General features: G+C 54.6%; 1 long non-coding RNA gene and 1 other non-coding gene across 4 annotated transcripts; both read left to right on the forward strand.

The window, feature by feature from the left end:
* Positions 1-47103: 47103 nt before the first annotated feature.
* LOC144255759 (uncharacterized) lies at positions 47104-49645 on the forward strand. Of its 3 annotated transcripts, none has more exons than XR_013343923.1 (3): positions 47104-47359; positions 49185-49258; positions 49446-49645. It is a non-coding gene; the product is annotated as an uncharacterized LOC144255759 (long non-coding RNA). The 3 variants fall into 3 exon arrangements; XR_013343924.1 differs by lacking the exon at positions 47104-47359 and adding an exon at positions 47370-47515 and having other exon boundaries at positions 49182-49258; XR_013343925.1 differs by lacking the exon at positions 47104-47359 and adding an exon at positions 47370-47515.
* LOC113194006 (small Cajal body-specific RNA 16) lies at positions 47550-47730 on the forward strand. The gene has a single exon (XR_003302219.1).
* Positions 49646-70413: the final 20768 nt, after the last annotated feature.

Raw genomic sequence — 70413 nt, forward strand, 5'->3', positions numbered from 1 at the left:
TCCTTCCAGGTGGCTGGTCACTCCTCCCTGTGCCCTGTGGTCCTTTGCAGAGGCCTCTGTCATGGCGACAAGGACCGTGCACTGGACACAGATTGTGTGCCAAGCACAAGGCCCCACGGTCCACTTCCACTACCCACTTCATAGCACAGCACTGACAAGTGGGGGCAGGCGGAGGCTCAAGGCCAGAGGCCAGGAAGTGCCGGGGCAGGAGGGACGGGTCCTTGCCTCGCTGCAGCCAGGACGCAGCCCCACAGGCGGCCCACACTCGGGGCCCCGCGTCTTCCTCGCCTGGGCGTCAGGCTTGGGAGGACACAGCCGTCGCCCGGCCTGGCCACGGCACAGGGCGCGGGGGGGCGCGGGGTGGGCACCGTGGTGGGTGCGTGCAGCTGACAGATGCAGCCACGCGGCCCGGCTGCCTCCCAGACACACGCTCCCACGGGCGCCGCAGCAAAAATAGCCATCTCATTTGAATGGAGCTCCAGGAGGAAGGTACAAGAACTCAACTTCAGACAAATGAAAATTTTCAAAAGAGGAAGGCAGCGGCCAAGCCCGGTGGAACCCAGCCCAGCAATTTAGCACGATTAACTGAAGCCGCAGCCCCAGTCGATACAATAGAGGGTGCATTATCAGTTTTGCCACCAGCCATTATTCATTATCCCCGGGTTTCGCCCGCTCGCCCGCGGCCGGCCGCAGCGCCTGCGTCTCCCCCAGTCAGCTGTGTTTTAATCAGTTACATTACGGGAAAACGTCCCCGGAGAATGCGGTGGCATCTCTCTGTGTGTCGGCTGGTCGGCTGCTCACAGATCGGAATCGGAATGTTCCAGGGTGCGGTAATGTGGTGTGACACTGTGCAAGTTAATTTACAGAAAAATTAAACATCATTTGGAGCCAAGCAGGGGAGATGATGCGCTGCGACTGGCTGGGCTTCCCACCGGGTGGAGGTGGCCTGGGGTGCGGAATCTGGGGGAGTCTTTGCAGGGACTCACGGTGGTCTATAAATGTCCGTCCAGAATTCCCAGCTCGGTACAGGGATCGACAAAGGAGACAGAGGGCAGAAAGGGCCCCAGATGACAGGCTTCCATCTAGTGCCGTGGGTCCCAGGAGGCGGTGGGGAGCTGGGAGGAGCGGCCTGAGGAGGAGGAGCGGCCACAGCGTCCACACACATTTCCTGAGCTGCACTTGTGGCCAAGCAGGAGGCCAGAACCTCAAGGTTCCCGACCTTGAGGGAAAGAAGGCCAGGGGTTCAAAGTCCAGGCCTGAGAGGACCCAGGGTGGGAGAAGGCCTGACCACTCCCCCGTGGGGAGGGGCCATGAGTAAGAGAAGGTAAACACCTGGTACTGGACCAGCCAGGCCAGGCGGACAGGGGCCTCTCAGTAGCAGGTTATCCCGGGGAGAAGCACGTCCCCCACCCACAGGGCCCCTCGGGGCTGTCCTTGGGAGCTCAGTGCCTGCAGGGACTGTGGGGGCCCGAGGCAGGTCTGTGAGGTGCCCCTGCTCCCTCAGGGGGACGTGCTGGGCCAGTGAGAGGCTCTGCTGGCTGGCGGGGGGACACCAGGCGGAGGATGGGTATGTGCAGCTGCTCAGGCTGGCGCGGAGCTAGGGGGGGGCAGCGCATGTGTTCTGGGCAGGGGGCACATCTGGTGGGCCCCGGGGACTCAGTCAGGCCTCTGGGGTGGCATGAGGCTCAGGGGTGTCAGGCGGTGGGTGGCGCTGCACCGTGATGTCAGACCCCAGGCCGCAGGAGGTGCCCGTGAGGCGGAGGGCCAGCAGGGAGTGCGTCCTTCCCAGAGCCGCGGGCACAGGTGTCGCAGAGCAGGTGGCACTGGGCTGGGTCCTGGAGACCGGGTAGCATTTCAGGACACGAGAAACGAGAGAGTGAGCTCCAAACCTGGGAGAGCTCCTGAGGGAAAGCACAGAGGCGGGGGAGGCGCAGGCTGGAGGGAGCTGGGGAGGAGGGAGGAGCGGGGCCTTCGGCCGGGAGGATGATGGCAGGCCCGTGGGCCATGGGCGGAACCCGAGCTCTTCAGCTAGAGAGTAAGACTTATATACCCAATTAGAGAGAATGAATAAATAAATAAGATTTAGAAGCCACAACAAGCGCCCGTGGGACAGGGTGACCCATGTGTCCCTCCAGGACTATTTCAGAGAAGTTGGTCCCCAGCCACCACCTGGGCCTGAATGACCCCCAAACCGCCACTCCAGGCCACAGTTCCCCCTGAGCTGCAGACACACATGCCAGGGAGCTTGCCACCAGCACCATCTCCTGAACACTGCGGGCACCTGGGCGCAGCTCTGAGGGCCAAGCAGTGACAGACCAGAGAGGGCCTGTCCCCCCGCGCTCTTCTCCCAGGACACTGGGCAGGTTCATGTTCTGCTCTTCCTCTGCAGGTCAGCATCTCCTGCTGCTCTCAAGAGACGTCTGGGACCTTCAGGCCCCAACCTGGAGGGCCAGGGATCTGCCTTGGAGCCCAGTGACCTGATCCCCCGGGTGCCCTGTCCCCTTTCACTCCCAAGTGTTTCTTGTGACCCTCTCCTTCCTCATGACCACCAGCTGGTCAAACCTGCTCAGAGAGATGTGTGCACACCCACACCCAGGAGTTCTGGGGTCTCTCCCCTGGACGGTCACCTCAAGCCCCTTCTGCTTGGTCACTACTTTCCAGAACACAAATTGCCCCCGTCACCCTGCAGCTCCAGCCCTTCCCAGGCTGCCCATAAGAACGGCCCCAGCTGCTCCGCGCAGCACCCAGAGGCTCCCGTGTCGCCTGGTCTGTCCCCTCCTGTCTTGTCCCCCAGCTTTTCCATGCACACGCCACCTAACTGCTTTGCTGCTTGCACATGGTCTCAGTCACTGTGGTGGATGGAAGCCCCACTATGTCACCTTCCCTGTGTCGGGGCCTCTTGTGTGATTTTGCGGTTCTTCCCCCCAAAGGCCAGCCTCGCTTCTCTGCACCTTGACTTTGCTGGGCCGTGTGACATGTTCTCGCCAGCGGAATGCAAATAGGCATGACCCAAAGGGAGGTACAAAGAGTGCCATGCACTCCAGCCTGCCCCTTGCACACCTGCCGTCACCAGGAGAGGAGCTTCCTGTGAGTACCTGCTGGGCCCAGGTCCCCAGGTGAAGACACACAGAGCAGCCACCCCGGCATGCCCACAGAGCAGGAGTGGTGGCCGTTGTATTCGCCCACCAAGTTGCAGGACGTTTGTTACACAGCACGCTGTGCCAGTAACCGCAGAAGCAGACACTATTATTTTATTTTGTTCATTTCTTGCCTTTTCTTCAGCTTAGGATGTCTGTAGACACCCCTCTTGGCTTAACTATGTTCCAAGTGGTTCCTCCACCACTCCCTGGCAAGGTTGCCATCTCCTCTCTGATCCTACACTTGGAGAAATAGCACCCGGGCAGGTGGGAGGCAGAGCAGGGGCTGGAGGTCCTCCAGGTGCCGGGCTGAGCGCATGCTCATCCTCGCCTTCTTCCAGCAAGAGGGAGGGAGGGAGGGAGAGCACCGCCCGTTCTTTGAGCTTCAGCCATGGGAGCCAGCCAGCCACCTGCTATTGCACCAACCTGAAATTCTGTGGGGTACACTTGCATTCACTTTCCCAGCTACTCTGTGTCAGCATCAGTCCCCAACCAGAACCCCAAGCAGTTACTATGCGAGAAAGACAGAATTACATGCTATTCCATGCTCTGGAATTTAAACAGCTGCTCACACGTCCTGGAAAACATTGTATTTAGTAACTAGCCAGGCGGTGTTTTAATTCCAGTCTCTTTGCTCTTTCCAGCCTGCATCACGCACCAGAGATTTCTGTGCAAACATGACTACGTCTTCCACGCCTCTTTGACAGACTCCACAATCCCTTTGACTTCCTCGCCGGGTGGTGAGGGAGGCCTCACTTATCCCTGCTGCCTCAGGAGTCTACAAATAGAGGGAGACACAGATACACATGCATTCACACACATGCACGCACACCTACACACATGCACACACACAGGAGAACTCTCAATGTTGCAAAATAGCACAGCTTAAAAGAGTTTCAGGCACATGCTCCCAGCCTCTTCAAGTCCCCTTGGCCCCAGGGACAGCAGCCAGCAGCTGCTGGTTCCTGCTCCAGTTGTCTGCTTCCTGCCCACTTCAGGGACCCAGGGAGGGCAACAGACCTGGAGCTGGAGTCCAACTGTGCAAGGCAACCCCAGGGTGCTGCACTGGGCCTCTCCTCCCATTCACGTCCTTCCCAGGCCCGTCCAAGCTAGAACACAGACTGCTTTCCAGGAGGGGGCGGGGGGGGGCGTGATCAATTAAATGTCACTCACAAACATTTGCAGTGCACACTGTAGACAGACTGTGTTCCCTGCGTCACCAATTATGGGCTTGACCTTGGGGCTTGCTTTGATCCATGAACCCCTCAGGAACATGAAGTGAGCAGTGGTTGGACTGTGCTTGTGTGGAGGGCTTGCCCCTTGTCCACCTGCCTCTTGCTGGGAGCAGGACATGCCCTGAGTGACTCTAGGTCCATGGAGGACGGAAGTGCATGGAGCAGGCGTGGACCCCGGTTACGCCCTGCAGGTTACTCCAGACAAGCCCCGACGAGAGCAGCCAGACCCTCACCGACCTGACAAATGAGTGAGAAGCGAATGCTCATTGCTGTCTGCCGCGGAGCCTTGCGGTTGTTTGTTAAGCGTGATAGCTGGCTCATGCGAAGGGGCAGGCTTCCTACCCTTGCACATTCTCCCAGCTGTTCTTTTGAAGGGGAAATTAGCAGTAATAGGCATTGCTGATCTTCTTCAAAGAAAAGCATGAACTTGGAATAGCTTTGTCAGGAATGGAGTTCTCATTACATGGATCTATACCTATTATCTTGCCCAGCCAAACAATGACCTGTTATCTCTGATCAATAAGGTAGATGCTACCATATTGAGCAAAGCTACAGAGAAGAGCAAAGCTGGAGCAGAGCTGGCTGAAGCCAATGGGTCAATGCCAGGCTCAAGACTAGGGCCTTGGCCCCCTTGACACCAGGGGCTAGCCAGCTGCACTGACCAGCTGGCAACAGGAGCCATCCGGTACACTCAGGGATTGCCCAGGAGAGACTGCCCTCAGAAACCTGCCTCCCAGAGGTGCTGTCCAGCTGCCGCAGTGCTGAACCAAGGGTCGCTCTCCCAGGTGGAAAGAGAGCTCGAGGGCTGAGCAGCCAGGACAGCCCTGACCTTCCCGACGTCCAGGCCTCTGGCCCACCCCCGCTGTCTACCTCCTCGCTGACTCCTCTCCGGATCTCAGCTCTTCTTTTCAATGTCTCTTCCCTCATCCCACCAGCGTCAGGGTCCTGATCAATTGCACGAGGAAAAGAAACCTGTTCATTCAGTGAGTTGAATCTCAAATCATCCAGATAATCAATATTCGACTGCTGTGCTACAGAGCAGAGCATCGACTTGCTGCCCATCGTTGCTAGGCAACCAGAAACTTCCACACCGTCCTTACCCCACGAAGCCATGGGTTGAGAGCAGGGAGCCCTGTGGGGCTGGTCCTGGAGGACTGGTGGCATGTGGAGTCAGGGATCACAGGGTGAAGTGGCACTTGCAGATCTCAGGACTCTGGTGGTCTTTACCCCACACCCTGGCTCCAAGTAACCCCTTATTTAACAATCCTCTTTATTCTAGGAAATTTCAAAGAGTCCCACAGAGAGATGCTCTCATGAATATCCAGGTGCTCACGATCCAGCTCTAATGGTTATTAATCCTTGGTGAGTTCAGATTCAGTCTATCCTCTCTCCATCCCTAGATCAGATTGTATTTGAAGACATCTTCAGCCTCACCCATAGGAATTTCAGTATGCATCCCTGAAAGGGCTCTTAGGAAGAGGAGGAGGAGGAGGAGGAGGAGGAGGAGGAGGAGAACAAACCACTACACCATTATCATGCTTGGAAGAACACGACCTCAACTTCTTCATCACACCAAATATCCATCGATGGTCAAAGTTCCTAAACGTCTTATGGTTTTTGCCGCTTCACCCGAACCAGGATCCAAACAACTTTCAAACGACGTAATTGGTGGGTACGTTTCTTGAGTTTCTCTTTATCTATCAGGTTTTCCTTGCAGCTTATCTGTTGAAAAGGAAGATCATCTGTCCTGTGGGGACCCCCCCCATGTCCGGAGCCTCCCACCCTGGGCTGTGGTCCATCACATCCGCCAACAGTGTGTTTTCTGTGGGTTCACAGGTCGGACTCGGGTGTGCTGCCTGGTGGGACCCCACCCCCGGGCTGGCACCAGTCTTCACGCCGGGTCGTCTCCCTGTTTTGCAAGGTGAGCATCTGCTCATGGTTGTGTGTTGGGTGCTGGCAGCCCTGGAGGGAAAGGAGCCAGGTGTAAACATGGGCTTGACCGAGGGATCGTGTGGGATGCACTGAGAACCCTTGCAGGTCCTTAAGGAAGAGGCGAACCCCCCACGAGGGGTGACACCCCACTCTTCTTGAACATGAGTTTGTAACCGCTTTCTAACAGAACTGAACCTAACCAGGAAAATCAATGAACAGAGAAGCCTTCATCCGCCTTTAGCTGGAGGACAGAGGGACCCTAGTCACAAATCGCCCAGCTGCTCCGACCACAGAAATGAACATTTCACGTGTTCTCGGGAGGAGGAGATGAGGGCTACTTTGGAGAAACCAGTAGATCAATTTTCCAAGCCTGACTAACTAAAATTCTTCAGAGCGGCTGAAGGTTTCATCTGATGACAAAGAAAATCAATGTCAATAGTTAATCTCCCTGAGTCTCCTTGTTGCTGTCAGCGATAAGGGAAAGGCACACAGTCCCCGAATTTAGCAGATCCACAGAGACCAGGCTAGGACAAAATGCACAAACACTAGTAAATTACTTCAAAGCCTTTTTCTTTTTTAATTAACTGAAGTAATTTTGTAATAATCCCCACAGCTTGTGTCTTAAAATGGAAATCAGTTAAGGATCGAATCCATCTTTCAACTGAGTTTCTCTAGTCCTGGGGCTCAGACCAGGAGGGGCCAGCCCCACGGGGGTGGTCCTCAGAGGCTTCAATAAAACACACAGAACCGGCTGACTTCACTTCCACCCCAGCCGATGGTAACAAGTGTCAGGAGCATTTAATGAGCCCAGGCATTAGCTCCCGATTTAACGGGACCCATCCAGCCGCGTACCTGTGAAATGTGGATCTGCAGAGACGTAAACTTCTGAAGAATTACAAAAAGCTTTTGGAGAATGATGGGCTGGAGTGTTTCAAGTTCCCAGGCTGCCATAAAAGGCAGAGGCCAGGCCCGCCAGCCTCCCTTCGCTGTGTGCACACGGCGCGTGGAGCTTCCGAAGGCAATTCATTCCACGCTCAATGCCAGCGGGGCTCGGGGGCTGTGCATGCAGCCTCATAGCACCACCGAGCCAGCGGGAGGGTGCCCCGAGTGTCAACCCTTGTGCTCCTGTGCCTCGGAATTTCTTTTCAAAGCCAATCCACTCACACGATCACGTTGGAGCCTCAACAAAGTCCTGTTGAGCAGAAACGTTATTACCCCATTCGACAGCTTAGAAAAATTGCCATGCAAAGTCCAAGGTGAAGAGTGAACAGGGGATAAAATCAACCCAGGATCCCTCTGTCTCCATTCAGAGCCTCTGGTGCAGGCCTGGCCCTGGTGGGGGCCTAAGGGCAGGACTGTAGACCTCCCCCGAGAGTTGGGCTGCTCCCTCCGGTGCCTGGGAGCTCGGGAGACAGAGCGTCCTGGGACCTGTGATGTCCAAGAAGTGAAACCTAAACCCTGCGACTCTGCTGCGGCCTGGGTCCTCTGTGGATGTGGAGGTGATAAGAGTCACAGCGGCAGTGAGCTAGTTACCTCCGCACGATGAGCAAGACAAGCTGACATTCCTCGATCTCTCTCAGGGAAGGGCCTTCCTGCGCTCTGACCGCCCACCCCCAGAGGTACATTCACAGAGCGGAGACGTTCCGTGCTCCATCTTGGCGGGTCCCCGGATTCCAGGCGGACTCCCCACCATGGTGGAGCGTGAAGCTACCCTTGTATCTTTGCAGACACTGGTGGGCAATCCCCCAGCCTGACTCCCACGTAACCCCGGAAGAGCTGCCGCTGAGCTGGGAGACTGCTCCCCGTCACGCCCTCAGCCGGGTTTGTCACATTGTGTGGCGAGGTCAGCTGGGTCGGCAGCGATAAAGGACAGAGGAAGTGGTCTGGAAAGAAATGCAGCAGCAGCTGCAGAGCTAAGTGGCCAAGAGGGACCTCAGAGACGGCCCACCAGCTCCCTGCTGTTCCTCCTGGTCAGTGGGTTTACATCCTGAGGCTCCAGGGCCCGTGCCCATATCCCTCTCCTCAGCCCCTCACAGCTAATTACCAGGAGCAATTCTTATGTCACCTGGGCCACCTGGGCTGCTCTTTCCCTGGGGCAGGTAAATGTAGCTGTGCAGGTGAAGCCCTGCACCTGAGGTTTTAACATCCCCTCTGCACGCCCAGTCAGGGGCGAGACCCATCCCTGTAGGGGAGCCCCCGGTGCATGGGCTTTCTCCACCCAGCTGCACCCTGGACCCTCTGGGAGCTTTGAAGAGCACCCAGTGCAGGGCCCGGGGGCTGGAGCTCGGCTTGGACAGCAGGAGCCTAAGCAGCCTCAGTGAGTCTGATGAGCCGCGAGGCTGCTCTAGGCCTTGGCTCTTTGCTGTAAATGAACCCCTAGAAACTCCGGGTCCTGTGACTTGCAGAAAGTCGCTCAGTTCTGAGTAGCCTCTGCTCACAGGTAAAACAGACCCTGGAAATCTCAGCAGGTTGGCCAATTAACTGGCCCCCAGGTATGACTTGACTTCCTCGGTGATTAATAATGATCCCCAACCCTGTGCCGCATTTCAACACCAGGCTTTCATCTGAGCATCGCCAGCCCACGGGACAGCACTTCACTGATCTCTGAACCTCTATTTCCTCCTGTGTGAAGTGAGCCAAGTGACGTGCTGGTTGCTGGGTTTGGGGAAGCCAGGGCTGTGACCCAGGCCTCCGACCCTGAGCCCAGGCCCCCTCCCCCCCGGGCACCTCATGACACCCCCGGGCTGCAGAGCACGGGGCAAGAGTGGGTGTTCTTTTCTGTTCTAGTCTGTGGCCACCATGAGCACAAGGTGCGCCCATGACCGAACCTCAGGCCACCCTCTGGGGCGGGAGCCCTTCCAGATGTCCCTGCTGGGGTTACAAACCATGGGATTGGTGCTTCACACTAGAGCAGGCCAGCAGGAGGGCAGGGACGTGCCTGCAAGGCAAGACCAACCAGGGTGAACCCCGAGGTACAGGAGGCAGGGTGCCTCTGGGGGCCGATGACCTGCCACCTGTCCTCCTAGTGTGACACCTGGAACTCCATGACATCAGAAAGGAACTCCTGCCGGACGGTGGCAGTCACTGGGTTCTGGGTGTCTCTTTCTGTTTGGATGGTAGAGGAGCCACTATGATGACTGAGCAGAGTGCGACTCTAATAGAAGGATTTCAGGGTCCCAGAACCGCAGCTCCCACCCCTTCCATGGAAGCTACCTGAGGATGTGCTCCAGCAAAAAGAGGGGGGGACAGGATGTAAGTAACAGAGACCCCACCACAGGAAGAGAGAGGGAAGAAGCCCCAGAAGGAGGAGACAGGGAAGGAAGGATGATGGACACAGTAGCTTTAGATTAGAGCAGAGAGAGAGAGAGAGAGAGAGAGAGATCTACAGGAATGTAGCAGGTCTATTACCTAATGTCTATGAATATTGGCAAGATGTGACTGATGGACATCTGAAATATTTTCAAAATATCTGAGTAAATATTAGCAAAAGCTAAATTGAAAATTATGAAAATATGGGCGGGGGTCGTGGTTCAGAGGTAGAGTGCTCGCCTACCATGTGTGAGGCCCTGGGTTGGATCCTCAGCACCACATAAATGTAAAATAAAGATATTGTGTTTTAAAAAAAAAAAAAAAGAAGAAGAAAAGAAGAGAAAATTATGAAAATAAAAATCCAAGGCAATGATTAACTCCAGGGAAAACAACAAGTTGTTGAAAAAAAGTCAGTATTTAAAGGAATGATAACGTGTACACTATTCACGTAACCAGTGACAACCAATATAACCACATTCCCCATTGTGGGAAAGATGGAGGGGGTAGTTAAGAGTATGGTGAGATAATTCTCATCTATCAGAATAGAAAAATAAATAATAGCATGGAGGCAAAACTCAGAAAAAAACAGCTGTCAGGGTTGAAATGCTTCCCTGGAGAGTGGGACGGGGTTGGGCCAGGGTAGGGCCAGGGCTGCGATTTCCTGTTACCATTTGGTTCTTTTAACTATAAGCATGTTAACATTACACTGGATTTCACTTTAAGAGTGGGAAAGGGGCTGGGGTGGAGGCTCAGCGGTAGAGCATTCGCCCAGCACGTGCGAGGCCCTGGGTTCCATCCTCAGCACCACATGTAAATAAGTAAATAAAATAAGGGTACTGGGTCCCACTACAACTAAAAATAATTTTTAAAAAAGAGTGGGAACGATAACAGGTTTAAAAAGAGAGAGAGAAGAAAGCTGAACAAACTCTGGCCCTGGACCTCTTTAGCAGGACAAAGGAAGGGTCAGGGCATGGCCGAGCAGACGCCTCCTGCTGCTCCCTGCCTCCCCTGTGCTCTGGCGCCAGCCCCCACCATTGCTGATACCAAAGTGTTGATGGCCTTGGAAACCTCTCCAAAACTGCAAAAAAAAAAAAAAAAAATAGGAACTGAAATGCGAAGCTCCCTCAGTGACGCTCTGACTTCCACTCTCCTGGGGGCCACGCTTGTTCAACAGCAGTGGGGGAAGCCTAGCCTCGGCCACCTCCGCATGCCCCAGAGCTGACCAGGAGCTGCAGCCATCCAGACAGGCTGTGGGCTCTCTCCCCGCCCCACCAGCCCTCCTGGTTTAAAATGTCACTTTAATATTTACCATCCCTGAAGAGGAGCCAGCTGGCTTTGGGGCACAGGGACTCGGGCCTGATGCCCATCAAAGCTGCTCCAGGGAGAGCTGCTGTCCAGGAGGCCCCACCCAGGGCCTCTGATAAGGACCTTCTCCCTTCAGGCCCTCCCTCCCCAGTCTTGTGGAAATGAAGAACTCTCCCAGGGAGGGGCCAGCTGAGCTCCTGGGCCAGCCCCCGCCACAGCTGACGAAGGTTCTCTGGAGAACGCCAAGGGAGAGTCCTGTGGCTCTCCTTCCAGCCCCCCTCCCACAGGACCTGAGTCCCCAAGGTCCCTTCTCCAGGATGCTCTGCCCCTCGCTCAGGCCAGTTCCCAGGGACAGCCTCCTCCTCTACCGTCCAGCTCTCCCCATCTCAGAGTTGTCCCCCTGTCTGTCCATCACCAGGCCCGTCCAGGGATCCTCAGCAAAAACAAATGCAGGTACTTTGGCCATCCCTAAGGTCAGGGAGGGCAGAACATGACAGTGACGCCCGTCAGAGGACACTGCCAGTGGGTGGTTGGGCACACATGTTCCCACCCTGGGGGCGGGGGCACAGCCTGCCACATGGTGTGGCACTTGGAGAAAGCATAAGCAGGGGCCACAGGAGGCAGGCCTTGCAGCATCCAAAGGGCACGGAGACCCGCAGTTCCCACAGGAGCATGTGACTGGCTTGTTGGAATGATTCCTCAGACCACCAGGGAGCTGAGGGGTGAGCGGGAACTGCCTGCGGTGCTCAGAGGGTGGCGTGGCTGAGACCCTGCCCACAAGAGCAGAGAGGGGAGGGGGACTGGCAGCCAGTTGCTCGGAGGCCCTCCTGGCTTCGCTGGATAGACAGCAGGTGGCCTTTTCCACAGCCCATCTCCCGGGATGGATCGTGCCTCCCGCCCCAGGACGAGATGGGTGCACCCAGGGCTTTAGTTAGCATTTGTTTCAAGTATCAATTTTGCTCTTCCACCAGCAAAGGAGCTCGCTGTCTCCCAGGTGCTGAGGCGGCAGAGCGTGGGAAGAGAGGTGACCATCTGCTGGCTGCCCCTCCCCGGCTTTGACGGCTCTGGGTTCATAACAAATGTCCAGATTCCTCAGTGTGACATGTGAGTCCTCGCTCCTGGCAGCTCCTGCCCGTGGTGCCCTGGGGCGCACCGTCAATGCACCCCTTCTGAGCCAGAAGCTCTCGGGCTCAGGGACCTGGTGTCTTGTGCCTCTGCAGAGCCCACACCCACAGCTTCCCGTGGCCCCTCCTCCCGACACTCATTTCCCTGTTCTCCATCCAGGGTCCTGTTTAGGTCCCTTGTCTATAAAGCAGTGACCTGATGAGCGCACGCTCCCTGGCTGTGTAAGGACCAGAGGAGCTGCACAGAGCAAGCCCTAGAGCCCAGCCCCGCACAGGGGAAGTGCCCACGATCCCAGCCACCGCCCGTCACTGTGGCCACGGGGTCAGAGAGCAGGCTTGGGATCATCCTGACTCTGCTCCTACTGTTGTGTGGACTTGGCCCCCCACCCCCCCCGGACAGAGCTCAGGCACTGGGTCCCCCGGGGCAGCCCAGGGTGCTCAGGCTTCCTCCACAGCACCAAAGAGGAGACCCTGAGGAGGGCCCAGGGAGGCCTGCAGGATGGGTCCAGCCACCCACTGGGCCCCAAGGCCACCATTTCACTGCCCAGAGTGGACAGTCTGGGGTAGGGCTGCCCCCAGGATTGGCACTCCCCACCCTTCTTTGCTCCCCCTCACTCCAGTCTCTGTGATTGGCATGGTGCCCCTGCTGGTACCCTCTTCTGCCGTCCTAGGACAGGGAACCTAAGGGACCCCAGATCCCGAGGCTCCTCAGAGGCCACATGCTTCCACCGAGGCCGGGTCAAGCGCACATCTCTTGTTGGCATTTGACTCCCTCGTTCTCCCTGGAGCAGACACCGGAGGGACAGCGTGACTGCTGGCCACCAGCGCTCACCGTGGAGCACTGCACCACGCCCTTCAGCTCCCAGCAGTCGCCTGCCAACTGCCCCCACATCTCAGGACCCTCCTGGGCTCCTTCCCTTTCCCCCAGCCACTTGTTTTGCTTTGGCTGCCTCAGCTTCCGCACCCCCCTCCCCCGCTTCCCTCCCCTCCCCCCCCCCCCCCCCGCTTCCCTCCCCGCCCCCCCCGCTTCCCTCCCCTCCTCGGTCCTAGGACCCCAGCTCCATGTTGGAGTCCATCCCGGCTCCGAGGACTCCTGCAGGTTGTCCACAGGAAACTCATCTGCCATGACTCTCCCAATGTCCTGGGCACAGACCACACAGAGGAAGCCTCTCCTACTCCCTCCCAGGATGGGCCAGGAGAAGAGAAGGAAAGGCACCAGGTGGGGAGGACAAACTGACAGGTGACAGCCTTGTCTGGAGGTGAGTGGCACGGGAGGGAGGTGAGGTTCTGACAGCATAGGCAGAGGACTTTGGAGGGGGAGAGAGAGAGAAAGAGACCTAGTCCATTTGTGCTGCTATAATAGAATGCCTGAGACTGGGTAACTTATTTTTTAAAAAACAGATTTATTTGCTCCAGTTCTGGAGGCTGGAAGCCCAAGGTTGAGCACATGCAGCAGCCTTCCCACTGCCATCATCCCATCATCCTGCAATAGGAAGCAGAAGGGCGGAGACTGTGAGTAGGAGGGAGGGGCCCTTCGCAGGCAGAGCCCTCAAGGACTCACCTCCTCAGGCCCAATGACCCAACGCTGCTTCACTGGGATCAAGTCTGTGGACCTTGAGGGACACACTGAGGCCACCCTTGTGTGCAGACATGTGCAGAGACAAAGCCCAGAGAGGGCTGCACCCAGGCGGCAGAGCAGAGGGGACAAAGGCAGAGACTCCAGGGAGCTGGGCTGGTGAGCACTTCACCAGAAGCAGGGAGACCGGCCTCCAAACCCAGAGAAGCCGGTTGGCACAGCTGCCTCCTGGGGGCCCAGTGGCCCCAGGGCACACAGGTGGACACAAGACCTCCTCATGGCCTTTCACGGTTGCAGGGTCACAGAGCAGAACCAGGCTGAGGCCAGCAGGAGGGGGCTGTACTAGACATCTGGTGACAGTGACGTCTGTACTAGACCATCACCTTCCTGCCCTCTCTGCTGCCTCCCTGGGCGGCTGCGGGGATGTTCCCCAGCTGGGCCAGAACCCCCAGCACATCGCCCCTGGCCTCCCGCGGCTCCAGTTAGAAGCAGTTGACTCAGGGGGGTTCTGCCACTCCTGGCTCGGCAGACAGGACTGCAGGTAAGGGGGAGCCTGGGCGCGGCTGGGACCCCCAGGTAGGCGGTTTGTGAATCTGGGAGCGTCTGGTCTCATGGCCCCTAGTCAGTAGAGCCCTGTGTGCGCAAGTCCAGCTGCGTCTGGACGCGTTTGTTGTGCGTGCATCTGTGGGCGTGCATTCACGTACATCTGCACGGCCGTACACACATGCGTGTGCACCCCTGTTCACAAGCTCTGCATGAGCCAGGTGTCGTATAGCAGGAATGAGATCCAGCTTCACTTCATAAGCCCGGGGCTGACGCGTGCCCGGGTGTCTCGGAGGTGCTCAGCGCTCCCAGGCCCCGCGCGATGCGCTCACACTGCAGGCTTCTCATCCCGTGGGCAGGAGGCCTCAGCTCTAAACAGACATGGGGCCCGCCTTCCAGCCCCCACAAGTGGCTGCTCTGCCTGCCCCTCCTCGCTGGCTGCTCTCAGGGAGCCCCCAGACGGTGCCTGTGGGGCTGACTGGGGACACCCCAAGCTGTGCCTCCTGCTTCCCAGCACCCAGACCCCTCAGACTGTGGCTCCAAGGGGAGAGCAAACACCCTCTGCACCCTCAGGGCCTGTCTTGAGCCCAGGCTGAGAAACAATCCTAAACCTGCTCTTTGCACCCCTCTTCAGCCCATGGTGGGAGACACCGTGTCCCCGCACCCCACCTGGGGAAAACCATGTTTGCTTTCCAGGCTCCCATGGGAGCCCCTACTGGCGCCTGGAGCGCCCCCTTGTGGCAAAGTCGCACAGGCACCGCATCTGGGACACCTGGGGTCGCCCTTCTCAGAGTACCTGAAAGGGGGATGGGAAGCCGGGGCTAAATTCACCCCCTTGGTTCCTGCTGAGGCTCCTCCTCCTCCCAGGGTCCTGCGTATGGAGAGCACCTTGGATACCTGGAAGCAGAATACCTCCTACTGCCTGGACCTCTGGGTGCAGCTGTACCTTTCATAGCCACCGTCCTCTGGGGACCCTCTATGCAGATGTTCAGGTTGGCAGTGATCTCCCTGTCCAGGAAGGGCTACCCTAAAGGTCTAAGCGACAGCCCTTGTCCTCCCAAATCCTACTGGACGTCCCTGCCCTCTCTGAGGCAGCATGAGGAAGGTCAGAAGAAGTATTTTTCTACAAAAATTTTCAGGTCACAAGCAGACGCCTTTCTCAGGAGGCAACAAACCTGCGCAGCACCTACCAGGCGGCAAGCGCTGTTCTCCGTCTTCTGCTACATTAACTCACTTAAGCCTCCTAATGCTTCAATGTAGAAAATTTGCAAAATACAAAATTACAAGGAAGGAAAATTCTGTCTGTCATGCCACTATGTATTTCCTCCTATTCCTCGCCTATGTCTGCAGTTTTAACCAGATAGTGAGCGTACTGCATGCAGCGCGTCTGCTCTCTGCCTTTTCTGCTTGTAATCTCCAGATCCGGGTCATTAGTCTTTGAAAATACCCTTAATGACTGCATCGTATTACCTCCTCCGAACCTACTGTGATTTATCTGGCCATTCTCAGGGCGAAAAAATTCTGCTTTTACTAAGTGTGCAGGGCTGTGCCAATGGGAAGTCGGGGGCTCAACCTGCTCTACCTTTGCCTGCTGTGTACCCACGGGGAGGCTTCTCCCAAGCCCCATCTGATGTGTGTGTGTTTACATGTGTGTTCAAGCACAGGTGTGGACATGCATGTGTGCACGGACTTGCCCTTTAAAGAACTCACCCTTTCTAGGAATCTGTCCTTAAGAATTAAACACAATCAAAACAAATATGTGAACACGCAGGTCCAGAGCAGCACCATTCCCATGGCCCAAATGTCCACCAAGGTGTGTGATGGACGCGACGTGGCGTCCCTGATGTAGGAACACTCAGCCTCGGGGTGCCAGGGGGGAGGTTCTGACAGGCGCTCACACACCAATGAACCCTAAAATGTGATGTGCAGTGAACGAGGCCAGACACACACACGAAGATACCAGGTGCCCCCTGGAGTCCGGCTTTCACACAAATGATCCCTTTCCACCCCGATTCTTCTCCCCGTCTCGCTGCCCGTTCTCAGAGCCCAGCGCCCGAGGCTGCGGCGGCGACTCTGCCCAGTCACCGCACCTGCTCCCATCCCACCGCCCACCCTCCCTCGCTCCGCTCTGGGACCTATATTTGTCAGAGAGACGACTTCCGTCACTGTGTGGGATCTGAATGGCCTTCGCTGAGGACTTTGGACCTTACTTGTATTTTTAGACCAGGTCCAAAAGGAACAGCAAGCCTGAGCGGAGGCAGGTCTGGAGGGCCGCCAGGCTCTTTGGAGATTCCACCGTCCTGCTCAGGAGGCTCGAAAGGAGAGCGGCTCCCTCCCGCCCGAGGTGGTAATCCAATAAGGAGGTTTTATTTGTCTTCTTAAGCCCTATTCAGGAAGAGAGATCCCGTTTAATTCTCCTGGAGGACTGTGAGTAGTCTCTCCACCGGAAAATCCTCGGGAAGCAGCCCGGCCTCCCTCTCCCTGCCTCCCCCCCCCCCCCCCCCCCGTGGGAGCCCAGGAGAGCCTGGGGTCCTGTCTCTGCCTCCCTCTCCCCAGTCTCCCAACAGCTCAGGAGCCCCTTGACCAGGAGACTAACCCTGTTACAGTCTGTTTGCAGAACCTGCAGGTGCCCCAGGCACGGGGCGTGGCGATCCCAAGATTGGCTGTCAGATGGGCCCCGAGACTCATCACTACGACCTCAAAACTCAGAAAAAAAGATGAGCACTTGCCTCTACCCTGCAACCCAGCGTCTGGTCCCCGTGTCACCTCCAGCTCTGGGTGACAAGCTGAGGCAGCACTGGGGCTGCGGCTGACTGGCAGCCCATAGTTCCCAGTAACAGACTCTGAATCGACTTGGCTTTCTGAATCAAGGCCTCGCTATCTCCCCAAGCCCCAGTGAGGAGGAAGGTGAGGAGCTGGCTGATGTCAGCTGGTCCCCTGCCTCCCCTGCCCCACTTTCCCTGCCCGGTTTCTGGATGGCTGGGGTCACTCCAGACACTCAATCCAGACCCAGGGACCACCGAAGGAGAAGTGGTGAAGACCTTGCCCAGAAGCCCCTGGGCCAACTCCTCCTCAGCACTCATTGTCAGAATGGAGTCACCTGACTGTCCCAGACCCATCACCAGCCACGGAACAGGATGCCCTCCATCAGTTTATACCAGTGGTTCTCAAACGTGGCACCCAGACCAGCAGCACTGGGTCACCTGAGAACTTGCTGGAAACACACATCCTTGGACTCCACCCCCAGAGCCACTGAGTCAGAAATTCTAGGGGGTGGGCTGGGGATGTGGCTCAAGCGGTAGCGCGCTCGCCTGGCATGCGTGCGGCCCGGGTTCGATCCTCAGCACCACATACAAACAAAGATGTTGTGTCTGCCAAGAACTAAAAAATAAATATTAAAAATTCTCTCTCTCTCTCTCTCTCTCTCTCTCTCTCTCTCTCTCTCTCTCTCCTCTCTCACTCTGTCTAAAAAAAAAAAAAAAAAAAAAAAAAGAAATTCTAGGGGTGGATCTCAGCACCCTTAATTTTTTTTTTCCAGGGCTGGGTAGGGGACCCAGGGCCCTCCTCCTGCGAGGCGAGCACTCTGCCCCTGAGCAGTGCCCCAGCCCACTCTATTTTTAAACTCTATTCTATTGGCTAGAAGAAGACCTCAAGTGAATTTCTAACACCCTGCAAAATGAAGATTTCCTAAATGAAAATTCCTACGGTCTAACGAAAGGAGAGGCACGAGATTTGACGTAGAAGCAGCTCAGTTGAGCTGGAGAGTCAAGGTTCTCTGCCAGGCAGGGAGGGTGGCTCAGGGACAGAGCGCGTGCCTGGCAGTGAGAGTGCTCCATCCTCAGCACCGACACCGAAAAGTTGCTTTTCTTTTTTCCAAACTGAGAATCGAATAGGCCCTCTAGGCGACACGTGGTAAAGTGGATTTAGACTGATGATCTAGGCGTTGCCTCTTGTCATAGAACAAGCCACCCCCAACGTCATCGCCTAAAACAGCAGTAATTTTATTTGCTCATGACTGAGTCAACAGTTGGGCTGGTTCTGCTGAGCAGTGTTGCTCCTGTCTCTCCTGGGGGAGGGGGGCGGGGGCGAACAGCAAATAAAAATACTGGAGGCCAGTTACATTTCAATTTCAAATAAATAAGAAGTCAGTTTTAGGGCTGGGGATGTGGCTCAAGCGGTAGCGCGCTCGCCTGGCATGCGTGCGGCCCGGGTTCGATCCTCAGCACCACATACCAACAAAGATGTTGTGTCCGCCGAGAACTAAAATAAATAAATAAATAAATAAATAAATAAAAAGTTAAGGGAGCCACCTAACTGAAAAGGCTGTAAAGGCTTTTTAAAAAAAAAAAAAAAAATCTCTCTCTCTCTCTCTCTCTCTCTCTCTCTCTCTCTCTCTCTCTCTCTCCTCTCTCACTCTCTCTTTAAAAAAAAAAAAAAAAAAAGAAGTCAGTTTTAATATCTATATCTCCCAGGCAATAATTTATACTTAAAATTACTTGTTGTTCATCTGAAATTCAGTTAGTCCAGAAATACTGGACAAGCTGTATTTCTCTGGCAACCCCAGCCTCACGTGACGGACGGAGCAGGCGTGGTTCCCTGGGGAGTCAGGGGGTAGTCGGACAGTCTGCCGGACAGTCTACCCACTTTGCTGGCAGTTGGAGCTGTCACCTGACCGCTCCCTCCATGTCGAGATGTCGGGCGGGTCTCATGCTCCAGGAGGCCTGGGACCTGACAAGGGCATTCCGAGAGGGCAAGAGTGACACAGCAAGAGCCCGTGAAGTCAGGAACCGAGGTCACGAGACAGCTGTAGGTGGAGAAGTGACATTGCCAAAGAGATAGCTGGACTCTGCCCTTGGCCACCGGAAGGTGACCCCTCGGTCCCCGCAATGTCCTGCCTCATGGGGGCTTTGGCCTCTGGACAGCCCCACAGTGTGACTGATGATGGGGCCGTGGCTGGTCAGTTCCTCACTGGACACTCAAGGTCAGACACCCAGCAGCATGTGACTCTGGACTCAGACCTGGGCAAGCTTCCCTGGGTGGCAGTGGTCTTCGGGGTTGTCACACACAGTAACTGGGAGGAAGTCAAGGCGCCCAGGATTCCATGGGGACAGGATGACCAGAGGCCCCATGTTTGGGTCCCACTCAACCCTCACCCTGTGTGTCTTGTCCCTTGGTGGTTCTAATTTGTGTCCTTGATGTAAAACTGTAATAAGCACAGATGTTCTTTGGTGACTGTGGGGGATTAGTTCCGGGACACCCCCCCAAAGACACACGGACACCAAAACCCATGGACGCTCAAGTCCTTTGTGTAAAAGGGCTTAGTGTTGGCATATAACTTAGGGACGTTTTCCCACTGCTATAACTCTTCTCTAGATTACTGAAAACGCCTAATTTGACGTGAGTGCAATATGGCCAGGCTCTGTGCTGCACGGCTTAGGGGATAACGACGGGGTGGGGGGGCAGTATGTGTTCAGACGAGACGCAACGTTTCTCTGAATACTTTTGATCCCAGGTTGGTTGGCCCTGCAGATACGGAACCCCGCGAAGCCTGGCACCGTCCTGAGTTTAGGGAGTTGTTCTAGAGAATGATCAAGCCCAGAGTGGTCATGGGAGCCCCTGAATCATGGCCAGCTGGTCTGAAGTGAGAGTCCCTTGGGGGACTCCTGAACTTACAGCTGGTGTGGCAAGTGAGGTCAGTCTACTGTGCGGTGGGCTGAGCTCCTTACCTGTCACTTCTGCCACTTTCTACTGGCCACAGCATGTCAGGTGGCCAGATGCAGGGGCCCTCCAGCCTCAGCTTCCATGTCCCCCTCCCTCTGTCCTAAAGCCTGTCTTCATCCCTTAGGGTCATGGGGAACTGGCCTGCGGGCCTGGTCTGCCCAGGGGTCTTGGGTCCCACTGGGGTCAGGGTCCCAGCCCCTGCTGTCCTGGCAAAGGACATCAGAGTATCCCTCCCTCTTCATGCAAATGGAACCAGGCCCAAGAGCTTTAAGCTCTGGTGCCCCACCCTTGGAGGCAAGCTAGCAGAGCCAGCCCAACCCATGGACAGCTCAGCAGAGAGAATCCAGGAGGACACTTCAGGAAAAGCCCGGCAGCGGGGGGTGGTTTCTCCATGCTCAGTGGACTCTCTGAGCACCCAGCACCTGGGGTTCCTGGCCACAGCTCTCCTGCACACAGATGGCGAGGAAGCCGTGGGCACCAACAGCCCCACCTGATGGCCCCCAGGGGTCTTCCCATCCCCCAGCCCCGCGCTGGGCAGAGCTTCCTCCAACTCCAGCATTTACAGCCCGACTTGCCTATTCTAGAGCTTCACAGAAACGGAATCACACAGAATGTACTCTTTTATGTCTGGCTTCTCCAATTCAGCATAAAGCCAAATAATTATTTTTAAGCAACTTTAATTTCCCAGGACCCAGCGGGACAGAGCGGTTCCTGCCGGTCCTCCTGCCTGGGGCGGTGCATGCCCCTGGGAGGCTGAGAGCAGCTTGCCTTTGTTAGATCTGCAGCTGGAGCACCTTTTCTCAGAACAACAGGTGATTGTTTCAATGCCCAATTATTTTGTTCTAAACAATTATGTTTAATTTTTCACTACGTTAGAATCGAAGCGCATGTATCCTCAGTACACAGTGTGGTGGGTTTGGACAAGTGGACATCCTGGCGCCTCCCACACCCCCGTGGAAACACAGAACACCCCGCCACAGCTCCCTCCTGGCTCTTGGCAGCCCGTCCCCCACCCTCTCCCCAGAGGCGACTGCTATTCCAATTTCTGCCATCACAGATTAGTTTTGCCTATTCTAGAACTTCACAGAAACGGAATCACACAGAATGTACTCTTTAATGTCTGGCTTCTCCGACTCAGCATAAAGCCAAATAATTATTTTTAAGCAACTTTAATTTTCCACGCAGCCTGTGTGCTGGTGAGGGCTGCTAGATCTGGATTCTTTTTTTTTTTTTTTTTTTTTTTTTTTTTTTTTTTTTTTTTTTGAGAATTTTAATATTTATTTATTTTTTCTTAGTTCTCGGTGGACACAACATCTTTGTTGGTATGTGGTGCTGAGGATCGAACCCGGGCCACACGCACGCCAGGCGAGCGCGCTACCGCTTGAGCCACATCCCCAGCCCTAGATCTGGATTCTTTAGGTTGGAATTCAGAAGAGCTTTTGTTTGGCCAAGCGAATCTTCCCTGCCCCACTTCCTCTCCTCCAGGCTTCAAAGATCCTGTTTGATGCAGATAACTCCAAAAGGACTCTGAACTTTGACCCTCTGGCCAGGCCCTGGGGACACCCAGGATGGGATTCTGCCACAGGAAGGCTGGAGGTAGCACGGTTTGTCTAGGACGGGGGGAATGGAAAGAATCCGGGATGGCTGTGGGTGCTCAGATCCTGTGGTGCCAGGACCGTGGCGCCTTGAAATAACAAGGCGCTCACAGGGCGGAAGTCCAGGTTGCCCAGCTGGTCTCTCTGATCCAGGTTTTGCAAGGTCAGAAGCAAAGTTCCAGCTGTTATCAGGAAGTTCTGGAAAGAATCTACTTTCAATGCCATCAGGTTACCACCAAATTCAGTTCCTTGAAGTCGGAGGACTGAGGTTCCACCAGCCCACAGTCAGCTGGGGCCAGGCTGCTCGGAGGCGGCCCAGGGTCCTTCTCCAGCCTTCGCAGTGCCCACCCTCCAGTGCAGGTGGAACCACTGTCGCCCGCAGATCTCTCTGCCTCGGGATTCTGATTTCTCTGAGCGGAGGTTCTCTGCTTTGTGTGTGATTAGCTTAGCCTCCTTTCCCAATCATCCAAGTTAACATCCCTATTTTAAGGTCTCTCACCTGAATTATATCTGCAAAGTCCCTTTCGTCATAGGCACAATCCAGAAGTCCCCAAGATCACTCTCAGTTTTGATAGTTTTCCAAGAGACCCACCAAAGTCAGAAGAAAAAATAATCGGTTCTACTCACAGTTACGGTTTATCACAGTAACAAGACCCAGGTGACGCCTGCTAGGGAGAGGGCCCTGGGCAGGCCCAGGAGGCCCAGGGCAGCTCCCCTTGTCTCTCCCAGTGGAGTCACGGGGACAGCGCTGACCATCCTGCACCCACGTGTGCCAACACAATGACTGTCCCCAGCAGGGACTTCTCCCAGGGGTTCCACTGGGTCTCAGTCACATACACACATCTAGCCACCCAATGGCCGACCTCCAGAGTTCAGGCTGATACCCTGTGACCCAGGGCCCCTGACAAAGGTCACACCGAGGCGTAGACTATCTGGGGTGGCCCAAGGCCCCGGGGAAACAAAGACATTTAGCGGTCAGGACCTTCCAAGGGCTGAGAGGTCCCTCCCAGGAGCCATGGACAAGACCAGGCCTCTTTTTTTTTTTCTTTTTGATACCGAGGATTGAACTCAGGGGCACTCAGCCACTGAGCCACATCCCCAGCCCTTTTTTTGATACTTTATGTAGAGAGAGGGTCTTGCTGAGTTGCTCAGGGCCTTGCTAAGTTACTGAGGCTAGCTTGGAACTCACAATCCTCCTGCTTCAGCCTCCTGATCCACCTGAATTACAGGTGGATGCGCCATTGCACCTGGCCAACTCCATGACTGATTTGTGGCAACATGTAAGTCTCTGGGCCTCTTTGAACCTCAGTTTCTTTTTTAGAAAGTTATAAAACTAAATTAGGTAATACACACAAATGCTTGGTTTTTTACATGCACTTCATAAATGGTGACTATTATTATAGTATTTATTTGTTTAGTAACTACAAAGTCTTCACTAACCTTCCTCTTTGGCTGCTCCTCTCCCCTGGGTACTGAGGATTGAAGCCAAGGCTTCATGCATGTTAGGCAAATGCTCTAGCACGGAGCTATATCCGCAGCTCATTTTTAAAATTTATTCTGAGACAGGATCTTCCTAAGTTGCCTAGGCTGGCTTTGAACCTGCGATCCTCCTGCCTCAGTCTCCCGAGTAGCTGGGTTGACAGGCGTGGCTCCACATCTGGCTCCTTCTGGCTTCTTGTTGCTGTGGACGCCAGGTCCCAGGAGCCCCCGCGGGCTCTTACAGGATGGTTGTGATCTGGGCTCAGGAAAGCCGAACATGGTCAGGCAAACTAATGACAAAAAGCCTTCTCCCGACATTTCAAAACCTCTAGACCAACTGAAGAACCCAGAAGGGACCTGTCCGGACAGAGGACACCAAGCTCAAGTGACCAGGGCACCTTGGCTCTCTCCCGCCCTCCCTCCTTGCGTCCTCTCTCCCTCCACATTTGAGAGCAGCACCCCGTGCAGGGAAGACAGCTGCACCTGGAGGCAGGTGACCTCATCCCCACCCAGGGAGCCACTCTGAGGTGCTGCTGTGACTTCTCACCTGGTGGGCACCCTCTGGCCAAGCAGCTGTTGGCGGGTGACCCGGGAAGAAGGCCTGGGCTCTGGGGGGCCACCTGCCCCGGGGGCTCTGGGGGGCCACCTGCCCCGGGAGCCCTGGTGGACGCCCCTGTGAAACTCTTCCCCGGTTCCTTTGTTTCTTTTTTCTTTTTTTCCTTTCTTTCTGCACTGGGGTGGCACCCAGGCCTGGGCACAATCTCTGCCACTCTGCCTTCCTCTTTCTAAATTCAGCTTTCATAGCTCAGCCGGTGCTCCCCCACCCTGCCTGTACCCTGACCTTGGGGTTTCCCTGCCCGCGACCTCCCCGGTACAGCTGGGCTTGGTGGCCTCCCTCCCTGCCAGGGCCAGGGCCCACACCATCTAGGGGCCCTGGGGTCTCTCCCACCAGGACTGCGCCGCCCTGGGGACAGCCGGGCCAGCCCCAGTCTCTGCTGCCATCTAGCGGCGCGAGGCCCCGCGGGAAGAGCCATGGTGGTGGGAGCTCTGGGGGTCTGGAAGGGGTCTCCCCAGTGGAAGGGACCGATCTCCCAGAGCCTTGGACCGTCCCCCGGAGGTGGGGGTGTTTGGGACAAGGCTCGGGCTCCACGGAGCAGGGCCCCAAGGTGGGGTCTGCAGGAGCGCGAGGACCGGGCTGGGGTCCTGCTGCAGAGGCTGCCTCCTCGGCGGGATGGCGGCAGGCGCCCAGCGGCCACCCCAACCTAGACGCGCGACTCTGGGCCTGGGCGTGGCTGAGGACCAGCGGGCTCTCCCGCAGGGCGGTGGCCTGGTCTGGTTCCGGGCCCACAGCGGGGCTTGTGGGTCAGACACGTGCTGGGAACGGTGCGGCCTGCGACCCAGTCCCGCGGAAAGGATGCGTCTTTTTAAGAAAAAATAAAATAAAATAAAATAAAAGAGAGAGTGAGAGGTAGAGATAGAGAGAGGGAGAGAGAGAGTTTTAATATTTATTTTTTAGTTTTCGGCGGACACAACATCTTTGTATGTGGTGCTGAGGATCGAACCTGGGCCACACACATGCCAGGCAGCGGGCTACCCCTTGAGCCACATCCCCAGCCTGAAAGGGCGGTCTTGAGCCGGAGAGTTGAGGAAACCAGTCCTGCACACACTCCTTCAAAATGGCCAGGGCCACCAAGATCAATAAAATAGGCCCGGTCCTTTGAGGAACTCTCAGCCAGGCGGAGATGACACCTGGTAGCTCGCAGCTTGAGAAGGGCCCAGAGCTGGACAGTGCTGGGGCAGCTCAGGGTGGTCTGCAATGACAAGAAGCCCAGAGACCCAGCCAAAGGGATCAGTCCCAATTCCTGGCTGGTGGAGAGGGGTCTGGCCCTGGGCTGACCCAGTGGGGAGCTGGGTGGCCAGGGCTTGGGTCCTGACCCGGTGACCACCGCAGGCTGCCTTCAAGGCCCACAGAAAATAAATGCAAAGCCTGGCATGTGGCAGGCTCCTTAGGTTCATCTCCTGGGCTGTCACAGGTGACCATGGCACGGTGGCTCACACCACAGAACGTACTCATCCTCTCCCAGTTCTGGAGGCCAGAACCCAAAATCAAGGTGGGCTGGCTGTCTCCTCCTCCTGGAGGCTGGGAGGAGCGAGAGCCATGCCTTCGCCAGTCCAGACTTGGTGTCCTTGTCCCACAGACGCCTCGCCCCTCTCTGCCCGTCTTCTCACACGTGTCCCTGTGTGTCTGTCTCTTCTTATGGGGATACCAGCCACTTTGAATCAGGGCCTGCGACTCCAGGATGACCTCATCTCAGCTTGACCACATCCGCAAAGAACTTGTTTCCATTAAGGTCACACTCAGGGGTGTTGAGAGAGACAACTCCCCAGGCAGCAGCCCTCAGGGCAGGTCACTCCTCTGCAGCTTCCTGTCTTCCCTGCAGGGTCTTCCCCGCAGCCCTGACCTGCGCCCTCACTGTAGAGTCCCTGTCCCTCATGCTCAGTCCCAGCCGAGCAGCTCCCTGCAGCCCTTCTCCCTGGGCTTGCCTGGTCCCACCTGGATCGCTGCAAATCCCTTCCATAGGAGCCCTGCCAGTCCCCACCTGGGAAAGGCTGCAGAGGGTCCCTTCCCCACGAAGTGCCCCAGGCTCAGTCTGTGGCTCTGGCCAACCCTGGCCTGTACAGCCGTCCGCCCCTGGCTGCCCACGAGGCACTGCCTAAGGTCTGTTTCAAGGTCAGCACAAAGAGTTGGAGCCCTTCAGCTGAGGGAATGTCCCCGTGGGCAGCGGACGCCCTGGATGGTGCCCTCATGCAGACCTCTGAGGGACCAGTGTCTTTTTTGCTCTCAGTGTTAAGGAATTCCCTGCAAAGCCAGGCTTTCTTGGGCCCAGCAGCCTGTAAAGAGCATGTTAAGAAAAATTTTCCCCAGGCAGGAATTCTAGGCCAGGCAGTCGGGATGTGGTGGCCGGGCAGACGCTGGATGGCCAGAGTCGGGGCCGGGTGCAGAGGGCCTGGTGCTCGTGAGCAGCGCCAAGAGACAGGCAGGTCTTACCCCCACCTGATGGGGCTGGTGCTTGCCCCAGGTGCGAGTCAGGGGGTGAGGCTGCTGAGGATAGCGAGGGCTGTAAAGTTAACCCCCATTTCAACCCTGCTCAGCCGCAGGGGAGACAGAGGCAGGCTGCTGCACCCTCCAGGCCACACCGAATTTTTCAACAACTGTTCTAGTTTCCTGTGGCAGCCACAACAAAGTACCACAAACCTGGGGCTTAACCAGGGGAAACATATTCTCTGAAAGTTCTGGAGGCCCCAAGTGCACGATCCCGGTGTGGGCAGGGACGAGGGAGGCTGGGCTGCAGGCCTCTCTCCATGGCTGGGGGAGGGCTGTCTTCTCCCTGTGGCTCTTCAATCGTCTCCCCATGTGTGTGACTCAGTGTCCACACTTCCCTGCAGGTAAGGATGCCGGTCACTGGATAAGGGTCCACAGCGATCCTAACTTGGTCACCTCTGCAGATATCCTCTTTCCAAATAAGGTCTCAATTCACAGGTCCTGGGGGTTAGGACTTCAAGCTGGGGGCAGGGGACGTAACACAAGTCACAGGAAGGGGCAGAGCCTCCCATCAGACAGGTGGGTGGGCCGCGCCTCCTCCCTGTGCAGCCAGCCCCCCCTGATCAGGAAATGCTGACCCGCGAGATGTTCCAGTCACGTTAAGTGCACAGCCTCCAGAAGGCCAGGAGGCTTGGAAAATGCGTGTCAGGCTTCACAAAAGACGGAGCCCCCAGCCAAGCAGGCCAGAGGCAGCACTCCCTCCTCCAGGTGCGAAGACTGTGTGTGTTGAGGCCACACAGTTAGACACCGAGTAAGACCACTCGTGTTCTCAGAGAGCCGTCTCAAGACAGCCTTTGTTCTACATCCTGGGCTTTCCCAGTCAGCAGAAAACACTGTCTCCAGCTGACAGGGGTACAAAAGATAAGCAGGCGACACAGATAAACAGTCTAGAGCAGTCTCTCCTCTGTCTTATCACAGCCTTCAAGACCAGCGTCCTCATCGGAAGCCTGGCTCCAGATTTTGGAAGGAAAAGAAGCCTCTCCTGTTGCTCATTTCCTCTGCCTCTCCCCGGCTGCAGGAAGCGCAGGGGAAGGCCGTTCCTCCACTGCCCGTGGCCTGGAGACCCACACGGCCTGCCCTCAGCCAGCCAGCCGGGGTGGTGGGGACAGGCAAGTCCCTTTCCAACCCAGCGCGTGGCTCCGGTACAAGCTGCTGTGGCTGCTTTGCAAACCTGCTGTGGAGCCAAACCCGCGTGGCTCAGCAGGAAGCAGGTGGGACAGGCAGGTGTGGGGGGAAGGAGCCGTCTGCCCACCCTCCCACCTCCCAGGAGCAAGGTGCTGAGGGGCTGGGAGCAGCTGCAGTCCCAGGTGCGCTCTGTCCCCAAGTTGCTGCACACGGCGCCCGCCACCTCCCCATCCCAGGCATCGCTGACCACCTCAGTGCTGCACTGATCTTTCCTTCTTTTTTGTGGGGAGAGGGTGGGTTTGGGATACCGGAGACTGAACCCAGGGGCACCTTACCACTCACCTACCTCCCCCCATTTTTGATTTTTCATGTTGACACGGGGCCTTTTCAAGTTGCTGAGGCTGGCCTCAAACGTGCAGCCCCTGCCCCAGCCTCCCCAGTAGTTGGGGTTGCCGGAGTGCACACCACACCCAGCTGGCATCCATCACCTCTGCTCCCTGCCATGCTGGCCCTGTGGCTCTGACTTGTCACCTTCTTTTCCTCTGAAGCCTTTGACACAGAATTGGAGGCCTGGGAGCTGAGCCCTCTCTGTCCTCCTGCATGTCTACCCCCAAACAGAACAAAGCAGATTTCAGGCGTGGTTTGGTGAGTGGCCGTGCCAGGCCATCCCAAGGCAGGCATCCCGGGGTGGTCTGACCCTCTGCAGGGCGGCAGGCGGTGGAGAGGTGACTGTGGACCTGGCCCAGGGGCCATGTGAGCAAATGCGTCAGGACCTCCCTGTCTCGAGAGGATCACCGTGCTTCATGGATAAGGGCCTGTGACTCCAGGATGACCTCATCTTAGCTTGACCACATCCGCAAAGAACTTGTTTCCATTAAGGTCACACTCAGGGGTGTTGAGAGAGACAACTCCCCAGGCAGCAGCCCTCAGGGCAGGTCACTCCTCTGCAGCTTCCTGTCTTCCCTGCAGGGTCTTCCCCGCAGCCCTGACCTGCACCCTCACTGTAGAGTCCCTGTCCCCCATGCTCAGTCCCAGCCGAGCAGCCCCCTGCAGCCCTTCTCCCTGGGCTTGCCTGGTCCCACTGGATAGCTGCAAATCCCTTCCACAGGAGCCCTGCCAGTCCCCACCTGCAGCACCCAGAGAACACCCGGATAGGTATTCTTAGATTCGAGAAGCAGAGAAAGCTTTCTACTGTGATGGATATAAATCCATTGGGAATATAAGAATCTGTCTTTATTCTTTACAACCTAATTTGCATTTCAAGCCGGCTGTTGGGGCCTCGACTCCATGGATTAGGGGTTGTGTCGTAACTCCTGAGCGGGGCTCTTGGAGGGGGTCTGCTCTGGACAACTGGGTCCCTAAGGGTCACGGTAGCCCTCCAGCACTGGGGTTCCCTGTGAGCCCATCGGCCCCCTCAGGCACCAGCCTCTCACCCACCTGGTCCTCTGGTACAGGACCACCCGATCTGGCAAAAGTGAATCAGTGAAGGACACGTGGTTGATTTGAATTTTTGACAAACAATAAAAAATAGGTGATGGGTTACCAGAGTCCAGGTCCTAGCGTCCAGACCGAGTCCTGGAGACAAAAACAGGACCAGAAAGAATTCAAACCCAGAGATGATGGCTTGACTTAACTTGGGGGAGCGGTTTCTGCTGGAGAAAGAATGGAGACAGCACCAGCCAACAGTGTCTGGCTGGCTCTGGCTTCTTGGTGCCTCCACTGACCACAGAGTCCCAGAAGGCTGAGCTGACTGTGCGGCCTCTCCCTCTAAGAGAGCTATCTAGATTTTATGGCCCCAGAGACCGGTCCACTTTTTAACTCCTGATGTCCTGGCATGTCTGCTGATCCTATAAAGCTGAGAGCTAGCTCGGGTCATTTCCTGCTGGGAGATCCTACTCCCCTAAACTTAAGGGGGGCCTGTATTTTGCGTGTCTCAAGTACGTACCCACATGATCCTACACACACACACACACACACACACACACACACACACACACACACTCAGATTGAATTGGGCTCTCTATATTTTCTCTGGCATCCCTATTCCATTAGGATGGCTCCAAAACCAAGTCACCGGCTGTCACAACTCGAAGAAGTGCGACATCTGCAGCTGAGGGGAGAGATGAAGAATGTCCACCCGCTTCTGCCCTTTTCAATGCTTTATTCACTCAGATCACTCAATACAATTTCATTCAACAGGTTCTTAATCAAAAAGTGACAATCCTTAATGCTGGGCACTGCAATAGACAGAATCAATTCAGAGCAAGCGATTCTAAGTTAATTCTGTGCACTGCAAACACACTTCATCATGACAGACTCGTGACAGACATTCCCTCTGCATGCCAGCTCAAGTGCCAGATGGAAAGTCTCAAGCCTTAGGCCGGAAGTCCAGCAGAGGCGTGGTCACTCAGGCCGCAGTGATCAGGTCAGGAAGCAATGGAGGCAGGCTTCTCCTGGGGTGGAGCTGACGGCCAGCTGAGGAGAGGGTCCTAAGGAGAAGTTGCTGTTCTCACCAGGGTCCCGATGTGGCCGTGGAGTTTGAGAGCGGTGAGGATGATGCAGAGGAGCAGGCCAACCACGAGAAGAGTCGGGGTGTCAGTCAGGTCCTCCTCGGGCTCTCCAGCATGTGGGCATCGCGTCGGCTGGCTGAGTGTCTGTTCATTTGCTCCACTATTTTTGCTAAATTTCGAGGTTTCTACTCGCCCTTTCAATCCCTATTAGCTGTTACCAGGTTTCTCGGTGACATCTTGCATTCTAGGGTCAGGACCTACGGTTTGGTGATTTCCGCCCTGATATCACACTTCTGACTCTTATCAGGTTATGACAAATGACATGTGACTTCACCCTGACTCTTCTCAGGGTTGTGGAAAGTGGCTTGCTTCATTTGACTGTGTCTGATGGGCATACTGGAGGGCTCTGTTGGCTGTGCCTGGTGGGACTGCAGGTTTTATTTTAAAATGGAGTTGCTTAAGCTAAGGCCATCCTTACACATGCCCCCTCAGCAGGGCCGAGGGTCAGGAGAGGACCCAACAAAGGAGCCCAGACAGGGCCTGCTGGGGCAGGCCCTTCCCTTCCCCTCGGGAGCCAACTGCCCAGACGCCATCGCGGGCCATAGGCTCACACCTGAGCCACGGTCTCCAGGACACGTCCTGCCCTGATCGACTCAGGCCTGGGCACCTGCACCAATTGCCGGCCAGGGCTTGGTGGGACCCTGACCACCTTGTGTCAGTTCTTTAAGTGAGACCCGGGGTGGACAAGGGCGGTAACCCTGCTTTCTCTAAAGACAGCAGGAATCGGGCCTGTCCTCCTCGGAGCCTCTTCCTCACAGCATAGGGGCCACCTGCTCTCCAGGCCCCTCCTGGGCCTCTCAGCTTCACTAGCCCATCAGACTCGCCCTGCCCGCTCCCCATGCTCCTGGCTGGCTGGCTTCCCTCCCCCTAACTTCTGTAAGACCCAGCTGAGGTTCCACTCCCCCCCCCCAGCTCCTTTCCACCCCAGGTCCACCCCGATCATCACCTGAGAGGACTCTGGGCACCCTCCAAGGACTCACCAGGGAGCCAATTTACAGAGCTGAGACTGAACCTGGAGTGGCAGAGTGCTCTGACAGAGGTCCCCTCCCTCTGTCCCCTCCTCCCTGTCCTGCCTCAGGCCTGGAGGATACAGATGCTTGAGAAGAGCAGGGCTCTGCAGGGTACAGGACAGGCCTGGGCAGCCCACGCTCCCCACCTGGCACCCGGTCCACACCCAAAGCCCATCCGTTACCAATTCCATTCATTCTCCGTCTAAATAAACGTCTCGTTCTCCTTTCTTATTTCTTATTTTGCACTTCCATATTATAATTTACAGTGAACATCCCTAATAGTCAAAGTTCCTTGTTTCCAACAGACCCATATTTGAAATTAATATGAATGTTATAGTGGATGTAAAAATGAACTCATCCACAGGTAGAAAGTGTGCCCCAGTCCCCACGGCCAGTGCTGATTCAATCCTGGGAAAGTCTCTATGACGTCGCCCCCTTTTGAAGTTACGTGCATTATTAACAATAAAAAGTTCACTTTCTTGTGAAGAACATAGACACTCTATGAATATGTGCTTCGGGGAAAATTGGACACACTCATAAAAGTGAATCTGCAAACTGAATGTCCCTGAAGTCCATTCCCTGCTCTTTGTCCCAACCCCTGGCTGACAGTGCTGGCTGGTCCCTTGTTTTCCAGTGTGGAGAACAGAGTGGAGCAGATTAGGAACAGGAAAGACCCTACGGCTATTGCAAAACTCCATCCAGGAGAGTAAAGGGAGTTGGTAACGTAAGGTAAGGTCTGCTGGGCCGTCTAATAAATCAGTGCTTTCTTCTATACTGAGCATAAGTAGTGCTACAGGTAAGTTTTTGTTTGTTTGTTTGTTTTGCTTTGCTTTTGGTACCAGGGATTGAACCCAGGGGTACATAACCACTGAACCACATCTCCTGTTCTCTCTCTCCCTCTCTCAATTTTGAGACAGGCTCTTGCTAAGTTGCTTAGGCTGGCCTCACATTTGTTATCCTCCTGCCTCAGTCTCTTGAGTTGCTGGGATTACAGGCATGTTCCAACCCACCTGGCCAGATAAGTCTTGATTTCAAGATCAAGATAGTTTTCTACAAGACAAAAAGTATCATTTGCACAAGAGAAAGAAGAAAATGAAAAACAAAATTGAGTTTTTCTTGACATTTTGGGCATTGACCTTGATAAGATGGGGTCCACATTCCTGACTCTGCCTGAAAGGACGGAAGGGGGTGGACACTAGGAGAAACATTTTCCCCAGAGTCTAGAAACTGGGCCCTTCACCAATCCAAAAGGCTTGGAGAGGAAATAAAGGGGGTCTTGGTCCACGTGATGAGCATCAGCTCAGGTCTAGTTCTGGGATTCCAGACGTGACCCTTGCCCTTGAGAAGCTTATCAGCGGATCACAAAGCAGTGACCCCACAATGTGCTGAAAGCCAGAACAGCATCCCCTGTCCACCAGGTAAGTCCCACAGGAGCAGAGGAAAGGGAAGACAAAGAGCTGGCAGGTTGGGGCAGCACGAAGAGAGGACAGAAGCTCACACGGGGCCTTGCTCACTGCTCAGCATTTTCAAGTTGGGGAGCAGAAGGATCCAGAAGGGAAGCACATACTTGGTTCCGCTGCGTCTGGATCTTACTTCTTCCCCATGGGTCCATGTGGCTTGGCCCCAGGCAGGGCCAGCCACTGGAGGTGGTGGAGCTAGCGGGAGGCCTGGATGTCACTGGGTCATGTCCTTGAAGGGGGGGGGCACCCTGGCCCCTCCCTGCTCTCCCTCTTGCTCCCTGGCCGTGTGTCCCCCTGGTGTGCTGCCTCACTGCAGGCCCAAGGGCCCCTGGGACACCCAGCACAGCCCGGACCCTCCAAACCACGAGCCCCAGCAATCCCTCTTCACCAGATGACCGACCCACGCGTCTGCTGCCCGGGGAGGAGCTGGCTGACGCTCTGAGCTCCCGCCAGCCGTCTCCTCTGGTCTCAGACCCCTGCAGGTCATGACTGAGACCCCAGGAACCTGAAGTAGAACACCCCGGAGGCAGGGCCTCTGCTGGGACCCCTGACTTCAAGCTGCCCCAGGAGTGGACGGCGCATGCTGGGCCTGAGCATGGCCTCACAGTGGCCATTACTCTGTCTCCCTTCCTCCAGCAGAAGAGGGCAGCCAGGGAGACAGGGAGAGGACCAGGACACCATCCGTGGTTGGCTGGCCCAACACAAGATGGCTCTCCTTCTGTCTAATCAGTGCCTCCAGCTGCTGTCAAATTCCACTGTCCGTCTCCGGCCACGTCCCCGGCCACATCTCCGCAGGCCCCTTGTTTCTTTTGATCATTTCCAGTTACTAGAAAGAAACCCTTCAGGACTGAAGTCCAATTCAAAGCCCTCAGGGGTCCCATTTCCCACCATATTAGAGGGCTACAGGACTCGAGGGCTGCGGTCCCTCCTGCCGAGGTCTGGGTGCACCTGCCCCGGAGGCAGCTCCCAAGTTGGCCTCAGGTGGGTCCATCTCCCCTGTGTTTCCTGGGGTGACTCCCAGACCCACGCTGGACACCCCATGACTACGGACACCTTCAAGAGAGATGCCCAGGCTTCCCTTCAAGCCCTGCCAGGGGTCCAAGCCCTGAATGCTCTCCCTGGGCCAGGTGTCTGCCTGTGTCCATTGTCACTGCTGAAACACAACAGCAGAGACCGAGCCCTTCATAATGACCAGTGCATGCTGACCCTCAGTCCTGGGGCTGGCAAGTCCAGGTTCCAGGGCATCTGGCATCTGGTGAGAGTCTTCTCACTGCGTCATTGCATGGTGGGAAGTGGACGCACCAGAGACAGAGAGGCCCAACTCACCCTTTTAGGATGACCCCCTCCCCACCATAATACCTGTAATCTGTTCAGGAGCGGGGAGCCTCATAGCTTAGTGACCTCTTAAGGGACCTCCTTGGTACTCTGTTACAACGCCAAGTAAGTTTCAACGTGAATTTTGGAGGGGTGAACATGCAAACCCCAACAGTGTCTCTCACCTCGGGCAGCCCGGGTGGCCCGTGACTCCTGGCTGCCCTCCACATCATGGTCATTCACACGAGCCACAGGGGTCTGCAAGGGCCTCTGCACTGCCCTATAAATGCTGCAGAAATATGAGGCAGAGTCCCCCGCCCTCTTTTCCTGGGCAGTTGCACCATAATCACCACTTGCCCAGCCATCCCCGGCTGCCCCCACTGTCCTGCCCCCCAAAGGCCGTCCTGACAACAGGACAGAGGAGCCGCATGCTGCAGCCCCATGCACTGGCCAGGAACAAGCTGCCCAGGGCCCCTGCTCGCAGGCACCCCAGTCTCTAAGAGGTGTGGACCGGGAGCCCCCCGTGTGCATGTGGCCGAGTGTCGGGGACACTGCCTCTGCTGGCTTGGGTTTGGGAGCAGAGCTCCTCCCCCTCCTTCTGCTAGAAGACCATCGAATAAAATCACAACATACGAAACCAGACATTTCCTATATTTTATTTAGTTTATTCTGTGAGAAGAATTCTATTTGTCTCCTCCTTACGAGGAGAAAGTCGAGATTTAGAAGCAATAAAGTGGTCTATCCAAGATTGCACAATCAGAAGGCTCCAGGCACCTGTTTGTTTGTTTGTTTTAAATTTTAATATTTATATTTTTTTTTTAGTTTTCGGTGGATACAACATCTTTGTTGGTATGTGGTGCTGAGGATCGAACCCGGGCCGCACGCATGCCAGGCGAGCGCGCTACCGCTTGAGCCACATCCCCAGCCCCACCTGTTTGTTTTATAACAAAGAAATTTCATGAACCTGAGCAAGGCTGGGCAAACCATGAGCTAAGAATTCTTCATGTTTTCTTTTATTATTATTATTATCATTTTTTAAAAAATTTTTTTGGCAGTGCTGGGACTCTAACCCGGGGCCTGGCACATGCTAAGTAAGCACTCTATGGTGGAGCTCTATCCTCCACACAAGGTTGATATGTTTTTAAATATAAAAAAGTGTTTAAAAAAAATCTAAGGAGGGCTAATTCAGGGCCAGGGTGTACTCAGTGGAAGAGCGCAGGCTTGGCATGAGCAAGGCCCTGGCTTTAATCAGACACAAACAGAAAAAGAGGGATACTGTGCAGCCCAGGCAAACTGACATGGGAAGTTCAAGTTCCGATTCGGTGAAGAAAGCTCCGCTGGATACATGTGTCGTGGGCGGCGTCTGAGCGAGGGGTGTGAGAGGGACTCCTGCCTTTACAGAGGTCTGCCGGCCTCCCTCCACAGGGTCTGCTCCTCTCGTGGCAGTTTCCTGGGGGGGCAGGGACCATCTCCAGGCTGCAGGGGGGTCCGCCGGCTCCACCTGATCCTTCTGGGACCATGGCTTCCACCGGTATCTCCTGGTGGAAAGGCAAAGGAGGTGAGCAGAAGCAGGGACCCACTGAGGCCAGCTCAGAGTCACCTCCTCCCTCCCACGTGCTGTGCCCTCTCTGCAGTCACCTGTCGAAGGCCAAGAATCTCTCATTCTGATACCAGGAGGGAGCCAAGGGTTGGAAGCAAGGATCTCCTTGGCCGCTGTTGGGGATCCAGGGTAGGAACAGGGCTGTGGGCCTCGGGAGTCTGTGTGCTCCGCTGCGTCTTCCTGAGCAGGCTCTCCGGTGCGCGAAGAAAGGAATGGGAAGGAGGAGGCAGGAAGTCCTCCCATCATCTCCCCACGAGGGCTGTTCCCGCAACCGTCATCAAAGCCCAGACGGCCAGAGGCCCTGGTGAAAGGAAAGTGACCACAACACTCGGAGTGACCAAAAGATCTTTATTGCAGCAGTGCAACAAAGAGAAAAGAAGGAAGGAAAGAGAGAGAGAGAAAGAGAGAGAGAGAGAGAGAGAGAGAGAGAGAGAGAGAGAGAGAGAGAGAAAGAAAGAAAGAAGAGAAGAGATGAACAGGGAGAGAGCAAGAGCAAGAGAGAGACAGAGAGTGCACGCAAGAAAGATAAAGAGCAAGAGAGAGAGAGAGCAAGAGAGAAAGAGCAAGAGAGAGAGAGCAAGAGAGAGGGGGGCCTGGCAGGAGGGAGTTTCTATAGCCCAAATCTAATGGGGCCTCTGGGTCTGCAAGCTGCCTTGTTGGCCCAAGGGGGGTTGAGTGCTCAGCCTTGAGCGGGACTTGACACAAACAGGTGATAAAGGACCAGACAGAGGGGGGTTTGAGTGCGTGGGCTATCTTGCAGCCAACATCTGTTCAGCCTGCCCTGCAGACAACACAGTTCAGCCTGCTCTGCACCCAACACCTGGACCCCTCAGCAAGGGCAGCATATTCTTCTGCAGTGTCACTGTTGACACTGGAAGGCAGAGAGGGACAGGAAGTTGAAAAATTCCAAAGATCATCCTTTCCGTCCCCCGTGGCTGTCTGGGAGCCTGCTCTGTCAGCTCTGAGGAGGTGGCCTGAGTCCTGAGGCCCTTGCAAATGAGCAGGAGAAATGGAGGGAGGTGGCCATCCCCCTCCGCTGGTTTTCCCCGCTGCAGCGGGGTAACTGCAGCCCGGATGTGTCCCTTGTGCTGACTGACAGGGCTGCAGGAAGCAGGGAGAGGGTGACGGTGATGCCCTGGCTCCCACGGCTCCTGCCCCCCCCCCCCCAGCGCTGGCTCTCCCTGCCATCGTGAAATTGGATGCTTGCCAAGGAAGAGGGAGGAAGGAGTCATAAGACACACTCCTCACTCACTCGGAGCCGCTGTGCTTAAAGAGGACACAGAGAAGAAAAGAAAGGAAGCGGATAATAGAGTGGCGCTGACGTCGTCGTCGGAGGAGGAGGGCTGCAGTGGTGTCCTCTCAAGGCCCACCGAAACTCCAGGAAGCTAGGAATCCGTCTTGGAACAGCCACGTCAGCAGTACCATGGTGACGCGTCTTGTGGCTTCAAGCCCCTGCGCATAGTGTCCTTCTGAATGAGGCTCCAGAGAAAATCAAATTTTTTGTTCTGGGAAAATGTCTTGTTTACTTAGGTGGAAGGATAAACTCCCCTTGGTTGAGGACGTATTTGCGCCAGGCACCAACGTCTATAGACAGGATTCCATTCGGCCGTCCTGCGAGGCAGGCTCAGCTGTGTCCACTCTCCCCAGGGGGAAACGGAGGCCGAGATGGGAAGGTCTGTGACCTCCTAAGACACGACAGCTTCTAAGCAGGAGAGCTGGATGAAAACTGGGTTCAGTTTTCATTCAACTGACAGATTCCCAAAGGAATAGGCTAAAACACTTGTTCTCCAAGGGGTGGTAACTTGGTTAAGGTTGATACAACTTTTTTAATTGAGATTCAAAACCTTCCTAATTACGAGTTCCCTGCAGCCCTGACTTGCCTACTGATGGGACCCTGGCGGAGGTGGACACCGCCTCAGTCGAGCCCCCTTCGCCCTCCCTTTGTCACCATGATGAGACTCACCATGATGATATGGATTCCCCAGAGCTCCTCCCCCTGTCCCCGCCCAGCTACCGCCCCAACATTCTATTACAGATATTTTCAAATATACAGCAAAGCGGGGGGATTCTACCATGATCACCCACGTACCCACCACCCAGATTCTGCCTCCAACTCTCTGCTACTCTTGCTTGGTCACGATCTCTCCATCTATTAATGCATCTTGTTTTTGAAGCATTTCAAAGCGAATGACTCTCATCAGTATGCTTCTCCTAAATAATTCAGCATGCCCATCATTAGCTGCAGCTCTGTATTTATTTATTCACATTTTTTTTGAAGGTTAGAATCTACTTGCAATGGCAGGCCCAGGTCTTAAGTGCTCAGTTACAGTTTCCAAACACTCATGCACTGTGTATCCAGCCTCCCTTCACCCAGAAAGTTCCCCCATGCCCCAGCTGATCCTATCTCCACTTCCAGACACAAGGGAGGTGTGATATATGCACATGGCCGTCAGATCCATTGGTCTCACCACTTACTCCAATGTCCAGAAACTCCTGAGCTCAGAGGACAGTCCAGGGGCCCACTAAGGGCTCTTCCAAGGCGCCTGGTAAGGGTGGTGTCTTGCACTTGGGTGCGCATCCTCTAGGAGTCTAGGATGCTGTGCATACGCTGAACTGATGGTCCATGCGCAGGGCCCTGTGTGCAGACATTAGAGGCCACTGCCCAGGAAGCAAGAGTAGCCCCTCTTGTCAACTCTGCAAACAGGCTCTGCTAGACTCCAGGCCTCAGTTGCTGGGGACAGGGGAGGTTCCAACTGTTCCCACAGGGACAGCATCAGAGTTCTACTGAACTTGAAACTACACCTACTACTGGTCATTGTGGACTCCTTGTGCCAATGGACCTGTAGGCAAAGCCAGGGGCTGGGGTCCCACATCCTCTCAAGGGCACGCCCCCAGTGGCCTGCCCCCCACCGGGCACCCCCTGGAACTTCCCTCCCCCTCCCGATATTGTCATGGATGGTGGCCAAGCCCTCAACGCAGCAGCCCTTGGGGGACATTTAAGATCCAAACCCAAGCCGAAGCCAGTTTAAAAAAAGAAAAGCTGTAACCAACTAAAACACCCAAGAAGATAAAAATGACCAGGAATGAGGAGGAAGCATGACGCCGGATCTAGGGGGAATTCTGAAATGACATGTAAGTACCAGGAACAACCTTATGTTAATGCATTTGAAAATTTAGATAAAATGAATAATTTGCTAAAGGAATACTTATCACCATATTTTAAAGACAAAAAAACCTGAATAAAACAATTAGTGCTAAAAAATCGAATCAATTCATAAGTTTCCCTACCTCCCCAAACACCCAGGAACAGATAATCCGTAACGAAAAAATGTGTTTCAGAAAATAAGGAGGAGAGGGAGAGGACAAGGCTCCCCATCCAACCTAGATCCACAGTCGGGCAGAGGCCAGGGCGAGCAAGGAGGAGCAGAGCCCCACTTACTTCTGAAGGGAGACGCCTGCACCTCGAGGAATAGCTCAGCAGAGAGAAACCAGATTTATCCCATTCCATCCCGGGAATGCAAGAATAATGCATCACGTCATGTCTTGGTGATATCTCGATTACAGAACTGCTCTAGACTCCTTCAGTTTGGGCCGGAATGTTCCCCAAACCTCCCGTGCTGAAGGTGTGGTCCCCGGGCAGCACTGTGCAGGGGGGATTCTGGGGAGGTGACGGGCAGGTGAGGGCCCTGACTCATCAGGGGGTCAGTCCACCACTGGGTTCTTACTGTGATGGCCATATTGGGGGTGGTGAGACCCGAGGAGGTGGGCCTAGTTGGAGGGGAGGGTCTTGGGGGTGTGGCACTGGGGACGGCTTCCCCTCCCCAGCCTTCTCCTCTCCTCTCCAGGGCCACCAGGAGCTGACAGCCCTCCTCTTCCTCCCTTCCTCCCCATGGCCCAGGAACGGGAGCCGGCCACCCACAGACTGCAACCTCTGGAACCATGAGCCAAAATAAGTCTTCCCTCTTTCAAGTTGTTCTCCAAGGAGATTTTGTCGCAGGGACAGGCAACAACATTCAAGGAAACTCACAGTCTCCTTGACCTAAATCCTCCTGGGCTGGGGATCTACGCCCCTATTACAGCAGGAGGCGGAGGGCCAACCCCCAGCACCACGAAAAATAAATAAAGACGCAGAGAACAAGCTAGAGTGAGACAGGGACTTTCTTACCCAGTCAACAGGATTCATGAAACCTTCACTAAATCTACTCAGTGGTGAAATTTTTGAAAAGGCGGCATTAAAATCCCAAGTGAGACAAGGAAACCGTTTCTTTTCAACATTTTACTGAACCACCGACTAACACAGTAAGACCAGAAAGACACGAGATGGATGAAGCTGAGGAGGCGAAGCCGTCATCTGAAGATAATATGATCACCTGCATAGGAATTCCCGAGACTCGACAGACGGTGAGAAGTAAGAAGAGCCCAGACAGGAAGTGCACACCTGTGACCCCAGCCATTCCGGAGGCTGAGGCAGGAGCATCACAGGTGCAAAGCCAGTCTGGGTCACTGAGAGAGACCCTGTCTCAAAACAAAAATAAAAATGTCTGTGGCCAGGCAGGTGGCACAGCCCTGTAATCCCAGCCACTTGGGAGGTGAAGACAAGAGAATCACAAGTTTGAGGCCAGCCTCCACAACTTAGAAATGTTATAAAAATTTTAAAAGACTGGGGGAGAGAGAGAGAGAGCACACGAGTGAGCAAGTGTACGTACGCATCCCTACATTCACTCCACCATACTGCAAAACAAAACAAACAAACAAAAAAAAACCTCTATACCAACAATAATTAATGGAGCTAATATACAAAATACAGATGTCCCCAACAAATGATGTCTCTTTGTTGTTGTTGTTTGTTTTTTTGGTACTGGGGATGGAACTTTGGGACACTCAACCACTGAGCCACATCCCCAGCAGTTTTTTGTATTTTATTTGAAGACAGAGTCTCACTGAGTTGCTTAGGGCCTCGCTAAGTTGCTGAGGCTGGTTTGAACTCAGGATCCTCCTGCCTGAGCCTCCGAAACCACTGGGATTATAGGTGTGCATCACTGTGCCCAGCTGACTTGATAATTTTTTGACTTTACAATGATGCAAAGGCAGTGTGTGTCTATTAGAAACCCTACTTCAAATTTTGAACTTAGATCTTTTCTGATTGCAAGACACTGAGGTTGGGCCAGGAGCGGTGGTGCACACCTGTAATCCCAGCAGCTTGGGAGGCTGAGACAGGAGGATCGTGAGTTCAAAATTACCCTCAGCAATGGCGAGGTGTTAAGCAATTCAGGGAGACCCTGTCTCTAAATAAAATACAAAATAGGGCTGGGGATGTGGCTCAGTGGTCAGTGCCCCTGAGTTCAGTCTCCCGTAAAAAAAAAAAAAAAAGGCACTGATGCTGAGCGGAGGCAGGGAGCACAGTCCCTGGCCCACCCGCGAGGGCAAGCGCGGGTGCCCCATGGCGCCCTGAGTTGCTGAGTTGGGACGGCACCAGGCCAGCTGCATGAAGCGCATTTTGGACTACTTTCAACTTAGGGTGCGTTAGGAGGGTGTCATCCCGTTGTAAGTCAAGAAGTGTCTGCTCCTTGTGCAATAATAACTCACAGAGCAAATGGAAACTTCAAAAAACAGGGTTCCATGAAAAATAACGAGACAGAATAGTTACCACACAATCCATAGACGACACGCCACACCCAGAGAGAAGACGAAACGGCTTTCTGAAGGACGTAAATAGATTCCTCATATTCATGCCTGGGGGGCAAGACTCAACATCAAATATCGTCACTTTTCCCCAAACTAATGCAGAAAACGCAATGCGATTTCAATCAACGCTCCAATAGAGTTTTTCGTGAAACCCGACAAGGTGGTGACAAAATTCACAAGGAAAAGCAAAAGACCAAGAATAACGGAGATGATGAACAGTGGAGATGTCGGGAACAGCTGCCCAGGGTAGCAGCTGGGTGTTGGCACTGGAGGTCACAGGCCCTGGGCCCAGGCGTGGGTGACATTCCTTAGGAGGGTTCTACCCATGGACAGCCCTTGGTCTCTAGTCCACCCTAACAAGGCACAGACCCTCTGAGACCGTCACTGTTCTCACCACCGAGGGTCCCTAAGGACAAAAGAGAGGACTCCAGGAAGAAACTGGAAATGCAGCGGAGCCAGTTCCCTGCGGGAAGAAAGTTCCAAAAGTCACAGTTAACATTCTCAGAAGGAAAGAGAAGAGTAACAGGAGGGAAGAGAGAAGAGCCGCGCGGGAGGGGACTGGAGCCTCGGTGCACAGGCACTTGGGGTCATTAACACAGAGGTGGCTCCAGAGCCCTGGGCTGCTAAGAAAGCCACTTAGGGGTGACCATAAAAGGAGACTTCAGTTTACCAACAGGGAACTACCAACAGCCTCTAACCAGACTTCACCCACCAAACCACTGGCTAACGGGGCTGCTGTTCACTGTAACCAATCAAACAGCTTCCTGTATAAAAGTCGCCTGTCCCCTGTGTACCCCGGGAGCCCTGGGCTGTGTGCAGCTTGGTCCTGCCTGGTGCACGAATCCCGTTTGCTCTAAGAGACTCTAAATCCTTAACCTGCCCGAGTGTGTCTTTTAGCAGTGAGTCAGTTCTGATGGCATTGAGCTGACTCCAGAGACCCTCCAGGAACCTTTACCGGGCCCTGCCCTGGGTACAGGGGGTGCAAACATCATAAGACCTGACCAGAGGGTCAAATGCAGCCCCGAGGACAGCAGGGAAGGAAGCCCAGGCCATGGGGTGGGGTGGGGGGGCAGGTACCGTGTTCCGTGCTGAGGGAGCAGGGAGGAGCCCCCCCCCACACCCCCGCTCTCCCTCAGTGGGGCCAACTGATCATCCTCAAAAACTGAAAGCCGACTCCCAGAAACAAAATGAGTCTGCGCACATGGCTTTATGCATCTGTGACCTGATGTGGAGACCAGCTGAAAGGAGATGCCCGGGGTCAGCTGTTGGTACAGGCGACCAAGAAGGCTGGGACATTCCCTCCCTCGGATAGTCTTCATTGTGGATGTTGGGGATCAAATCCAGCTCAGACTTTATTTAGGAAATAAGAAAAGGTACATAAAAATGTACTTTAAAATTTTTTATGATTCTGATCTTAGGCATGACCACTTATGCTATTTTGGTACATTTCTTTGCAGTTTTTTTAAATATAAACTTTGTTTTTTTATTTGTGATTATGCTATATATACAGATATGTAGTTTTATATCATCCTTTTCCTTGAGCAATATTTTTAAAAAAAAAGAAAAGAAAGGATGCTAGAACAAAATTGTTAATAAAGTAAACCTGGTCAGTGTCCCACAGGGCAAAAAAAAGTCACCTTTTCTAGGGATTATGGTTGTAGCTCAGTGGTAAAGCACTTGCCTAGCATGTGTGAGGCCCTGGGTTTGATCCTCAGCGCCATGTAAAAATAAACAAATAGGGCTGGGGGTGTGGCTCAAGCGGTAGCGCGCTCGCCTGGCATGCGTGTGGCCCGGGTTCGATCCTCAGCTCCACATACCAACAAAGATATTGTGTTTGCCGAAAACTAAAAAATAAATACTAAAAAATTCGCTCTTTAAAATAAATAAATAAAGGTATTGTGTCCATTTACAACAAAAAATATAAATAAAAATATCAAATTCATCTTTTCTAGAGGACAGAAACCACTGTAAGCTGGAGGCAGAGGCCCAGACCTGTGATCTTAGCTACTCAGGAGGCTGAGGCAAGTTTGAGGCCAGCCTGGGCAACTTCAAGAGACCCAGTTAAAAAAAGAAAAAGGAATCCTGTTGTGTCTCTGTGGGGAGAGACCCATCGCAGTGTCATGCACCAGAATCAGCCCCTGGCCCACAGTTTAGCTCCTCCCCTACCTGAGCCACAAAGAGCCTCATCAATAGACTATCAAAGGTACAAACCCTGATAAACAGGCAGCCCCTGAAACCCTGCCCTCCACTGCAAGCCTGCCCAGTCTCTCTTGCCCATTCGCAAGTGTTGGACAGCTTCTCGCGATGGGGACTGTTTGGGTGTTCATAGCTGCAGACCTTCCCGGGTGCCTCTGATCCTGTACCTGGACGGCCACAGTGCTTCCCAACATCCTGATGCCCCAGCCACAACCCAGAACATAAAATCAGAACTTGCATGGGTGGTGTCTGGCTTCCGTGACTTTTATAATCCAGGGCTCCAGGAGAGCAGCCTCGGAAACGGTCTGGGTGCCCGGGGACTGGCCATTACTGGAACTGTCCCCTTCTCAGGCAGCCAAAACCCTGAGCACGTTGATGGGCCCCCAAGGAGGAGAGAACTGAGGGAGGGGGTGGAGGGACGGGGATCGGGACGGGGAGCTCCGGCTGATTTGGAGTTTGGCCTCTGTGGTGACATGGAGGACATCACCGAGTCCAGCAGACTATGGGCAGTCAGGGCGCTGGATGCTTAAAACCTTCACCTGTTTCCTGTTCTCAGGTGACCTCAGGTCAGTCACCTGGCCTTTCTGAGCCTGTGACAGACACGCACACCAGCAGCTAATTCCTAAGGTTGCTTTGAGGGGAAAATGAGGCAGAGCAGTGACCCTGAGGTCAGTCCTCCCTCCTCCCTTCCGAGGATCAGAATTCAGGGCTTGCTGGCCCCCGCTGGACCTGGGTGTGTCCAGGCCTTTCCACCCCTGATGAGGGGGACACTCAGAGCCACTCAGGGTGACAGGGCTTTGCCGAGCCCTCCTGGGCTCCCTGAGCCACTCGACTCACAGGGGTAGAGCGGCCACTCAGCTGGCCTCCCTCCTTCATGACTGGCGCAAGAGGCGTCCCTGTTCCCACATGTGATCAGAGCCAATTGTCCTCTGATGGCACTGGGCTGACAAGTTCCTGTTCCAGGTGTAGATGTGCCCAGTGCTCAGAGGTGACCCTTTGAAAAGAAAGGCACTTGGGACATGCATCCAGACTCCAGCCCTCGCCCCCCGGCCCCACAAACACCGTCACCTCCCACAGCCACTCTCCCCTCCTTGGCAACAGGGACGGTCCATGCAGGGACCCGGTTCCCCAGCTCTGTGACTTGTGTCCTGATGGAGACACAGAGGGCTTCCGCCTCCCGGCTGTCCCTCGCTGCAGGTTTGAGCCCAGGTGAACCTCGCTTAGGTCCCTGGTGGAAACAGACCAACCGCCTGGTCAACCACACAGGAACCGGCCCGGCCCCAGCGCAACTCCCCAGACTCTTAAATAAACCCTGCGCCCCACCCCGCTGCAGACACACCAGGCGGACACCATCCACTGTCCCTCAGTGGATGCTTCCGACTGACCACCTGGCATTTGGAGAGCCCAGGTGGAGCAGGACTTGGGGGGTAAGCACAGCAGAGAGCCAGCATCGAGGGTCAGGGAGGGCGGCACCTGCTACCCAGGCGGCCTGCAAGGCTGGGCCTCTGCTGAGAGGAGCCAGGGGGTGTCTGGAGGCAGGGGCAGTCAGAGAGGTGTCAAAGTGGGGACAGAGACAGTGAAGTGGGCAGTCAGAAGAACAGGGCAGATGAGATGGGGCTCGGGATGGGAGGTCTGCAGGAGGGCCAAGGCAGGCTGCTGGCTGTCTCCGCCCTGCTGGGGGCCGGGAATTCCCTCTCTGAGCCTCTCCCGGGTTATTAACTCTCTGGGGTGAAACGTGATTTGCTGGGTTTCGATTTTTCCTCATGAAGCAGAAATGGGAAAGGAGGAGGAGGAGCGATCCTTCGGCCTCTGCTCAGAGGTCACAGGGAGGATGCAGAAGCTTCTGACCGCTGTGTTTAGCATCTCCAGGAGCCACCACCAGGGGACACAGGTGGGGACACAGAACAGCCACCTGTCTTCAGCAGCTCAGGACCGCTTTCCTGCTCCTGGAAGCTTCACCCAGCTAACTAGGGACCATCCTGCTCCAGCTCCAAGGGCAAAAACAGCAGTTCCAGGTACTCAAGAGGCTGAGGCGGGAGGATCACCTGAGCCCAGGAGTTCAAGGCCAGCCTGGGCAACGGTGAGACCTCGTCTCAAACACACAAAGACCAAATCGTCCAGCAAAGCTCTCTCTCCTGGGGATGAAGGCCTCATTCCTTCTGTGCAGCTCACTGGTTGGAATCTGGGGTTCAAGGAACGCACAAGTTGGGGACTCTTCTCTAAGAGGACCCCAGCTTCTCCAACCAGGGAGCCCAATGCCAGCAGAGAGCGCTGTTCCCAAACCTGTTTGTGCCAGTTGATTATCATTCTATAATCACAGGATTCCATCAGTAAACTCGTGAAATAGGGTAAAGCAAAACAGAATCATCGCCCCCATCCCAACACCGAAACCCTAAGTTGAGCTGAAAATTTAATTGTTGACTTATCTTTGCGCAGGACAATCTACAGAGGGGAGGTCATAGTAATCCTGATGAATTTTCTCACATTATTTTACATGTCTTCAACACCTCTCCAGAAAGGGAGAAAGGGAGACTTTTATTTGCTAAAAATAAAAGGCCTGAGGGTTGGTGGTATCGTTCAGTGGTAGAGCTGGGTTCCATCTCCAGCTCCGCATAAAAAAAAAAAAAGTATATGACATCTGTTATTATTTCTAACTCCCTGCTTTATCTAACTTTTGGGTAAAGCTGATTCCAGTCCGAGCAGTTGGTTAAGTTTCTACTGAACCATGCCTTCAGCCACAGAGGTCACGTGGCCCCAGGCTGGACCATCCAGTTCTCTGTGGAATCTCACACCCTGGGGTGACACTGGGAGGCTGGAAGCCTGGCACTGTCTAAAGGGCTTTAATGCCACTCAACAGCCTGGGGGTTTTGAAAGGCCCAGGTTCATCGTGGGAGGCACACACACAGATAGCAGTGACAAAGATGAAGCACTTGACTGCAAGCTGGTGCTAGTTTACATAGAAAGTGAGAGTCAGTTATCTTAAACCAGGAAGCTCCCAGGGCCAATCATAGTAAAGGTCAGGTCATCTCCTACGGTGCCGCCCTGCATGAGATTCATGGGGGGCAGGAGCTGTCCAAGATCACCAATTAGAAAGTTTTCAAAACAACTTGTTATCCGCCCACTGGCAGCTTGCCTGCCGCCATGTTGCATTAGGGGCTCCTTATCTGAAAGGCCCGGGGAGTTCTAGCCGCCCACTGGCAATTTGCCCACCGCCATGTTTGAAAGGCCCGGGAAGTTCTCAGGGAGACTCCCAACAGGTTTTAGTCCAGGCTCCCCAAGTCACAAAGTCAAATGGCTCACGTGTACAGAGATACTGTACAAGTAGAAAACAGTGGGTGCACAATAGGGAGTGGTGGAGCCTGTGGCTAACAGAGAGAGTCCCTGCCTCAGGCATAATACAAACCCAAACACTGAGGGGGTCAAAGAAGCCTCTCCTGCAAGTCGAGCCAGACTGTTGGCTTGTGACTCCTGGTGCTGGGGCAGAGGCTGGTGAGGGCTCAAGCCAAGGAGGGTTGTGATCTCGGTCTCCCAGGTTCTGTCATTTTCCCAGATCCAGCAGTCTTCCCTCGACCCTGAACTGCCTGGCACTGATCACGTGCTCATCTTGTGGTAGAACGACCTTGGCTGCGGACGTCCTAGGCAAAGGCGGCCTTCATCTTCCTGTAGTCCCTCTCCTCCCATGTCCTTCCTCTCACCTGGGGTGTTGAAAAGAGCTTTGCATTTGGAGCAGAACGGCTTGGGTTTGAACCCGACTCTGCCACTTCCCAGCTGGCTGCGCTTGGGAAAGTAACTTGGTTTCTCTGGAGCCCCCGATTTCTCATCTGTTAAAAAAAAAAATAAGATGATTGCAAGAGGAGAGGAAGGCCACTGCACGCAAGGCTCCAGACCCTTGCAGGATGTTAGGAAACAGCGGTCCCTTCTGCTTCCCTGCTACTGGGGCCCTTCCCCCCAGCCAAGGCTCTCATCCCCTTTAACCGTATCTCGCGCCACGGCCCCTTTAAGATCGCCTTGGAGGACCCAAATTCAAAATCGAGGACGACTCTCTAGCTGCTGTCTCGATGGTAAATGCTCACTTCCTGCCGGAAGTGCGTCTGCAGAACCGCTTCCGCCCAGCGGGGTGGGAAGCGAGTAAAGCCACGTGTAGCGTCCGGTCAGAGGAGACCGGCTGTCGCCTCCTACTGGCCGCGGCACTCTCTGCCACCAGCTCGGGGTCCCTGAGACCCCAGGCCTTCCTCGCGGGGCCCCTGCCACCCACGCCTTCCCGCGGAGCGGAACCGCTGAGCCGCTGGGGCCTGGACGATGCCCCCGGAAGTGGGCCCGGGGCGGCGCAGGCGGCCGAGGTGGGTGAGCTGCGCGCGACTGTCCTCTTAAGCCCCGCTGCTTTGCTCTCTTCGCAGGGTTTCCGCGGGAAGTGAGGAACTTCCAAGCCCCGGCGGTGGGGTGAAGGCGTGCAGCGACTCCTCCCTCCAGAAAGTGACCTCCGTCTGGGTGACCAAGTATGTCCAGCGGGGGGACAGTGTCCGCAGGGTCGTGGTCTGGGGAACGGCGCCTGTGTTGTCGCACCTGCCCAGTGGCCTGTGCAGCCCGTACCAGGCAGCCCCACCCTGACCTAGAGTAAGTCCCGGGGAGCCCTCCCGGGTCGGAATTTGCAGTAACAGGTGTGAGCACTCTGGCAGCCGCTTGGTGGTCATGTATGATACTGCACACAGGCGGAAGGACTTAGTGGTATTGGACCAGGTGCCTTGGGAAGCGTTGGGGATACACAGGTGCAACAGCCAAGGCTTTTCCCGGGGAGTTTCCGGCCAGCTGGGGAGATAAAGTTAAATTACCACTTAGGAGGGGGTCATTCCCGGGGCACCGAGGCGCACACGCATAGTCCCAGTTACTGGGAGGTTGAGACGGGAGGATTGGAAGCTCACGACCAGCCTGGGCAATTTGGGAAGATCCTGCCTCAAAGAACAAAAAAAGACTGCATGTATCTCAATGGTCTGGCATCCCTGGGTTCCTTTTCCAGTACTAGGGTGGAAAAAAAAGAGGTGGTTAATTTAAGCAGAGGTGAATGTTCTGAAAGGAAGCACAGTATATCTCAGGGAGCCTGATGGAGGCTGGAAAGCTTTTCCAAGGATGAGACTTGAGCTGGACTCTGGATAAAGTAGGCGTTTGCTCAGAAAGCCAGGTAATAGTGTGTGCAAAGGCCCAGTGGCCTAGGGAAAACAGTGAGGAGGAACTGGAAGAAAACCATCCTAGCTCAGAAAGCATGCAAAGCCAAAAAGGTGCAGAAGAACCAGGCCACACAGGGCCTTGTGGCTTGGTGAGGGTCTTGGTCTTTGTCCTAGAAATACTGGGATACTGTTAGGTGTTTGGAGCAAAGGGAAGTGTGCATAGATCTCTGATTTCAAAAGATCACTGGATCCAGAACAGTGCTGTTAAACAGGACTTGCTACAATGATGGACATTCTCTAGGCTGTCTAGAGTGGCCACTAGCCACAGGCCTGATTAAGCATTTGCTGTGTGGCTGGTGTGACTGAGGGACTGGTACAGTGTACCTACCAGATGGCCGCCATGTTGGATAGGGTAGCTCTAGCCCACTTTGGTGGGGAGCAGCGACCCCTTATTGGGGCTCAGGGCACACAGATGTTCTTATGTCTCCTGCACCCTGTCCCCTCCTGGCTAGAGTCAGAGACTGCATCCAGCTCCAGGCAGTAACTGTTGGTGGGATTTTCCTTCCCCTGGCTGCCTGCTTTGTTGTCAGCACAGATTGTGAGGTGACATTTTCGGCATGGCATTGTGTCCCATGCCTTGGACAGGACATAAAGAAAAGCGTGGTCCTGGCCGGGTGCACAGCTCGGTGGAGGAGCACCTGCTTAGCATGCACGAGCCCTGGGTTGAGGGTAGACATCAGTAAGTGCATGGGACAACAGGAGGGGGTGCTTTTAAAGGGACCCATCAGGGTGTGGGACCCCGAGGAGGCCAAGGCTGTTTTTAGCTGAGGCAACATAACAAAGGCAGGAACTAAGAGAGGGCTCGAGGGGACCTGGGGAGCAGCGGTGCGTGGGCTGGGCTTGGGAGATGCATGGCCATGGAGGGGAAGGCAAGTCAAGTGGGAATGTGTGGTGGGGACTTTGCCTGGCAGATTCAGGCTGATTGTGGCTTTGTGACCAGCAGGTTTCTGAGGAATGAAAGCAACAGTTAAAGCCTGGAGGGAGATGGGGCAGGACGTCACTGTGATCGCTTTGATGGTATGTGACTGGTGCTGGGGGGGGGTGTGGAAGCAGGATCTTCACAGGGCAGAACCCCAGGGCATCTTCTGAGTGGCATCCGGGTGGGGGTGGACTGCCAGTGTCGAGGGCACTTCGTGGTGCAACAGTTTTTAGTGCTCAGACTTGGTGAAGTAGAACAGGAATGATGAGGTGTCCTTCCTTGCAGGTCAGCGTCCCTGGAGCTTGGTGTGTTGGCTGGTGCTTCTGACAGCGGTCCTGCAGGTTCTGTGCTGGTGTGGGCTCTTGTGGGTTAGGGCCTCCAGGTTGGTTTGGTTCCATTCTGACCCACGTGTGTGGTGAAGACCTGCTGGAGACAGCTCCACGTGCATCGAAATAAACCAAGTGCAACCCTAGGATGTCTCTTCACCCTCTTGTGGTTTCCTTGCGGCTGGGGTGCGCACTTGGCGCGCTGTTTCCAGCTGTTCCAGAGAGTGACTTGCACTCGTCACCGGCACAAGTCCTTGGGACACATGGGTGGGTGCTGGGGATACTTCATCCTGCAGGAACACAAACTGTTGAGAAGTGACGATGCATGTAGGGAGACAGCCACGGTCCCTGGCATCTATGGGAAGGGTGGCTCCTGCGCACCTGGGTAGGTCAGCATCTTGGTGATCCTCTCAGACCTGCCTGGTCACAGCGTGCCGCATCATGGCTGCTGCCCCTTGTTCCTCAGGTACCTTCTACCCTGCGTGGGCCTCTTTAGCTCACTCTCCAGGACCTGGACATCACCTAGGGCACTGCCAGCCTTCTGTAGGGACGAGCAGCTCCCTTGCTGGTCAGTGTCCCTGGAGCTTGGTGTGTTGGCTGGTGTTCCTGACATCTAGGGTTCAAGGGCAGTGGCAGTGCGTGGTCCTGCACCCTCTGTGCTGCCTCCCCTGTCCCTACAACTTCATTCCTCTCCACTGCTGTCCCCAGTCACACTCATCAGAGGAACATTGTCATAGGGATGGAGGGAATGCTTGGTTGTCTGCTATGTGAAGGACGCACCTCTGCCAGCCCGTGTTCTGGCTGCATGTTTCTGGTTTTGCATGTAGTGCAGATACATGGCCACTTGGGTTGTCCCCATGGTGGGCCATCACAGCAGCGAAGGTGGTTTGTATTGGACCTCTGACCTCGCACTGTTAGGTGCTAGGTACCTGCTTTCCCCCTGCTTACATTCCTTTTTCTGGGCATGCTTGTTGACCTGTTGATTTCATGGTCCCTTGCCTGCCCCTGTCTTGTCCACCACGGCTCTGGAGGATCTGTCCCAGCTGGTCTCCCCCAGGGCCAGGAATAGAGTTTCAATACCATGAGGTAAACCTTTGGTGGAATCATGGCAACTGACCAGTAATCTGAAGGACCTGTGGCTGTCCAGGAGAGGCAGGCCCACGTGGACAGTTCCCAAGCACAGCAGCACTTAGTTTGGGTGACCACAAAGGGCCTTGGCACTAAGGTAGAAGCATCCACATTCCCACATGGGACTTCAGATCCCAGCTCCACACCAGCTGCTGTGTGACCTCAGCAAGTCACTTGTCTACCTTGGTTACTTAAGTGGGAACCCTGATGGTGACAATGACTCCCCAGGGGGTTCTCCCATGGCTGGAAGTGAGCAGATCTGGGTCTGGGTGGGCCTGGGGACCTGCACTGAGGCTGAGGCATGTTCTTGCCTTTGGTCTTCTTCTTGCTTTCAGCTGGGAGACCCTCAGCCTCAGTTAGGAAAGGCCTGGGGCCCTGATGGGTGCTGTGGCAGCAGAAAGGTGCCCACATTGCCACCAAGGCAGGAAGCTGAGTTCTCCAGGTGCCTGAGTTGTGTTTTGAGACGTGATACATACTGAACACTGCGGCTCTGTGTTGGCATGTGTGGATGGGCCATCTTGATGGCCAGTTAGAGACTCGCTCTGCTTGGGGGTGTTTCCCTGTGTGCAGAGTGTTGGTCCCTCAGTGGCCCTGGGCAGGCCTCTCTGTCCTCAGGACGTGAGGTCTCCCTGGAGCAGTGGGTTTGGCCCTTTACCTGGGGGCGCTGGGCCTGGGCCTCTGGCAGTGCAGCTCTCACAGGCTGCAGGGAGTCCACGGCTGACCCTGGGGAGTCGCTTCCTCCAGGTGCCACAAGCTCCCGAGTCCTCTGGTAGGGCTGAGACTTCCTAGGGTACAAAGTGCCAAGAGAGAAGAAGGACTGAAGGGGAGTGACTGACCCAAGGTAGCCGGCTAGTGAGCCTTCCTGTCCTGGTCTCAGCTGAGGTGCCACCCCGAGATGACTTCACCTTGAGCCTCCTGCCTTTCTCTGAGACCATCAGCGTAATCGTAGTCTTCATTAGTTGTCTCATAGTCAGGGGCTCCTGTGACCTGGCGTGCTGGGCACCCTGGTGTGGTGGTAGGAGGGAGGCCCAGACTCCTGGAGGAGGTGCGAGACCCCCCAAGCCTTGAAGGGCCTCACCCATCTTTAGCTCCTGCTGGCTACACACAGCTGAGGACCAGTTTACCCCAGAGAACAGATGCATGTTTAAAATGGGCAGCACTGTGTCCTGGAGGGGCCTGAGTGTGACTATTCTGGGTTACATAAGAGGACTGAAGTGGGCAGGAGTCCTGAGTTTTAAAAAGAGAGGACACCGGTGCAGTGGCGCATGCCTGTAGTCCCAGCGACTTGGGATCCTGAGGTAGGAGGGTGGAAGGTTCTAGGCTAGCCTCTGCGATTTAGCAAGACCCTGTCTCAAAATTGAAAAAGTGCACCTGGTTTATTCCCCAGTGTTAAAAAGAAGAAAGTTTTTTTCAGATCTTAAAGATTACTGTGGGACATACAGGGCTTATATCAGAAAAGAATAAAACCTGAACGGAAACAGTTCTGGTCAGGATTGTGAACTCCTCTCTGTCCACTAGAGGGTGCACGTCCTATACCAGACTGCCCTTTTGAAGCCAAGTACACAGCTTGGGTTTTTTGGTTTTTGATTTGGGGTTTTTTTTAAGCCAAGACTTTTTCTTCACCGGGAAGTTATGTGGAAGATTCATCTGCAGGGTGGGGCTCTTGCTTAGGAATCCATAGTTAGCCCCAGTTATACACAGTTCTCGGGAAGTGCTAGTAATGCCCTGGAGCAGCTGCACTCTGCTCAGGCATGCGGGGACAAGAGCACGCTCTAGGTGTCTGTCCCTGCAAAACCACTCCCAGTGCCAGTGGGTGGGTTACCCACAGGGAAAGTGTCTTGGGTGAGGAATCCAGCACTGTGCATGCCAGTAGATGAAGCCCCAGACACCGTGTGAAGGATTTGCCAGGATCTCAGGCGAGAACGTTGCTTGCATTTGAAAGGCACATATCACATTGAGACTGAGCAGGGTTTGCACAGTGATGCCCTGCGGTGGTGTAGACTGCTGATGGTCGTGCACCAGGAGAGGGCTGTGGCCTGAGGGAAAGACTGACCCTTCTGGAGATGTCACTGAGTACTGGGTGCCCTCTGGGCTGGTTAGGGCTTTCTGATGGATTAACAAATGTGTCATTGAGCACTTGCTGCTGGCTGTGTTAGGGTACAGTGAGCAAATCCAACTCTCCACCCTCAGGGAGTGTCTATCCCAGCACAGGAAGATAGGACCTAAATCAGAATATGTGGAGGAAAAAAAAGCCGCTAGGCCAGGTCGGAGTCAGGCTGGCCTTGCTGTGAGATAAGGTGGCTGGGACCTGTCTGGGAGATGACCTTTAGCAAGGTCCTAAGGTCAGAGTAATTCATGAAGTGGCAGGAAGAGCACCCCAGGCAGAGGGGATTGTAGGTCAGTGGATCTTGAACAGGAAGTTTCTCCGGGGTGTCTCGGGGGGGCCTTCAGGGCCTTGTGGGCAGGAAGGGGGGCTTGAGGTCTCTGAGGAGCATCAGGAGCGCAGACTTCCCTCTGTTCCCGTCCTGGAGGGGCCATCCTCCCCCGGTAAAGGAGTCCATTGAAGTATCTCCTGTTCCTGTGCTAACAGGCTTGCCCACTGAGGGGACCCCAGATCCAAGCATGGGGAGCACCATCTCTCTTGGGACAACTGTAGGAGCTCACTGGGCCCAGGAGAGGAGTGACTGGGAAGAGTCCTGTGGACATAACAGGTGACAGCTCCCAGGACAGCCCACCTCCACATAAAGACCGTGTCCCTTCACCGTGGCTGTGAACCCCGGGGACAGGGGCCTTGGCCCACGTTTGGTCATGTTGCCTTGGCCCCGTGTTTCCACCTCTGCTCCGGCTCCTGGAGGGTAGCAACCCTGTGTGGACTCGGTTTTTCAACAAAGAGTAGATTTGTTTCTTCCCTTTAAATTGTTGTTTAAATTGCTAACAGGACTACAAAAAGCACATTCTGTAATCCTCACAAGTGGAAGCCTGTTTGGGCTTTTCATGGTTCACATAAAACAATTATTTGTTCTGGGTTTTTTTTTTCCGGATCAATTATGCAGCTACAGCAGAAAACTAGTTCTATTATTGCAAATGTAATTACAGTAGACCCGTGTAAGTCGTTGGAAGGTCGCCGTCTGCAGACCGTCAGCTGTGGGCAGTTATGTAATGGTTACGCAAGGCCTCGAGCTGCAGCCGCCAGCTCCGAAATGTTTAGGTTGTTGTGTTGAATTAAAATAAGACTCCCGGCTCTTCCACAGCCGAGCCTCCTTTAGCCAAACCAAGGCCTGGGCTCCAGGGCAGCGTCCACTGACGGCTGTGCGGGGCTGTGCCCACCTGGGAGAGGTCTCTGGCTGCTGGCAAACTTGGTTATCACCTGATACCAGGACGGTCATGGGTGAAGCCCGCAAATCCACCTTTGCCTGATGTACTCACCATCTGTGTTAAAATCCTGAAGAAGAGGTTAAAGAGAGAAGGCTTGGCTCCCCAGCTTGGCTTGCTTTTATTTTATGGTTCTGAGTAAAGGGCACGTAGGGCTCTTCTGGACTCATTTTAGTCCACTTCCTTTCTGATGGGTTTGGACAGAGCTGTCCCCAAGCACCCCCCCCCCCCAGGGCCACCATCCTATGGCAGCTTCCTGTTGCAGTCTGCACTGGGGCTGCGTGGCGTGGCGCTGCAGCCCTCACCCTGCCTCCCTGCTTCTCTTCTTCTCCCTCCGCGTTTCCCTTTCTGTTTTGTTTCTCCTCCGGCTGGGTTCCTCCCGGTGGCCTCAGCATGGCTCTGTACCAGGTCAGTCACATTAGGTAATCTTCCATCCCAGTTTTTTCTTAGAGGCATGAAAAGAGACTCTCCAGCCAATTTAATCATGAGCTTGTGTTAAGTCTTGTTGCCGCCAGGCAGTCAGCACCTGTGATCCCAGCTGCTCCGGAGCCGAGGCAGGAAGATCTCAAGTTCAAGGCCAGCCTGGGCAACTGAGCAAGACATTGTCTCAGAATAAAAAACAGAAGGCCTGGGGGTATAGCTCGGTGGTAGAGTGCTTGCCTGGCATGTGCAAGGCCCTGGGTTTCATCCCCAGCACCAAAATACGAGTTTTGTTACCGTCTTGAATGGGCCAATTCAGAAGTTTATTTTTCAGTGAGGATATTTTATAGGAAAACAAAAAGGCTGACTTATCAGGCAAAATACACAAAGAACGGCCAGCTAAGAGCCCGACAGCCAGCTGGCTGGGTCACTGGCTTCCCTGGAAACTTAAGGACCCCGCCAGTCTCTTCCCCGAAGGAAGTTATGAATTAGACCAGTAGGAAGGGCCCTGTTAAAGCCTGCTTAGACCAATCTCACTGTCCCTCATTTCAACCAGACAAAATCACTGTCTTGGTTACTACGTCTCTGTTCAGAAGGCCTATCTTACTGCGTGGCTGGTCTGCTGGGCAAGAGTCTCCTGGGCACCTGGGCTGAGCATCTGCATTTCTCACTGCTCCAGGCAGCTCAGTGAGGGCAGCCCTGCCATTCAGGGGCATTGGGACTCCTTAGGTGTAGGCCAGGCACCATCCTGGCCACTGGTCATGTTGATGGACTGGCTGGTATTTCCTGAATAAGGGAAGGGTTTCCTAGCCAGGGCCACAGAGGGCATGATTCCCTGTAGTTTGATTGTCTGGGCTGTGCACTGTGCAAGGTGGAAACCCGGAGACCTCTCGTTGACACAGGTGCAGCAAGATGCAACGATAAGCATCGGAGACCTTGCTGATTGCTGAATAGATCCGGTGCCATGTTGGGGAAATGTAATTAAAGTCTCCTCCCCGCCTAGAAAGCCGCTCCAGAAAGGTCAAAGGGAAGGAAAACAGTTTATCACAGAATACACATAAACCCGCACATCAGGGCAGCCCACTAAGGGGCTCTCGGAGGCGGAAGGAAATCGCCTGGTGACGGGGCCGGGTGCTTAGAGCAAGTGGTCAGGTGACAGCTGAAGTTGGGCCATCTCCCAGGAAAGGTAAGGGTTCCAAGAGGTGGCTCTGGGATCCTGAAGGAAACGGTGGTGAGCCATGGGCCTGGGAGAGGGCTTGTTCAGTCACTGAAAAAATGTACACGTGTGTGTGTGTGTGTGTGTGTGTGTGTGTGTGTGTGTGTAGGAAGTTCTGGAAGAAGAGGGAATGGGGGCTGGGTGGGGGGATCTCTTTTCTTTTGTTCAAGGGGGAGAGTCTAACATTTAAGGTCGTGTTTGTTTGTTTTACCCCAGGCTTTTTTATTTTTTTACACATGGTGCAGAGGGTCAAACCCGGTGCCTCACACCTGCTAGGAAGCTCCACTCTACCTCTGAGCCACAACCTCAGCCTCAGCTTTAATCTGTTTGCCCTCACACAATAGGATCCCTAGAGCCAGGGTGAAGTCCTGCCTGGAGCACCAAGAGATTCGGAGGCCAGCCGGTTCCTACCACTCTTCACACTGGTTTTCTTGGAGACCACAAGCTGAGGACATCTGAGTCTCCCAATCACCGCCCTGCCTGGCCTGCCGGAAGGAACGTGACTACCTGGAAGGCCGGACATGGCCTCTCATGGGAAGGACAATTTTGTCCCTGGCGTGACACTTCTGACACAAACAAGATTATAGATTAGATGTGTCTAATTATACCCTGGGAGGAAGGAGGCCAGTTGTCATGGAGCTCACGCAAGCAGCGACTTTGCCAGGAAAGGTGGGGGACTTGACAAACGTCGTGTCACTCTGACCACCCTTGGGAGTGGTGTGGGCAGCACCCGTGCGTATGAGCTGCATTTTTACCAAGTTATGGTGGACTCGGATATTCAAGTTCAAAACTCAGTTTTGCTGCAGGCCTGGGAGAGGAACCCTAGGCACGGCACCTGAGTCCCACTTCCTCATTGGTGAGGTGGGCTTCCTGTTCACCAGCTGTGCTAGGAAGCTGCCACTCTACCCTGCAGATGATAAAAGATGATAACGCCTACCAAGGAGGCACGGCGCTGTGGCTCAGTGGTAGAGCGCTCGCCTAGCATGTGCGAGGCCCGGGTTCCATCTCCAGCAGCACAAAAAACAACAGCTCAATCATGTTCCTTAACATCTTCATCCTAGAAGCTTTAGCTCGGCCCCATGTTTGACCCCCCACACACCTTTCCCCTGGAGGAGGCTCCAGTCTGCCTGGTGGACCTGGGGTAGGGCTGGAAGTGGGGTCCAGAGGGCCAAGGGTAGAAGCTGGGGGCCTTGGTTCTGAAGAGAAGTGGGCTGGGAGCAGCTCCGGTGAAGAGAGGGCATTCAGGAAAGAGAAGCCTAAAAAAGTGTTTTTATGGTAACTTGGAGATCGATGCAGGGTTGTCAGATTTAGCAGATACAAGTACAGGACATGCAGTTCAATTTGAATTTCAAATGAACAATAATTTTTGTAGTCTAAGTCCTAAATATTGCATGAGACATTTGTATACTAAAAAATAGCTGAAATTCAAAATATAACTGGTTGGTTCTGTCCTTCATTTAGCAGCCTGGGTCCCTGAGGCCTGGAGGACTCCCAGGGTGGCCGAGGACGGAGCCCCTCTTGCGACTGCTGGAGTGGCTTGGCTGCGGCTGTGCCCAGCTTGCCCGGCTTCTCCTCCTCGGGAGACTTGGGCTTCCTCTGAGTTGCTCGACTTCCTCTTGAACAAAAAGGGGCCCTGGTCCCAGTGGACCTTACCTGCCCCGCACCCCCTGAAGGGGGAGATGGTTGAGAGTCACCACCGCACCCTCCCTCCGTGGGCTTCAGGTGCACTTTGGGTGGCTTGACTTAGAGAAGGTCACAGAGGCTGCACCTACTTATTAGCTTGTGACCCTCCAGATCCCGTTAGTCTCCTATGTGATTGGTGGAACTGTGGTCCCCAGTGATCAGTGGACACTGGTGAAGCCAGATTTAAGGTTAGGTCGTCAGGAAAATCGGGTCTAATATCGAGTAAGATCCAAAAGGAGGCCACATTGAGAATGAATTCCGGGAAAAGCAGAACAACTCTTGGAATGTTAATGAAGTCCGGGAAAAGCCCAAGGCCCAGAGCCCATCCCAAAGAAGTGTTAAGGAAGATTACTGCTGTGGCCCACCTGTGCCCCACCCCTCGGGCCTTCCCACCTACATCCCATCACTGAAGGAACTATAAAATGGAAAGACAACCGCACTTCCACGGATTCCACCTCTTGGGTCCCCTTCTTCCTCCGGGAGAAGTCTCTTCTGCTGTCTTTTTTTTTTTTTTTTTTAATTTAGTTGTTGATTGACCTTTATTTATTTAGTTATATGTGGTGCTGAGAATCGAACCCAGTGCCTCACACATGCTAGGCAAGTGCTCTACCAACTGAGCCACAACCCCAGTCCACAAGAGAGAGAGAATTTTAATATTTATATTTTTTAGTTTTCAGCAGACACAACATCTTTGTTGGTATGTGGTGCTGAGGATCGAACCCGGGCCGCACGCATGCCAGGCGAGCGCGCTACCGCTTGAGCCACATCCCCAGCCCATCTTCTGCTGTCCTTTAATAAACTTTTATTTTCCACTCTGACCTTGCCTGACCTTGCCTCGACTGCTTCTCTGGTGTCATTCTTCAACATTGGAGAAGCAAGGACTCACAGGTCGACAGCAGTAACACTAGGTACCTGTCCATGGAACTTCCGGTCACTTTCCTTCCTGTGTCACATTTGTCTCCTGCTGCAGGCCTGAGCTCAGCCCACCCTCCCTCAGCAGCACACAGCCCCTTCCCAGAGCCCCTCCCGGATCTGCCCCACCTGTCCCCTCTTGCACTCCCCAGCCTCCAGGCCTTTCACCTCCTGTGAGAGCTTCCTTCTGGGTGACCCCAGAGGCACTTTCCCATCACAGTAGCACTGCCCCCACTTCCCTTGCAGTAATCAATAGTCCTTCCCAGTAAGGTCCCTACCCTGGATTCCCCGCCCCAGTGGCAGTAGGGGTGAAGCCCAGCTGTTGAAGCACTGTACCTGGCCATACCCCAGGCCCTGGGCTTGTTTTCCAACATTGGGTAGCAAAAAGGCCCTGCTTTATTGGGGTCACAGGGCCTGAGGCCTCAACATCAGCACACAGATCTGGACTGGGTCATGGGCCCCACTTCTGGCCTGCCACGTGGCCTCTACTGCTGTCCCACATCCTCTTTGAGATTCAGTTCAGCTCAGCTCAGACACCGCCAGCCAGGGCTTCCCTCTTGCCCCCCCACCCCGCCTAATGCGGAGATAAAAACTTGGGATAAAAATCAGTTTTAAAGGTTTATCTGAGCAAAGGAGGATTCATGGGTCAGGCAACCTTGGAATCAGAAGAGGTTCAGAGGACTCTGTGGGGCCACTGTGGGCTGCGGGCACTTGTAGATAGCAGGAGGCCGAGGGAAGGAAACAGATCAGGAGCAGACCAGTCTGGCCAGGCTGGAGCTGGTCACAGCCAGGGACTTCCTTATCATGTTGGCTACACGGGCCTGTCTGGGCACTGGAGAGACTCTCTCTTGATTTCTGTGAAGGTCAGGTAAACAGTCTAGTTTGGACAGGGTGGCCCAAACTCAGAGTGATTGACTCTGGTTTGGTCTGGTCCTGTGGGACCTAGTGCAGGAGTTCAGGCAGATGGGTGGCCTCCTGTGAATTTCATGTAACAGCAGGAACCCTGTCCTCACTTGGTCCTGTGAGAGGAATTTGGGAATAAAGGGAAAGGTACTGAGTCCCAAAGGAAGTGACAGTCGCAGCTCCTGAGTGACAGGCCTTGACCCTGCCCTCAACCCATGCCTTTGAGACAGGAGGTGCTGAGTAAGCCAGGTCCAGCCGGAGTGGAGACTGCAGCTCCTCTAGTGCAGCCCTGCACACCTCTGGACCTCAGCACCTGCCCAGGGCTGCTGTCTCTCCCTTGAACCTGCAGCTACTTCCCTAAACAGACTACGCCTTTGGCTGGCATGCCTGGGATTCTTCTCCATCACTTCAGCCAGGAACCCTGCTGGTCTTGACTTGAGCTCCCCCTTCTCTCTGGGACCTTCCTTGGAGACACCTCTGATCCCCTGAGAGTCCTGTGACCATCAGGGAAGGGGCCTTATCCCAAGTGATCTTCTTTGTGTGTTTCTTTAATTTTTTTTTTGTCTCCCCTTCAACTAGAAAATCCACTGCAGGCCATGATGGCCATCCTGCTCAGCCTTGTGTCCAGGAGTGTGCCCTGTGTGTGTGAGTATGAATGAGAAAGCAAACACTGGCTGGTGACCTTGGGCACTCACTGCACCTGGCTGAGCCGAGGTCCAAGGAGATAGCGTTGACTGGCTGGGGTGTGGCTCGGCGGAAGAGCTGTTGCTGTGTGTGTGGTGCCCAGGGTTCAGTCCACCACACCATAGATCACCCTTTCCATCATAGAATATTCCCCATTCTTCCATATTCAACCCCCAGAGGATTAAATGAGGGTAGGTTATTCAGAAAGGATGCTGGTTCCTTTGGCAGGGATGAAGAACATTTCCTCTATACACCTAAGTTTAATAATTGGGGATCTGTGGATTATACTGATGAAAGACAGATAATTAACAGAAAAGACCCACTTTAAAAAATTCAAATACATAGGAATTCACAGATAAACCTGACTCAAAGAAATGGTTAGAATTTGGGATGGGAGGGAGAATACAGCAGAAGTGTTGGTCTTGTGTGATGTTGTGACAATGTCTGTCTGTCTCTCTTTTGGTACTAGAGATTGAATCCAGTGGTGCTTAGCCAGGAAGCTACACTCCAGCTCTTTTTTATTTTGAGACAGGGTTTTGCTAAGTTGATGAGGCTGGCCTCAAACTTGTGATCCTCATGCCTCAGCCTCCCAGGCTGCTGGGATTACAGGTGTGTGCCATGCACCCAGTGTTGAGGTGACTTCTTGTCCTGCTGAGTTCGGTGATGGGTGACAGGAGTCCATCTTTCCCTGTTGTAAGTTGACTTTGGATTCTTCAGGGAAGTTCTGCCTTTCAAGAGATCAGGGGAATTCAGAACAGAATGAAAAACCACCACCACCACCCTTGTTCTGGCGATACTGTCGTCTTGTTTTGCTTTGCTAGGGAGGAAAGCCAGGCCTTGCACATTCTGAGTGCTGGCTTCACCATGAGCTACACCCCTAGCCTTTAAAAAGAGCCTCATTTTGCTCTGAACCGAGGCCGTCATCCTCTACTTCCCTGTCCCCGGAGAAGGGGAAGTTGACCTTACTTGATCCCCTTCAGAGTTAGGAGAGAAATAGGCCTCGGCCTCCAGCCCTGAGCGCTTCCTCCCTCAAGCCCACACACCTCCACCTCCTGGTGCGGGAGCACCTGTGTGTGGCCACCAGCGTTGGCCGTCTGGGCCAAGAGCAGTCATGTGTGCATCACCGAGCAGAACAGGTTCCCCGCCCAAGGCATGTGGTTTACCCCAAGGAATCGCTCACTTGCTGGAGAAAAGCTTCCCACCAGATTCTGGGACAGGAATGAAGAATCTTAGTAACTCATCGACTTCCGCCCCAGAGGGAGGGGACAGAGCCACACACCCAGAAGGACTGCTGCACCCAGGCCAGCCCCGCAGTCCTCCTGCCTCAGCCTCCCAGGCACTGGAATGACGGGCGTGTTCCACTGACTCCCATTTTTTTATCTGTACTGAGGATTGAACACAGGGGTGCTGTACCGCTGAGCCACACCCCCAGCCCTTTTTATTTTTTTATTTTGAGACAGGATCTCACTAAGCTGCTTCGGGCCTTGCTAAATTGCTGAGGCTGGCCTGGAACTTGCAGTCCTCCTGCCTCGGCCTCCCGAGTGACTGACTGGGGTTATAGGTGGGCACCACTGCGCTCAGCTGCTCATCTCTACTTTATACCTGGACCAGGGGGCAGGTTGGGCACTGGCCACGGTCACCCAGCTGGTGAGCTCTGGGGTCGAGCTGAGCGGCACCTGATTCTCACCACTCAAAACCAACAGCCCTCATTCATGTGGTTCCAAATAAACTAACAATGTCCAAGTATTAAAGGTAGTTTAAGTACAAAATACTATGCGTCTTTCCATTCTGTGTTTTGCCCAGTTGACAAAGAGAAGGAAGAGGAAGACGGAGAAAGTCTCAGACCAGGAAGGAAATCTGTAGACCAGGTCAGAAGCCGGTGGGCGTGACCTCCACCCGGGGTCCTGGGCGATCCCCAGCCTTGACTGGCGTGCGGTCCCCCACTTTCTGACGGCAGCCAGGGCTCGTCTGGGGGGTGGGGGCTAAGGTTTTCAGGCTTCCCTGGGAGCTCACCTGCGCCATCCTCAACCCCTAAGAGTGCCTTGAGAAAGGGGCTCTGTCTGCTGGATGTATTCTGCCGTCTCCAATGTGACAGTGTGGGATCGCCGTTTGGGTCACGGTTCTCCTGTACCACGCACCCTGCCAGATGCGGTTCGCCTGTACCAGGCACCCTGCCAGATGCGGACCCACCTGCAGACGAGCGCCCTGCGCAGCAGCCTTCTCCCAACCCTCTGCGTGAGTGCATAGGGACAGCCAAGTCCACTCAGCAGGATCTCCTGGCCATGGGGAGCTCAGCCCCGGGCAGGGCGAGGCCCCGCTGCCCTGTCGGTGTAACCAGGACAGCGGAGTCCTGCAGGGGAAGCCCTCGTTCCAGGGCTTGGCCAGCCTTCCCCAAAGCCAGTAAGATGCCCAGGCCGGGAAGCGATCTGGTTTTGTAAGATGACTGTCACTTCCCTATTCTGAATGATTATTCCTCTTGATCCTGTTCAAACCGGTTGTCCTGAGAAAAAGATCCCACTGGCCAGTAGCACAGGGGGTTCTGGCTGCCTCCTCTGAAGGAGCGGACAGACGGACGGACACCGACCTCTGCAGGGTTAGTTTTCCCTGTCCCCCATGTCTGTGTCTGGCCTTGGCAGTAGCCACAGTCCCCCACGTTCTGACAGCGTCCACAAGTTCTTGGGGTCAACTGACGTCCAGCATCAGAGACCCCCACCCCATCACCCCTTGCAGACTGGCAGCGGGTGGCGCTAACTAAATGCATGAGGTGCCACCCTCCTCTCCCTGTGCCTCGATTTGAAAAGTGGTGCCCTGGCGCCTCACATTGTGTAGACACGCCAACATTTTTCTTGGAATCCGGTGGGTCCCCAGGCTTCCTGATCCTGTTTTCTTTTTTCTTTTTTTTCAAACCACACAATAGTGGGAACCAACTGCAGCCAACTGCTCTGCTTTTCACAGTCGCCGTGTTACTCAGAACAGAGGCGGGCCCTTGTGGACTTGGTTTTCATTCAGGAACATTCTTTGTCTTCCAAGGAACACACCAGAGTTCCTGTCTCAGAACTCCAAGCCCGAGTAGGGACTTCCACCAGGGTAATTAGCCGGGTTGACCAGGCTCTGGGGAGGAAGCAGGTTCCCGGTCTCCAGGTGGTGGGGAGAGGCAGGGCCGGCACTGAGGGGCTTCCCTGCACAGGGCGGGGGCCCTGGGGGGGGGCTGCAGAGAGCCTCCTTCCAAGCAATGAGTGGGGAATGGGCACTCACCCCCATGTGGGTGACGGAGCGGCCAGCAGGGTTTTACCACTGGCCGACCCACCGCTGTGAAGGAAAGAGCCTGACTAGGGTCTCGGATATTCAGTTCCCAAAATAGCCCCCGATTGGAAGCAGCAGGAGATGATCAATTAAAGGGATTGTGGGGCAGCTGAACAGCGGAGGGGACGCTGCAGACGGGTGAGGGGAAACCAGCCTTCAACACACTGTGCGATGCCACCTACACGAAGTCCAAGATCAGGCACAGGGGTCCTGGGCTGAGGTCAGGAAAGTGGGGATTTGGGGAGGGGGTCACGGTGAGGGAAGAGAACAGGGAGCTTTTGGACAGCTCCCTATGTCCATCCACAGGGCTGTTAATCAGGTGTGTGCCTGGGTAGAAACACCCCAAACCTGCACTCTTCACTACATGTAAGTTACAAAGACAAGAGGTAGGCACAGGTTTTGTGTGATTTCATTTACAAAGTGGAAGAACAGGAAAGCTAGGTGGACCATGACTTTAGAAATCTCGATGAAGGAACCGAGGGAGGGTGCAGCTCAGTGGTATCGTGTCTGCTTGGCCTGCACGAGGGGCTTCCTGGGGGGCCGGGCAGGTACTAGAAGTAGAACCCAGGAGAGCTCAACCACTGAGCTGCATCCCTAGCCCATTTTTTTATATTTTATTCTGAGGCTGAGTCTTGCTAAGTTGCTTAGCCTCTCACAAAGTTGCTGAGGTTGGCTTTGAACTTCCAGTCCTCCTGCCTCAGCCTCCAGAGCCACTGGGATTACAGGAGAGCGCCACCACGCCACCTCAAATCCTGGACTGTGGGTGTGGCCATTCGGGTCTCTTCTCTGGGATGCTCTAGCTGTACCCGGGAGATTTGTGCCCTTCCCCCTCCCCCCCCAGTGCTAGACAAGGACTCCACCACTAAGCCACACCCCAGCCTCAGGTTTGTACTTTTCTATTTGTATGCCATCCTCCCATGAAAGTTTATTCAAAAATATTATGTGCATATGGTTCTGGGCTTTTGTGTTGAAAATACCTATACAAAGAAAAACGTGGGAGACCAACCTCCCAGTGACTGAGTTAGCTCCCCTGCTGGGCCATGTGGCCTCAGGCACCCATGCTGCTAGACTGCCCGCTCTTCTAGGGTTGGAGTGACTGTGTCTTTGTGCATGGGTGTGCCTTCCTACAGCCCCAGGGGTGGAGCTACACTCACCTGTTCCTTGGTAATCTAACCCCTTGCCCTGTTTAGGGTAGAATGTTCCATGGAAGTGCCTTGTGTGTGTCCCCTTCTCTTACTGTGCCCTTGGGTGTGGGCTGTCAGTCAACCTGCTGGCAGTGGACATCATGAAGCTAGACTCAGCCCCCTGACACCTGACCCCTTGCCTCATTTGAATAGCTTCTCTTCAATAAAAGGGGTCAGCTCGTGCTCTCGCTCTCTCTCTTCCTGCTGACCCTTAAGGTCAGAGGAACCGGCACAGTGACCCCAAAGAAAAAGGTATTTGTGTCTCTTGTGTGGTTATTTTGCGCAGCCCAGTTAGCCCAGTTTACCTGGAGTGACCCCTGAGCCTTTTAGTTGCAAACAGAAACCCGGCAGAAAAAGACCTGGCTGGGCTGGTGGTGCACGCCTGTAATCTCAGCAGCTCAGGAGGCTGAAGCAGGAGGATCATGAGCTCAAAGTCAGCCTCAGCAAAAGCAAGGTGCCAAGCAACTCAGTGAGACCCTGTCTCTAAGTGAAATACAAAATAGGGCTGGGGAAGTGGCTCAGTGGTCGAGTGCCCCTGAGTTCAATCCCTGGTACCAAAAAAAAAGAAAAAGATAAATACCTGGATGGTACCATCTTCGTTCCCTATGGCTGCCGTAGCAAATTACCACAAACTCAACAACTAAAACAGTGTTGTAACCTCATCCCGTTCTGGAGGTCAAACCCGACTTGAGTCTCAGTAAGCCAAAACCAAGGCACAGCAGGGACCGGGAGAAGCTGGCACACTTCCCTCCCTCTCTGAAGCCATGTGACAAGCAACCTGAATGCCACCCATCCTTGGCTTCCAGTACCTCTTTGTGAGGTATTAAATAAAAATCACAGGAGGCCACTGTGTAGGAGGACTAAGCTCCCGCACTGGGCCAGACTAAGAATCCAAATGGATCACCTGTGCTGAAGTGCCACCTCACCAAACCAAAACCAAGTTCTGGTTTTGTTTTTGTTTTTGGCCGTGGAGATTGAACCCAGGGACACTTTACCCCTGAGCTACAACCCTGGTCCTTTTTATTTTGTATTTTGAAAAAGGGTCTCACTAAGTTGCTGTGCCTGGCCTCAGACCTAAGGTCCTCTGCCTCAGCCTCCCCATGGCCTGGATTACAGGTGTGCAGCACCAGGCCCAGACTAAGTGTTGTCTGACCCGAGAATCAGGGGAAGGAGAGAGAACCACATTTCCCTAACAGGCCCAACTGCATGGCATTAAAAATCCTGTTTCCCCGTGGGGCGGTGACGAATGCCTGTAATCCCAGCACCTCTGGAGGCTGAGACAGGAGGATCCTGAGTTCAAAGCCAGCCTCAGCAATAGCAAGTCACTAAGCAACTCAGTGAGACCCTGTCTGTAAATGAAATACAAAATAGGGCTGGGGATTTGGCTCAGTGGTCAAGTGTCCCTGATTTCAATCCCCAGTGCCAAAAAACAAACAAACAAAAAAAAAAACAGAAAACCCTGTTCCAACCCTCACATCCTGATTTAATCCTAAGAAAAAGTAACCTGAAGTATCCTGACGCTAACCCATCTGGTTATTTTTCTATTGTTCTGTCTCATTGTTTCTGTCTTACCAGGAAAGTGACCTTGAAATGAACAATCCTCCCACCCCCCGGACTTTTTACTCTTTTTGCAGTCCCCAGCACGAACCCGGAGCTGTGTGCATGCTGGACAGGCACCCACCCCGTCCCACCAGCCCCATCCCCAGCCCCTGTCCGCCTTGTGTCCTTCGCTCTGTGCTCAGCCTCTCTCTGCTTAGGAACCCAACTCCTCTGCTCCTCCGGCAGGGTGCTTGTTGTGTTTTATGGAGTGAAGTGCTGCCAGATTCTAGAACTGCAAATCAAGGAGGGTTGAGCTCTGGGAACCCAGTTGTTGTTTTCGTCCTTGGACACAGACAGAGACAGGTACACAATAAGAAGTTAGGAACGAGGCCCTGATGCCATCCCAGCACTGCAGAAAAATAAAAATAAATAAAAAATGAAAACTCCCTTAGCCTTGAGCAGATCCTCAACTGCTGTCCCTGCCCTTGGCCAGCTGCTCTTTCCAGGACCGTCTTCTAAGGCACAAAACAGGTTTCTCTGCTTCAAAGTTTGCAGGTAAAATTTTGAAATCAAAGAACATTTTACTGTAGAGGGTTTAAAAAAATCTGTGAAACAAATGAATTCTACCTCGGGAGTGGAGTAGGGGCAATTTGCCACTGTTATCTAAAAGTCCCTTTGTACCAGCAAAGAAGGCCACCTTTCCCAGGACTGTCCCTGCGGCGGGCGGCAGAGCCTCGGGCTTGGCCTTCCCAGTGTGGCCTCCCTTCCTGGGTACTTTCTGGTCACAGGCCAAAAGCCTCCCAGAACACATCTGCAGCAACAGATTCTGTGAAAGTGAGAAGTGCGCCTCCCTCTAGCCTGGCCCAGGGACCCCTGAGGCAAGGTTGTCAGATCCCCGAGCCTCTGTGGAGGGCGTTGGGCGTAAACACGACACAGTGGTTGTTACTCCCCCCTCCTGTGTGCGGGGTTGCTTCTGACGGTGCTGAGAGCACAGGCTCTTCTCCCACTCACGAGCCTAAAATACTCCTCAGGCACCCGCCTCCCGGTCCCAGGAGGCGCTCTGCTTGCTAAATGCAGGTGAAAATAAAATCACCAAAGGACAAGCCCTCTGTCAGCCTGCAGCTTTCGCCCGAAGCGAGGTCTTTTGTGCAACTTTATGGTGTGGCCACCTGGGTATCACAAGGCCAGGTGGCTGCCTGTGCCTTCTGTCCAAGCACAGCCTTCCAACACAGCATCTGCCCCCACGGCCGGGCCCCCGGTGCACAGCCACAGGCCCCTCTCAGTTCCTGACTGCAGAGCTGACAGGAACTTGTTTTGCCTTCGGTCATTCAATCCTTCCAGAAAGCTGCCGGCTTCCTGCTCCCTCCTGCCACCGGCGGCAGGTTGCAGATCCGCCTTTGGATGCAGATGTGGGTTGACTTCACAGACTTCAGGCAGTGAAGCCGCAGCTGGGAGTGGTTTTTAAACCTCTGGGCTCTTGGTCTGCCTTTGGCAATGAATCTGGGCGTCAAGGACTCCACTTGAGGTTCTTCTGGGGACCCTCATTCTTGCTGTGTCGGAGTCGGGGTGTCTGCCATCAGACACCCCCACTCCGACATTCTGGGTGTCTGCCACCCTTCACTGATGCTGCCCATTTCTAAGACAAGGGACATCTTCAACCCCCAGCACCACTAAAGAAAGAAAGAAGAGAGAAAAAGAAGAAAAGGAAAAGGAGCTTTTCAGCCCTGGTGACCCTGGGAGTTGTTGGAACCAAAGCAGCGTGTTCTCTTGCTTTCAAAACACAGGAAACAAATCACCGTTTCCTAAATGGAAAGGGACAGAATCAGCCCTGGGAGGTGGTGGGAGGTGTTTTCCAAGTACCTCGGAGCACTTGGCAGGATGAGGTGAGAACACTCGATTTAAAATACTCCTTGTCAAGGCTGGAAGTCAGTTCATTGTGTGGTAAAGAAAAGAGGAAGGAACGAAGAAGTTGACTTTCATATTGTCAAACTTATAAAACCCGGCGCTGGGGACCTAGCTCAGGGGTGGGGCGCTTGCCTAGCATGCAAAGCCGCGGATTCCATCCCCAGCACCGCAAAAAAAGAGAAAATAGAAAACATCACAGCATTTGGGGGAGGGGTGGGTGGTCCTTGGGCTGGGAGACATCCCCTGCACGCGGGAGGAATTCCTAGGTGAGGCAGAACTTTAGGAAGGCTGCTTCACTGTTAGGAGCCAAAGGTGGCCAGACCCTTGGGTCTGGGTGGTGCGGGGAGGAGCTGACCCTTGAAGGAGGCCTGAGGCTCTGGAGGGTGGAGCTTGGGAGGAAAGGCTAAAAGCAGAGGGGGGGGTCTGAGTGGGTGGCAGCACGGGGTCGTGGGGCAGGGCACACAGAGACTGCATCTTGTCATCATCGATTTCATATTGTGCTTCACAAGCCCGAGGACTAAATTTGCTAAAAGCAGGCCTTTGGGTTTAGAATTTGAAGGGACTTTTCTTTCTTTTTGTGGTGCTGGGAATTGAACCCGGGAACAGCATGGTGCTGGCTGGACCAGCGCTCTACCCCTGGCTGCGCCCCTTCCAGCCCCCTGAAGGGACGTTTTTTACCAGTAACAGGATGTTCGCACAGTCCTGGAATTTCATAGGCTTCCTGCCACTTCCTCCCCTGTCTCCCAGGACGCACCTCGTGGGACACTCTGCATCCTGCAGAAGACTCCGCATCAGCACCACCCCCTGCAGGAGATGCCAGTGGGGGCTGGGGCTGTGGGCGGGGGAACTTGGGGACCTTGGGTGCTGAGGGCCATTACCAAGTAGGTATGACGCATCGTAATCCTTGCCGGTGTACCCCATGTTACTTGCCTTGGAAATTTGCTGCGACCTTGCTTGTGTGTTTGAGAAAGGTGACCCTGCTCAATCACCAGGGTGGATCCAGGATTAGGGTGTATTCCTGCAGGAAGTATCTCCGTCCTTGGGTTTAGGGCGTGACAATAGGGGTTTTAGGGAAGTTGGAGGTTGAAGATTATTGATGCTGGGATTAGGGTGTTCCTGCTGCTTGTTCCCGTTGAGTTCTCGTGAGATTAAAATGGGATTTGGAAAAAGCCTCGTGGAGTAGGATTTGGGATCGGAGATTTTGGAATTGCCCCTGAACGTGTGTGGAGGCTGGTGTGAGATCGGGAATCAAGAATTGCTGTTTGAACCTACAAAGCTGTGTGGTGCCTCCTGATTCTGGTGCCCCCCAAGACATCGGCACTTGGGGAGTCCACCAGCACCCCATCGTTGCAAAATTCAGCCTGCCGCGTCCTTCCTGGGACTGGCTGGCCCTGTGTGCCGACTGGACCTGCGGCTCCTTTTCCCTCTTCTCCATGGTGAAGGCCGCTCAGGTCCTCTGCGGGGAGCGGCGCCTCTGGGAGCATGCAGGAGCCTCACTGGTGTTTTTTGAAGCCCTAAGAAGCCGTTCTCACGGCTGAAGGAGTGTCTTGGCCGTGTAGTGGTGGTGATGTGCTCCACAGTGTCAGCCAGAACTGACGAGCGATAAGGCAACTGCCCCATCAAGGCTGAGAGGAGACATCCCCCCTGGAGCTGCCTGTCACCAGACAATGGCTCAAGAAAACCCAGCCCCCACGGGCCCTGGCCAACACCTGCAGGAAGAGACCCCGACCAGGGAGGGCGGAAGAGAAGAAAGTCTGTGGCTACCGTGGAACTGGGAAGAAGTTGGGGGAATTTTAGGTCTTTGGGATGACCCCCCAGGCCTTCCTCTTCATTCCTTCCCCTTCGGGGAGAATCTGTGTGGGGTGACTTGGCCTCTTACAGTGGGCCTTGGCAGGACCCAGCGTGGCAGCCTAAGAACAGGACGGCCTGGGGCTCTCCAGTCCTCCTGGGGCTGGCCCTGAAGTTCCCTTGAACCCAGGGCCTGACACCAAGAGCTCAGAGGTCAGCAGCAAGGCTGCACTCCACCGGGTCAGCCTCAGAGCCTCTGGAGGGCAGGGCTCATTTGGTTTCTCCAATCTGGGCACTGAGCAGGCCCACAGGTCCCTGGCTTCTGCTGATCAAGCCAGTTCCCCAGGGGGTGGGGGGGGTGGGGGGGCTACGTGGCCACCCAGAGCCATTAAGGGGGAGCACAGCAGCAGCTCCTGAGAAGGGTTTGGAAATGCCACTGTCCCCTGCTCCTTCCTCATCCTAAAGTCCTCTGACCCAGGTGGTCTCAGTGGGGTCCACAGCTCCCTGGATCTGTCTTCCTCCCCCCCTCAGGGATTGTAAATCAGCTTAGAATTTGCACCCAACCAAGTCCCTGTGGAGTGAAAAGGGACATTATTAACAGTCATTAGGCATAAATGAGACCGTCCCAGGCCATCTGGGATGTGTCACCCTAATTATAAGGGATGGAGAAGGGAAGGAATGTGACTCATGAATGAGGCCTCTAATCTCCACCCAACCTGGGATAGTCCCCTGCGCCACCCACATTCCCAGTGACCATGGACACTTTTCTGTTATGTAATACATCCTGGCACCACCAAGTCCCCAGGTAGCAACAGTACAGAGTAATTCCAGCTGCTGGGGCAGGAATGCCACTTGGCACGAGGAGGGCCTTGGCCCAGCCAGAGAAGTAC

This window comes from Urocitellus parryii, chromosome 7, assembly GCF_045843805.1.
Source record: "Urocitellus parryii isolate mUroPar1 chromosome 7, mUroPar1.hap1, whole genome shotgun sequence".
NCBI lineage: Eukaryota > Metazoa > Chordata > Mammalia > Rodentia > Sciuridae > Urocitellus > Urocitellus parryii.